The sequence below is a fragment of the Humulus lupulus genome, chromosome X (assembly GCF_963169125.1).
Source record: "Humulus lupulus chromosome X, drHumLupu1.1, whole genome shotgun sequence".
NCBI classification, from domain to species: domain Eukaryota; kingdom Viridiplantae; phylum Streptophyta; class Magnoliopsida; order Rosales; family Cannabaceae; genus Humulus; species Humulus lupulus.
Genome location: NC_084802.1, coordinates 11722166 through 11794254, shown reverse-complemented (window position 1 = coordinate 11794254; position 72089 = coordinate 11722166). Strand labels below are relative to the sequence as shown.

Here is a 72089-nt window from a genome sequence, read left to right as displayed (position 1 = left end):
AAGGTGGAGAGCTCCGAGGTGGAATGTACATAGCCAGCAGTTCGACCGCCACGGTCGAGGAGTGGACTAGGACCGGGATCACCTAACTGCCTGTTTTGCCTTAGTATGGCCGGTTGTTGTACATAAACTTTGTGTATTTTGTAAACGGTCTTTGAACTTAATGTTTATGGCATCCCATGTAACAGATGATGCTTCTTAATGAAAATGTGGCTTTTGAGACCAAAACGTTTTTAACCCTAGTTCCTTTGTAGTTTCAATAACACGATTTTATCTAAATGACTTGATTAGCAAGTCTGGCACTTTATAAACACACAGTGTAACGGTCTTGGCTATCCAGGGCGTTATAGTGGTTGTACTATCTTCCACCTGGTACTGTTGAAACCTGGAATGGTATGAAGACTACGTTTCTGGAATGATATTTTTCAGCATCTAAAGTTGGAAGCATCAGGAAAAAGATTTGTGGTATAAGGAAATATACAGGAGAGTCTTTGTATGAATATTGGGAGAGATTTAAGCGGTTGTGTGCTAGTTGCCCTCATCATCAGATAAGTGAACAGCTCCTCATTCAGTACTTTTATGAAGGATTACAATCACTGGATAGGAGTATGATTGATGCAGCCAGTGGGGGTGCACTAGTTGATAAGACTCCTGTTGCAGCCAGGAGCTTGATTTCTAATATGGCTGCTAACTCACAACAGTTTGGCATTCGACAAGATCCTATTCCACCACCCAAATCAGCTAATGAAGTGAGCACCTCTAATGCTAATCAGCTGGGTCAACAATTGGCTCAATTAACTGCAGTGGTACAACAACTAGCTTTAGGCCAACAGGTAAGGCCATGTGGAATCTGTCAAGTTGTGGGGTATGCTAATGATACTTGCCCTACTCTATTTGAAGGGGAAACTGAGGGTGTTAATGCTGTAAGAAATTTCCTTGGTCAATTTCGTCAGATGTACTATGAACCCTTTTCACAAACTTATAATCCTGGCTGGCGTGATCATCCAAATCTTCATTATGGGAATCAACAACAAGTTGCTCCACAATCTACATCTTCGAGACCACATGGTTTCACTTTGCAACAGCGGTCTCAAAATAATTTTATACCTAGACCGTCAAAAGCACCGCAAGCTACTCCACCACCGAGTGCCAAACCCTCTACTGAGGATTTAATCAATCCACTTGCTACAAATACTCTTCAGTTTCAGCAAACCACCCAAGCTTCCATCAAAAGTTTGGAGATTCAGGTGGGACAATTAGCAGCATCATATAACAGGTTGGAAGCTCATCTATCAAATAAATTGCCTTCACAACCTGAGATGAATCCCAAGGAGAATGCTAGTGCAGTAACTTTGCGAAGCGGGACGCAATATGATCCACCTAGTCCTCCAATGCCCAATAAATTGTCATCCAAGCCATAAGTTGATTGCTCAGTTAATGAAGATGTTCCTCTAAAGTCAACCACCCCTACACAACTAAACCCTAAGCCTACTTTTGTCATCCCACCTCCATTCCCAAGCAGACTAAAGAAGACTAAAAAGGAAGTGGTGGACAAGAAAATTCTTGATACATTTCGAAAGGTAGAAGTGAATATTCCTCTTCTTGACGCTATTAAACAAGTGCCGCGCTATGCCAAGTTTTTGAAAGAGTTGTGCACTAATAAGCGCAAATTGAGGGGTAATGAAAAAGTTAGTGTGGGGGAGAATGTTTCTGCAGTTTTTCAAAAGAAGCTTCCACCAAAGTGTAAGGATCCTGGTACTTTTACTATCCCTTGCACTATTGGTGATAAAAGAATTGAGTGTTGTATGTTGGATTTGGGAGCCTCTATCAATGTCATGCCATTCTCCATTTATGCTTCATTGAATCTCGGTCCACTTGAAGAAACATGGGTGATTATTCAACTTGCTGATAGGTCGAATGCTTATCCCAGGGGTGTAATAGAAGAAGTTTTAGTTCAAGTGAATGAATTGGTGTTTCCGGCTGATTTTTATGTTCTTGATATGGAAGATGAATCTATTCCATGCTCTACTCCAATTTTGTTGGGGAGACCATTCATGAAAATTGCGAGAACTAAGATTGATGTGCATGACGGTACATTGACCATGGAATTTGATGGGGAGACAATTTGATTTAATATTTTTGAGGCTATGAGGTATCCAAGTGATGTACATGTTGTTTACTCTCTTGATGTGTTTATCCTTTCTCAACGAGTTTTAGATTTGCATAGTGAAGATTGTTTGGAGGTTGTGTTGAGAGAGCTTCTTGTGTTGACCGATGAAGATTTTTCTCATGAGATCATGGATGTCATAACCACACTCAATAGTGGTTTTGACAAGACTTTTAAGAAGGTTGCATATTTGAATTTACCGATTTCTAATGAGAAATTGCAGCCGTCAATTGTTCAAGCTCCTACACTTGAATTGAAGCCACTTCCGGAGCATCTTAAATATGTTTACTTGGGGAAGAACGAGACACTTCCAGTTATAATTGCAAGAAATCTTAACCAAGTCCAAGAAGAAAAATTAATGAGAGTACTCCAAGAATATAAAACAACCATTGGTTGGTCTATTGCTGATATTAAGGGAATTAGTCCTTCTATGTGCATGCACCGAATTTTACTTGAAGAAAGGTCTAAACCAACACGTGAGGCGCAACGGAGATTAAATCCACCTATGATGGAGGTTGTAAAAAAGGAGATACTGAAGCTCCTTAGTGTGGGTATTATTTACCCAATTTCAGACAGTCAATGGGTAAGTCCAGTTCAGGTAGTGCCAAAGAAGTCTGGAATCACAGTGGTAAAGAACGATGAAAACGAGCTGGTACCAAAAAGAATGCAAACCGAGTGGCGAATTTGTATAGACTACCGAAATTTGAATCCAGCAACTCGTAAAGATTACTTTCCATTACCTTTCATTGATCAGATGCTTGAGAGGTTAGCGGGTCATACTTATTATTGTTTTCTTGACGGTTATTCGGGATATAACCAGATTATTATAGCTCCTGAAGATCAAGAGAAGACAACCTTCACATGCCCCTTTGGTACATTCGCTTTTTGACGTATGCCGTTTGGGTTATGTAATGTTCCTGCCACTTTTCAGCGATGTATGATGAGCATTTTTTCAGAATATATTGAAAACATCATTGAGAATTTTATGGATGATTTTAGTGTTTATGGTGACTCATTTGATCGCTGCCTTCATAATCTCACTTTGGTACTCCAGCGGTGTATTGAAACTAACCTTGTGCTTAATTGGGAAAAATGCCATTTTATGGTAAACTAAGGTATAGTTTTGGGTCATGTGATTTTAGTCAAGGGAATAGAGGTTGATAAGGAAAAGATTGATTTAATTCGTTCTCTACCATCTCCGACTAGTGTGAAAGAAGTGAGATCATTCCTTGGGCATGCTGGGTTCTATCGGAGATTTATCAAGGATTTCTCTAAAATTTCCACGCCACTATGCAACCTTCTTCAAAAAGATGTAAAGTTCGAATTTAATGAAAAGTGTTTAGTGGCTTTCAACTTAGTAAAAGAGTCTTTGACTACAGCTCCTATAATTCAGTCACCAAATTGGGAGCTACCTTTTGAACTCATGTGTGATGCAAGTGACTATGCCGTGGGTGCTGTTCTTGGGCAGCGAGTTGACAAGCTTCCTCATGTTATATACTATGCTTCTCACACTCTTAATGATGCTCAACTTAATTATTCCACCCTTGAAAAAGAGCTCTTGGCGATCATTTTTGCCTTGGAAAAGTTTCGGTCATACTTGATTGGAACTAAAGTGATTGTTTATATCGATCATGTTGCTCTTCGCATATATTGGCAAAGAAATAAGCCAAGCCTCGGCTGATTTGATGGATTCTACTTCTTCAAGAGTTTTATTTGGAGATAAAAGATAAAAAGGGTTCTGAGAATATGGTGGCGGACCACTTGAGTCATCTTATCCGGGATGAAGATAATTTGCTCATAAAAGAAAATTTTCCGGATGAGCAACTCCTCGCTATGCAAGAAGTTATTCCTTGGTATGCCGACATTGTAAACTACCTTGCTTCAAAGGAGTTACCAAGTGATCTCACACAAGCACAACGGAACAAGATCAAGCATGATGCTCGCCACTACATATGGGATGAACCTGATCTTTGGAAGCATTGTACAGATCAAATCATTCGAAGGTGTGTACCTGAATCTGAATTTTGTTCCACCCTTGCTTTTTGTCATGCTTATGCTTGTGGTGGACACTTTGGACCGAAGAGGATAGCTCATAAGATATTCGACAGCGGTTTCTATTGGCCCACAATTTTCAAAGATTCTTATGCTTATTGTAAGGCATGTGATCGTTGTCAACGAGTTGTTAACATAACGGCCAAGGATCAAATGCCTCAAACTCCTATTTTAATTCTTGAGATTTTTGATGTCTGGGGTATGGATTTCATGGGACCGTTCCCATCCTTTTTCGGCTATGAATATATTCTTTTGGCAGTGGACTACGTGTCTAAATGGGTGGAAGCAATTGCAACTAGAACAAATAATTCAAAAACAGTAGTGGATTTCATTCGCTCCAACATTTTTGTACGTTTTGGTACACCTAAGGCTATACTTAGTGATCAAGGCACTCATTTTTGTAACAAGAGTATAGAAGCATTGTTTCAACGCTATAATGTAACTCACAAGGTGACAGTTGCTTATCGTCCACAAGCCAACGGGCAAGCGGAGGTTTCTAATCATGAAATCAAATTGATTCTTGAGAAAACTGTAAATCCAAACCGGAAAGATTGGAGTACAAGGCTTGATGATGCCTTGTGGGCGTATTGTACGACATATAAAACATCTATCGGTATGTCACCATATTAGTTGGTGTATGGGAAGCCTTGCCATATACTGGTAGAGCTAGAGCATAAGGCTTGGTGGGGTGTAAAGAAGTGTAACATGGACATGGTTGCTTTAGGACAACAACGAATGCTTCAATTGCATGAGCTAGAAGAAATATGCAATGAAGCATATGAGAGCTCGAGAATTTACAAGGAGAAAATCAAAGCTTTTCATGACAAACATATTCTTCGAAAGAGTTTTGTGGAAGGTCAAAAAGTTCTCATGTATCACTCTCGCCTTAAACTTTTTCCTGGGAAGTTGAAATCTCGCTGGTTAGGTCTGTTCACTGTTACCAAGGTTTTTCCTCATGGAGCGATCGAAGTTGTAAGTCCAAGTACTGGAAAGTCATTCAAGGTGAATGGTTAGAGATTAAAGCCATATTACAAATCAATGGAGAAAGAACAAGCTGCTATGATTCACCTCATTGACCCGGTATATGTTGATGAATGAAGCATTAAGTGGAGCTAGCGACGATAAACTTAGCTACTTTGTAAATTAGTTTATTTTCATTATTATTTTCTTTATTTAAATTGAACATTATGTTTTTATTTTTGTTGAGGTAATTTTAGTTTAATTTCTGTAATTAGAACCGTGAAAAAAAATGAAAAAGTTTGAAAAAAAAGGGACTCAAGCCGCGACACATTTTTCCTAGGCCTCGGCCCTTTTACGAGAAAAAAGAAAAAAAATGCTTCAGGAGGTTTTGCAGGCCGCGGCCCTTTTCTGAAGAAAAAAAAATGCTTCAGGAGTTCGCAGGCCGCGGCGCGCACTTTGCAAGCCGCGGCCTACGAATGGAATTTCAGACAAACAGGCTTTGCAGGCCGCGTCACGTATTTCGTAGGCCGCGACCCTTTTTCCAGAAAATATCTTCAGGGGCAATGTAGGCCGTGACACGTATTTCCTAGGCCGCGGCACATGAAGTTTTTCAGAAAAAAAGAAGCAAATAGCGTCAGGTTTGTTCGCAAGTCGTGACACACATTTCCTAGGCCGCGACCTATGATTTCAGCACACAAGTTATATTTAAAAACTCCATTTCATCATTCCTTTAAAAATCACAAAGAAACCCCCATTCCTCTTTCTTCTTTTTCCCATAATTCTCATCACAAAACCCACATAAATTCCTCCATTTTCCCTTGTTTTCTTTATTCTTTTTCCATCACCATCACCCTAATTCATTCTACCAATTTCTTTCTTTCTTCCTCCATTACTCCATAAACACATCTCCACCTTTATTCCCCCATACTAATCCGAAATTCACACATCCCATTTTGTTTTTTGCATTTCTTATACATTTCATATATATATATATATATTCCAAGGAGGTTTGCATTCACATTCATTACTCTCATTGATAACTCTACAAATTAGAGTTATTTTACCATATTTTATATGCTAATTGTTGCTTAGTTCTTGAGTTTTTAATTAACTTATTAAGTTTTTAAGTTATTTTAAATTTATTAGTCTTATTTTGATTTTATATATTTTTGTGTGTTTTTATAGTTATTTTGTTGTAAAATATTGTAGTTAATTATTTGAATTATTGTTGTTTTATTAGTGGTAAAAAAATGTTGTATTATTGAACTTAAATGTAAAATATAATTAAGTTATAATTAGTATTTTCAAAGAATTTAATTGATTTATTTTATAGTTGAAAATATTGTATTATGATTTATTTTATATTTATTTTGTAGGGAATTTATGCTCTTAAAAAAAGAAAGAAAAACGAAGGACAATATGGCATTTTCAAGAAAGCAAGACAAGAAAAAATTATGGCATTTTTGCCTTCTCCATTCAGGCCCATGGCCCAAGCCCAATTCTCCTTCAGCACTTGCCTCCTTCTCCCCAACGTGAGGACCATTTCTCTCCTCCAATTTGCTCCATTTCACTCAGCACCAAAGCAATCACATATGATGACATATATGATGCTCTACCAACTCCTTTCCACGTGACATGAGCATTTCCACCAGCTGCACTGCGCTCCTATCATCAACGCCTCCCAGCCAAAAGCCACCATTTCCTCCTCCACGCCAGCCCAGATTTTGGGCCCAACTCCACCTGCGCCTACCCAAGGCCAAATCTGAAAGACACTCTCCAACCGTGTTCCTGCCACCAGCCCCTTTATTTTTCTTGAGCCCATAAATAACTCAAGTGTACCATTTGTCCCCTTGTCTAAAAATACCACATTTTTACCCACTTTTCTACACATTTTTCACCCAAAATCATCATCACTCCTATAATTTACCCCTATTTACCATATTATTATTAATTTAATCAATTTACTTAATTTAAATTGATTATTTTAATAATCTCATTTTGGCTATAAATAAGGGTTTTGGAGACCATGTTTGGGGTGCTTAATGTTTTGGTTACCATCTTTTTCTCTCATTTTCTCTCTACCATTCTCTCTTCCATTTGGGTTTTTCAAGAGCATTTTGCAAGTATGTATGTCTTTTATTTTGTAATTTCTACTCTAGTTATGTGCTTCTAATCTTTTTTATAAGATTATTAAGATCATGATGAAGCAACTTGTAACTAGGTAATATTTATGTTGTATGTTGATTTCCCTTGTAATGCAACAAAGTCTATGGATTTTTCTTCTTCATATATTTCTTTCATCTTAAATATCTTGTATTTTAGATTGTTAGAACATATTTACACTTTGTTCTTCATTAGTGCATAAACATAATATTCTTTGTGTAAGATGTGTCATTAAATTGTACACATCCATGCTTAGAACAAAAATATTATGTTTTGCCTTATAAATAATGTTCATTGATTTATTTGTTATTTCATTAGATTGATTTATACTAAATGCTTTGAAATTACAATTTTGAAGAGTGAAGAAAAATCCTATCTTTTTATAAGAAATTTGTGTTTAAAATTATAAATCTTTTTGGAAAATGATAGTTTAAATTATTTTAACTATCACTAAAACTTGGGAATCAATATACTAATAAATATTATTAAACTTACATTTTGTGGATTCTAGTATCTTAATAATCTTTTCTTTTAACACTTATTGTCAAATCATTATTGGTTTATTTTCATTCTCTTAAATAGCTTTATTTTTCAATCTTTTATTTTATGTTCATAATATTAAAACTCATCAATCTTTGGAACTAGGTTAGAATTTATTACTTTTGATTTAAAATAGTTTTCTTTTTGATTTTAGACAACTCCTTTGGGTTCGACCTCGTGCTTACACGAAAACTATTCTATAAATACAATTCGTGCGCTTGCGAGTATAAATATTTAAACATACCCGTTTTTGGTCCATCAAGTTTTTGGCGCCGTTGCCGGGGAGTTGCAAGAGAAAAGAAACGAAAATTATCTCAAGGTTAGTAAATTCTTCTACTAGTTATTTTAATTTTTGCACTTAAAAAAAAAACTAAAAAAATATATATATCTATAAAAAAACTAAAAAAAAAAGAAGATAAAAAGAAATTTGGGACGGTTCAACCACCCATAAAAAATATATATACTTATATTTCTGTATTTATTGTTTTTTTTTTTAGTTGACGGCACTTGTGCCTCCTATCTATCCTTTTAATTTTTATAGTCGATGGCACTTGTGCCTCCTAATTTTGTTATAATTTTGTTGTAATTTTATTTCTTTTATATCTTTGTTAGTTGACGGCACTTGTGCCTCCTAACATTTGTTGTAATTTTCTTTATTTATATTGTTGTAATTTTTATTTTATTTAATTTCCGCAAATTACTAGTTGATGGCAATTTTGCCTCCTAGCTAGTTGATGGCAATTTTGCCTCCTAGTCTTCTATCTTATGTTTTAGTTGATGGCACTTGTGCATCCTAATTTTTACCTTAATTTTGTTATGGTTGATGGCATGCTATGCCTCCCTACTCTTGCCTAAATTTTAGTCTTATTTAATTTTGCCTTATTTTTCTTTACCTTTGATCATATTATTCTATAATTGTGAAAAATACTTGAAAAAAAAAAAAAACCTAAATCTTGTCCTTTCACCATAAGCAATTTTTGCTTAAAGGAAATTTGACCAAAATTCCCATCCGCCTCTACTAATTAACCTCGGGGAGTTGTTAGTAGTGCGCGAGTAAGTGGAATCAAATAGGCCTGGGGACAAGTAAACCATAAGAATTATATTGTTTTGAAATCTCTAAAAATTATAAGTATGCTTTGTGGTTGCGGTTTTAACTGATCTTCCACATCAGAAAATTGCTTGTTTGAGATTATCCTTGTTGCCTTGTTTGTTAAAATTGTATGCATCATTGGGAACGTAACTCTAAAAAATGATTAGTAAAAAGACATTTATCTTTGCTTGAAATTGAAAGTGTTAGCAAAAATTTGAGCATTATGGAACCTATTGCTAATCCTGTTGATGAAAATGTTGTGCCTGAAAAAACTTTGCTTGAATATTTTGCGCCTATTTCATCTAATGCTCCTTCATGCATTGTTTTACCTACTACTTCTGCTACTCATTTTGAGCTTAAACCTACAATCATTCAATTATTGCCATCTTTTTATGGGTTAGATAGAGAGGATCCTTACATGCATATCAAAGATTTCTTAGAAATTTGCTCAACATTTAAATTTCAAAATTTTTCTGATGAGTCGGTCAAACTAAGATTGTTCCCTTTTTCATTAAAAGACAAATCAAAAGCTTGGTTAAACTCCCTTCCCACGGGATCTATAACTACATGGGATCAACTTTATAATAAATTCTTACTGAAATTATTTCCTATGTCTAAAACTGATAGTCTAAGGAGAGAAATCTCCGAGTTTTTTCAAAAAGATAATGAAGAGTTTTATGAATGTTGGGAAAGATTTAAAGATTTATTATTAAAATGTCCTCATCATGGTTTTGAAAAATGGAGACTTGTAAAATATTTTTATGATGGTTTGACTCCCTCTAATCGTCAAATGATTCAATCTCTGGAAATTTTTTAAAATTTCAAGGACAAGAGGCGTGGGACGCCCTTGAAGATTTATCTGTCAATTCACAACAATGGAATTATTTTGATCCTAGGTCTAGGTCAACTAATTCACCAAAAAGAGGAGGAAGGTATGAAGTAAAAGAAGAATTAGACTTAAGAACATCCTTAGACAAATTAGCGAGAAAAGTAGAAGCTTTAGCCATAAGCCAAACTATAAACTCTCCAATTCAACCTAGAAAAGATGTTTGTTCTATATGTTCTAATCCTTGCCATAATGCCCAATCATGCCCTTCCTACCAAGAAGCCTTTTCTGAGGAGGCCAATGCTCTTCATTCTTATGGGAAACCAAATGATAGCCCATTTTCGTCCACCTACAATCCAAATTGGAGAAACCATCCAAACTTTTCATGGAGACAAAACCAACCCCAAATGAATCAAGGGCACCAATACAACACACAAAACCAAGCTCATGCCCCACAAAATCAACCATATCCGCAACAAATAAAACCTTCCTTAGAAGATACTTTACAACAATTTATGCAATCCACCCAACAAATCCTACAAAATCAATCTCAATCTATTACCAAACTCGAGACACAAGTAGGACAACTCGCCACTGCTTTAGCTGATAGAGAAAAAGGAACATTCCCTAGTCAACCTATCCCTAATCCAAAAGGTCAATATGAGATAGGAAAGTCTAGTCATAATGGAGAAGTCAAATCAATTTCAACTCTTAGGTCCGGAAAGAACATTGTCAAACCCGATTACATACCCGAGGTTGAAAACGAAAAAGAAAAAGAAAAGAGTCAGCCTTCTAGTTCTAATCTCAATGACTCATCAAACAAAGAAATTCCAATCCATCCTTTCATTCCAAAAGCCCCATTCCCACAGAGATTACTTCCAATTAAAAAAGGCGGCCAATATAATGACATCTTAGAAGTTTTTAAACAAGTTAGTATCAACATCCCTTTCTTAGATGCCATTAAACAAATTCCTGCCTACTCCAAATTTTTAAAGGATCTTTGTACTGTTAAGAGAAACACTAATGTTCCTAAAAAGGCATTTTTAACTGAACAAGCTAGTTCCATTATTCAATATAAGAGTCTTGTTAAATATAAAGATCCTGGGTGTCCCACAATTTCATGCATTATTGGTGATCATTTTATTAACAAAGCTTTACTTGATTTGGGTGCTAGTGTGAATTTATTACCTTATTCTGTTTATAAGCAACTTGGTCTTGGTGAGCTAAAACCTACCTCTATAACTCTTCAATTAGCCAATCGTTCTGTGAAAATTCCTAGAGGCATTATAGAGGATGTTTTGATAAAAGTTGATAAATTTTATTTTCCTGTTGACTTCATTGTTCTTGATACTCAACCTGTGGAAAATATGCATGCTCAAATTCCTATCATTTTAGGTAGACCATTCTTAGCTACATCTAATGCAATCATAAATTGTCGTAATGGTGTTTTGAAATTATCTTTTGGAAATATGACTGTTGAATTGAATGTATTTAATGTGGTTAAATCTGTTGAGTGTGAAGAAGTACATGAAGTTAACATGATAGATAGCATATGTGAAGATGATGGAAATGACTTACTGGACTTTTGTGAAAAATACTTTGGTATGAACTTGCATGTTGATGACTCTAATGATGATGTGAATTCTTTGGTAGAGTCTATACCCTTAAATGAAACCAAAGTTGAACCTTTTTCACCCTTAGATCATGTTCAATCAATTTCTGAGTCTCCAAAGTTAGACCTTAAACCTTTACCAGAAAATTTAAAATATGCTTTTCTAGGAGAATCTGAAACCTTACCTGTTATCATAGCATCTGCTTTAGATAAAGAACAAGAAGATAAATTGTTAGATGTCCTTAGAAAACATAAAGAAGCCATAGGTTGGACCATTGGAGACATTAAAGGAATTAGCCCATCCATATGTATGCATAGAATCCATCTAGAAGAGAATGCTAAAACCTCTCGGGAATGTCAAAGAAGGCTAAATCCAAATATGAAAGAAGTAGTTAGAGAAGAGATCCTAAAATTGTTAGACGTAGGTATCATTTATCCTATTTCTGATAGTCAATGGGTTAGTCCAGTTCAAGTTGTGCCTAAGAAGTCTGGGATCACGGTTGTTGAAAATGAGAAAAATGAATTAATCCCTACTAGAGTACAAACGGGGTGGAGAGTGTGCATAGATTATAGAAAGTTGAATAATGTTACTAGAAAAGATCATTTTCCATTGCCTTTTATTGATCAAATGCTTGAACGATTAGCTGGCCATGCATATTATTGCTTTCTTGATGGGTATTCAGGGTATAACCAAATCCCCATCGCCCCAGAAGATCAAGAAAAGACTACTTTTACATGCCCTTTTGGAACTTTTGCATATCTTCGCATGCCCTTTGGATTATGCAACGCACCCGCGACTTTTCAAAGGTGTATGATTTCGATCTTTTCTGACATGGTTGAAAGATTTCTTGAAGTATTTATGGATGATTTTTCTGTGTTTGGTTCCTCTTTTGATGAATGTTTACACCATCTTTCACTTGTGTTAATTCGTTGCAAAGAGAAAAACCTTGTGCTTAATTGGGAAAAATGTCATTTTATGGTTAAAAAAGGAATTGTTTTAGGTCATGTAATATCTTCTGAGGGAATAGAAGTTGATAAAGCTAAAGTTGATCTTATTTCAAAACTTCCCCCACCTAAAACTGTGAAAGAAATTAGATCATTCTTAGGCCATGCCGGTTTTTATAGAAGATTTATAAAAGACTTTAGCAAAATTTCTCGGCCTTTATGCCATTTACTTGGAAAAGAAAATGCTTTTGTCTTTGATCATAATTGCCATGTTGCCTTTGAAAAATTGAAAAATTTGTTGACTACTGCACCCATTATTCGACCTCCTGATTGGAAAATACCTTTTGAAATAATGTGTGACGCTTCTGATGTTATAGGTGCTGTCTTAGGACAAAGACTTGAAAAAATACCTCATGTAATTTACTATGCTAGCAAAACTTTAAATGATGCTCAATTAAATTATTCCACAACCGAAAAAGAATTGCTTGCTGTTGTTTTTGCATTGGAGAAATTTAGATCTTATTTGTTAGGATCTAAAATTATTGTCTATTCTGATCATGCTGCATTAAAATATCTCTTATCGAAAAAAGATGCTAAGTCTCGTTTGATCCGTTGGATCCTGCTTTTACAAGAATTCGACTTAGAAATACGTGATAAAAAAGGATCTGAAAATGTTGTTGCTGATCATTTATCTAGACTAGTTGTTGAAACTATACATGATTCCACTCCTATCACTGAAACTTTTCCTGATGAACAATTAATGCATATTTCTTCATTGCCTTGGTATGCTGATATTGTTAATTATTTGGTCACTAAAGAAATACCATCTCATTGGTCTAAGCATGATAAATCTAAATTTTATTCTGAAGTGAAAAAATTTATTTGGGATGATCCTTACTTGTTTAAATATTGCCCTGATCAAATAATTAGAAGATGCATTCCAAACTGTGATCAATCTAAAATCATATCTTTTTGTCATGATCATGCATGTGGAGGACATTTTAGTGGTAAAAAAACAGCTGCTAAAGTTTTACAATGTGGTTTTTATTGGCCTACTATCTTTCATGATACATATGTTTATTGTAAAGCTTGTGAACGTTGCCAAAAGTTAGGAAGTTTAACTAAAAGAAACATGATGCATTTAAATCCTATTCTTATTATTGACATATTTGATGTTTGGGGCATTGATTTTATGGGACCATTTCCTAACTCTTTTGGTAATCTTTATATACTTGTTGGAGTTGATTATGTGTCTAAATGGATTGAAGCTATTGCTTGCCACACTAATGACCACAAAGTTGTGCTTCGGTTTTTAAAAGAAAATATATTTTCCCGTTTTGGTTCACCACGTGCTATAATTAGTGATAACGGTACACACTTTTGTAATAGGCCATTTGAACATTTGATGAAACAATATGGCATTACGCATAAAGTCTCATAAGGTTTGATTAATATAGCTGGTCCTGGAAATATTATTTATTATAACCTAAAGTTTAGATAGAATAATTAAGAGCATGACACTTGTCACATGCATGTTTATTAAGGATTTAGGCATTTTAGATTAATAAATTAATAAAGGATAGATCTAGAAGCTCTAGAACTTTCCAGCAGCTGTCAGGGTCATGTTTTACTCAATCAAATTTGTTTTAACAAACTTCAAGTGTGCTGAAAATGTGCAAAAACGTGTTTAAAATATCAGTGTATGCCGATATATTGCAGCTTTAGGAGCAGATACATCACCTAAAGTTGATACAGAAAATACGTCGACTTCGCACGAACGAAACCACGAAGGCTCGGGGCATAGGGGTAGGGGATATATCGCCTATAGGGGGTGATATATCGGCCATTCTGGGTATTTTTGAAACTTTGTGGAAACCGAATTAGAAACAGCCCTCAACAACCTAGATTTTCTTCTGAACGTTTTTTACTGAGTTCTGGGCATTTGTTGAGCAGAAAATTCAAATTTTATTCAATTATTATTCATTCTTTTTAAAAGGGGTTAGTTTCACTCCTTGAAATCTATAAATAGGACCTTTCACTCAGCCATTTCATTCATTATTCAAACATTTTTCAGAGCCTCCAAGCTGCTAAGTTTATTCTCTAGAGAAAACATTAGGGTTTTGGGATTTACAAGCTTTCTAATCTAAACACTTGCGAAGTAAGATAAAGTGATATTTCAGTATTGAGGTGTAGATCGGAGTTCTAGTCTATCAAAGGTATTTTTATCCTCAGGTTTGGTGTAATGACCCAACTATTTCTAAGACCTTGAACCATTAAATACTACTATGGCATAACTACTATTTTGAAATACATTCATATGAAATAACATAATTTTATTCAAAACCCAAAATATTTTACCAAATACAATATAAGGTAAAAACATAAAATATGGTATGGGATCCCATTGTTTTAAACATAAAACATAAACTTTAATTATTTAAATACTAAATGCGGAAATACATCAAAACATAATTTAAAAGACTTTAAACAACGTCATCCTCGATCTTCACGCAGTCCATTCAATTTATTCATCCTTAGCACACATGCCAAGCTGTCACGAATCCTTCTCGCCTTCCATATTCATTTTCCTGCATCAAGCTAAAAATAAAGGAATGAGCCTAATGCCCAGCAAGGAAAATCTACTAATAGCATATATCATAAATCATAATCATAAGACTATATCATATACATATACTATAAAACATATGACTATGAAAACATATATCATATAGGACTACAATATTAATGGCCATTAACTCATTAACATGGTATGTGATAAAACCATCTAGGTCTTCTGTCTACTAATCGAGATAGGTTAGATCACACTATAGTATATGATAACCCATCTAGGTCCTCTATCTACTAATCGAGGTAGGGTAAATCATAACTCTAAACCATGAAAATGATAAAAATTCTTGGGGCTTGCTATCTATGCAAGTCATATGCCCAAGCGACTACAAAACATATTCTTGGGGCTTGCTATCTAAGAAAGTCATATGACCAAGGACTAGAAAAAATATTTATACATATACATAGCATAGCATAGCATAAAACATATCATAACATAAACATATAAACACATATAATCTAACCTATTTTCCTTACCAAAAACTGGGATATGGAGACAAGAAGGGGATTTGGAACACTCCTAAAACCAACAGTAAGAATGGCGAGTTTCTAAAGAAAAAAGATGACAAGAAAACTAAACCATCCGAGTAGAAACTTACCGAAAAGAATCTTAAGTTTTAAGAAACTTAAACACCTAATCAAGAATCATAAACAAGAGTTAGGATCTGAAAGAAAATAAAAGAAAACTAAAGAACTATGAAAAAACAGAACTTAAGAATACCTTAAATGATCTTATGACTTTGATCTACACCTCGATACCGAAATAACTCTATATCTTACTTCCCAAGTGTTTAGAAAAACTTAGATTGGAAAAGCTTTTTAATCCAAAACCCAAGTGTTTCTCTCTATAGTAACCTTAGCAACTTGGAGGCTCTGAAGAATGAAGAAAATAGCTGAGTACTAGGTCCTATTTATAGAGTTCAAGGAGTGAAACTAACCCCTTTTAATTTGAATAAATAAATGAATATAAAATGAAAAAGATTTGAATTTTCATTCAACAGACGCCTAGAACTCGGTCAAAATTGTTCAAAGGCATGTCTAAGTGGCTAAGGCTATTTTTTTATAATTTAAAATCCCAAACTTTCAAAAAATATGCACCAGGGGCGATATATCGCCTAGACCATTTTCCCGATCCCCGTTCATTCGTTCGTGCGAAGTCGACATGTTTTCTGCATCTTCTGTAGGTGATATATCGGCCCCTATAGTTGCGATATATCGACATACGTTGATATATCAAACACGTATTTGCACTTTTTCAGCATTTTTTGAATTGATTAAACAGCTTTGACTGAGTCAAAACGTGATCCTAACAGCTGCTGGAAGGTTCTAGAGCTTCTAGATCTTTCTTTTATTTAAACTATTCATCAAAAATACTTAAATCCTTAATAAACATGATTATGATAAGTATCATATTCTTAATAGTTCTATCTAATCATTAGGTTATAATAAATAATATTTCTAGGACCAACAATATTAATCAAACCTTATGTTATAATTAATATTTCTAAACTATGGGTTAAACTTATAAAATCCATATCTGTGTCTATGAGTTTTCAACTAAGTCCCGGCTTGAACCAAAATCAACATAAACTAACATACTACAAACTATACTAACTACTACTACTATCTAGCTAAGTAAAAAATTATGGGACACTACATTTAGTTCATTATAGTTCTTCTATTTTCTTTCATTTTCTTTTAGATCCTAACTTGTTATTATGACTTTTGGTTAGGTGTTTAAGTTTCTTGAAGCTTAAGGTTTTCGATAAGCTTCTATCTTGATGGTTTAGATCTCCTTTTCATATTCATTTCTTTAGAAACTTATGATTCTTACTATTTCGTTTTAGGAGTTTTCCAATCCTGTTCTTGTCTCCAATATCTTGGTTTTTGGTAAGGAAAATAAGTTAGATTGTATGCGTTACGATATGTTTATATGCTATGTGACGTATATATTTATACGTTTTATGTTGTAGTGACTTGGGAAATACAACTACTTAGATAGAAAATGAATCCCAAGATTTTTTATCATTATCGTAGATTAGAGTTATGATTAAACATACCTCAATTAGTAGACATATGACCTAGATGGTTTATCATATACTATTTTGTGATCTAACCTACCTCGATTAGTAGATAGAGGACCTAAATAGTTTTATCACATACTACGATAATGAATTAATGACCATTAATATTGTAGTCCTATGTTTATATGATATACGTTTTTATGTTATATGTTTTATAGTATAAGTTTTTAGTCTTATGATTTAATTTATGTTTTAGTAGATTTTCCTTGCTGGGCATTAGACTCATTCCTTTTTATTTTAGATGGTGCATGAAAATAAGCTTGGAAGGCGGGATGGATTCATGGCAGCTTTGGCATGTGTATTGGGGATGGACTGCTGGAAGATCGAGGATGAAGTTTATATTTTGAGTCTTTTTAATTTATGTATTTATTTTTCCGCATTTAGTATTTGAACAATTAATTAAATGTTTTTTTTGTTTCCTTTATGATTTTATGTAATAACAATGAGATCTCGTATTTTGGATTTTTATAACAAAGTTCTATTATTTTATGCATGTCTTCCAAAATAGTAGCTATGTCTTAGTAGTTGTTAATGGTCTGATGTCTTAGAATTAGTCGGGGCATTACAACTTTAGTCATTATTACTACTTTATGTGCTACCAGGTAGTGTTGCAATCGTTGAGCTATGTACACCAAGGTCAGGCACTGCTTTTCAACATACGGATAATTTATCTCAACCCTTTCATTTGCCTGCTGAAGTAATACACAGGTTTTTTTTTCCCATCAACCACATGTGCTAATAGCGTCCCAATAGATGTTTCAGTAACAGCCAAATATAGTAGCAGTGGAACTTCTGGTAGTGGTGCTATCATAACCTGAGGGTACGACAATACAATTTTTATCTTGTCAAATGAGCTTTGTTGTTTTTCTCCCCAACCAAAGGGCACTCCCTTTTGCATTAATGCTTGGAGCAGGCTTGTGACTTCAGATAAAGCTGGTATGAAACATCATAGGTATGATACTTTCCCAATAATTTTTTTCAATTATTTGGCTGATTGTGGTACCCTTATGGCTAATATAGCTTTGGTCTTGTCTTCATCAATGCTTATACCATTCTTATGTACGATGAATCCCAAATTTTTTCCTGCATTTACGCCAAAGGCACATTTGAAGGGATTCATCTTGAGCTTGAAACTTCTGCATCTTTGGAATGCTCTCTCAAGGTCATGAATATGGTCGAATTTGCTTTGTGATTTGACAACGATGTCGTCAACATATACCTCAATATTTTCATGTATTATATCATGGAATATTGCTGTCATTACTCTTTGATATGTGGCACCATCATTTTTCAAACCAAATGGCATAACAGTGTAGTAAAAGTTTATGAATGGTGTTCGAAAGGTTGTTTTTTATACATCTTCTTAAGCCATTTGAATTTAATTATACCCACTGAATCCATCCATAAAACAGAACATCTCACAGCTTGTTGTAGCATCAATTAGAGTGTTAAGGTTCGGCAAAGGAAAGTCATCCTTTGGACAAGTTCTGTTAAGATCTCGATAGTCGACACAAATCCTTATTTTCCCATTCTTCTTCTTTACTGGAACAATGTTAGCCAACCATATTGGATGCTTGCATGTATGAATGAATCTTGGCTTTAGCAATTTTTCAATTTCTGTCTTGATCTGAAGCTGAATTTCTGGCCTGTAATTCCTTGGGGTTTGCTTTATAGGTCTCGTCTCTGGTAAGGTACATAAATTATGTGTAACCAATTTAGGATCTAATCCAGGCATATCTTCATAAGTCCATGCAAAAACGTCTCGATATCTGTATAATAACTCTATTAACTCACCTTGTATTGTTACAGGTAAATCAGCTGAAATGAATACAAGTTACTTTTCTTTGGGGTTTTCTGCCAAGTTAATCTCTTCCAATTAATTGATCTTAGATTTTGGCTCTTGGTGTGAGATTGGCTCTTCTTCCACCTTTACGCCATTTTGTAGATGTAATAGGGCCAAGCCATCCTTAATTTTTTCTACAACAACAATGGTGGGGTTAGGTATTGATGCTAACCCCGCACACTGTCATAATCGATATGCCTTTTATCCGTTGGGTAACATGACATTTTCTACCTTTCTTTCCTTCTTGGATTTAATAGTTGGAGGCTCATTTATCATATCGTATTCTTCCCATTTTGGTAAGCACACCCCTCGTGGTCTTGTTACCATTTACATGTTATTTTATGAGACTTCATCAAAGAACATTGCTTCGTCCATGTAAGCTTCCTCCCTAGTGAATGATGCTTTGGTAGCTATGATATGAATGTCCTTTCTAGGAATATGTGCCTTGATACACTGGTGCAACGTTGATGGCACACAATTGTGTGTGTGAATCTATTGCCTTATGAGTAAGAGGTGATATGACGTGTCTGCTTCTATCACATGAAACCGAGTAGGACTTCTTATTGGTCCCACTTCTAGCTCAACAGTAACACATCCCATTGTTTTTACTAGCTTTGCAGCAAAGCTAGTTAGTGTGATTGTTTGCGGAACAAGCCATCCTTTCACTATTTTCATGGCAGAGTAGATCCCTATTGGCATAAGATTCACTGAAGCCCCATTATTTACCAAGGCGCGTTTGAATTTTAGTCTATTAACCTTGGCCTCAACATATAGTGGACGATTGTGAAGAAATGGAGATTTTTGTATGTCAGCACTAGTAAAACTGATTACTCCTTTAGACTTCTTAGCAATATTTTGTATCAGGTGTCCTAATACATAACATGAAGGACCATGACATTGAGCGATTTGAACCAATGCTTCTGTGGCCTCCTTTTTTGCATCTTGCCTAAACGCTAACCAATCAAAGAAATTTCGAAATAACTTAGTTTGCAGTAATGGTTCAACCATGTTTCTTAACTCACATGTATTAGGAGGGCCTTCTTTGATTTCTTTGATAAGTATGTCTTGAGATATTCCTACGAGGATGAGAGTAGATTCCTCTGTGCATGTCATAACAGTTCTTCCATTTTGGTGTTGAGGAAGTGGTCTTTGTTTCATTGTATATGGATCTATGTGATTTCCCATTTTTCTAGTCGCTCATGGAAGATCTTTTTAAGAGTATAGCATCTCATTGTTGGATGATTAATTTTTCGATGATAATGACAATATAAGTCATGTTGTTTTTCTTCTGGAGTAGGAAAATTTGCAATAAACGGCAAGGTTACTTCCCCATCTCGAATCCATAATTCTAACAAATTGCAAACTCTTTATTTGTTGCAAGGAAATTTTGGTGGTTTATTATTTTGCCTGGCTCTTTTGCGTGCCTCAAAATCTTGTCTTCCTTGAGCTAGCGTTATGTCAACACCGTGTTTTGCTCTCTTCCATGAACGATGTTCTTGATCGTTGGTGTTTGTTGGTTTGGAAAGCCGAGATACAGTGGCTTCAATATTTCTTGACTTGGCAATAGGTTATGCAAAATTATAGATAGCATGATTCTCAATATGAAAATGGTACTCATCAAGCATTCATTTGATGCACATCTTAACCAGATCTTTTTCGGGCATAGTTTCGTCACAATCAATGGCCTTTTCTAGGAATTTTTGCACATAGTCAATAAGTCTTTCTCCTATGTTTTGTCTTTCTCCTGAGATGTCAGCTATACTCCATTTATCATCAATCATAAAGAATTTGGCACAAAATTGAGAGACTAAATCATCCCAACTTCGTATGCATTCTGGCGGTAGGCTCGATCGCATACCAAGAATAAGCTCGATCAGTGAGAAACTTTGAAAATTCTTGGATACCTAGTTAGAATCATGTGCATAGACCCCTAGATCATTAATTAATTGAATAACATGTTCTTCGGCATTGCCAAAATTTCCATTATATTTTCAAAATGTTGGGCTTATGTAGCCTCATGGATATGGTTTCACCGCAACTTCCATAGGGTACGGTGGATGAAAATCAATGGAAGTTACTACCGATGATGCTTTACCACTTTCAGCCTTAAGAAGGTCGATTAACTCATCCTTTGTAACGAACGCAGAGACAGATTGTGTCTCTTCACCAATTCTTTCAGCAATTTTAGATGTCCTATTGCCTCTAGCATTGTCGGGTGTTGCTTGGATACGTTTTTCAATTACGTTTATATGCCTCATTGGATACCCATTTGTCCCGCGCTCATCGGGTAGGCCAATTCTGTTGGAAATAGCTTCTTGGTATGTTTTTGGTAAAAGGGTACTTAGTAATTGCATCATACCAACTTGAGCTCTCTGAAGTTTTTCGAGTCTTTTCAACACATCGTCGTTTGCATTTATTGCATTAGTATTGTTGTTGTTGTTGTCATTTCGTAAGTTCTATAATTGATTTTGAGTTTCCTGCTCACGAATGTCCATAGAGGAAGACATTTGAATTCAAATATGAGAACAAACCTGAATACCCTGCCTTAATTCAGATATAAATAAATTAATAACCTCCCCAACAGAGTCGCCAAAATGTTCAGGGGTTCTAGCTGAACATTTAATAATAATATAAACAATATAATAGAACAAATAAATAAAATAAAACGACACACAAATTTACGTGGTTCAGCAATATATGTACGATTATTGCCTACATCCACAGTAGCAAGAATTGTCTTCTTATTATTAATAGAAGATTACAACAAAGGAAGCATAACCCAACATCTTTATTGTGTAAAGAGCTTAGAGAGATCTGTGGTATAAATTGCTTTTTGTATCTTAGGATGTTTATTATTGCTGAATATAACTAGTTTGTTGTAATTTTGTATCAAGCTAGATTATGCAAGGTTGGAAATATATCTATATATAATTTTGTGGTAGCTAGATTATCCAAGTTTGGAAATATGTATGATTTTGTAGTAAGCTAGATTATGCACCGTTAAAAATATATCGATAATAGATTTTGTAGTCAGGCTTAGGCAAGGTTGGAAATATATCTATATATGTTAGGTTGAGAAAGCGTGATGTAGGTTATGATGATCAACCTAGTTGTTCACTACTACAAAACTGGGCTTTCCCGACACCCAACCACGACAGTCAACTCTGTTGACTGTCGTAGTTGCTTAGCGGGACTCTACGCCGACAGCTAATAACTGCCATCGTTGCTTTTGACTGTCGTTATTGACCCCAACGCTGACAGTTAATTCGAGACCAATGCCGACAGTTAAAATGTGTCGCTATTGAGCCCAACGCCGACAGTTAATTCTAGACCAATGCTGACAGTTAAAATGTGTCGCTATTGAGCCCAACGCCGACAGTTAATTTGAGACCAATGCCGACAGTTAAAAAGTGTCACTAATGACCCCAACGCCGACAGTTAATAAAAGTCCAATGCCGATAGTCATAAAATGTCGCCAAAATTCAAATAAAAAATTATAATTAATGAATAGTATAATTTTAAAAATATAAACTAAATTTTGTAAATATATATTTATAAAAATTATGTATTTATTAAAAACTTTTAAAACTAGATTTTTTTTTGTTTCTAAATTTTTTATTTACTTTTGTATTTATAATAATTTTTATATCAAAATTTAAATTTATTATTCTTTAACATATTTATAAAATTAACTATATTATTAACTATATAATTCTTTAACATATTTATAAAATTTGTATTAGTTAAAATATAGTTGTTTTATTAATTAAAAAAATATTGTAAAAAAATTAACGAATAGGATAATTTTAAAAATAAACTAAATTATGTAAATATATATTTATAAAAATTATGTATTTATTAAAAAAAAATTTGAACTAGATTTTTTTGTTTCTGAATTTTTCATATTATTATTTTTTGTAATTATTTTAATTTTTATATCAAAATTTAAATTTATTATTCCTTAACATATTTATAAAATTAATTATATTATTAACTATATTATTCTTTAACACATTTAATTATACATATATATAATTTATTTGGGTGTGAAATAAGTATATTTATTATTATTACATACATTATAAATTTTGAACTATAAATAAATAAATTGATTATTTGTAATAACAAAATCAATTTAATTTTTATAAATAAGAAAATATTTTAATTTAATATAATAGTATTTATAATTTAAAATCTAACACTAATAAATAAATATTATGCTACGCGGGTACTAAAAAATTTGGGCGACAACCTTCAACTTTTTCATTTTCATTTCTCCACTATTTGATTTAAATACTTTATTTCTTATTTTATTTTTAACTCTCTCTTTCTGAAATTCCTCATATCTCTCTTTCTCAATCCCTAAGGGCTTGATTGGTTTGAAATCCAAATTCAATTTTATAAATTTGAAATCTGAAAATATGCGGGGCCCACCAAAATATACGATTGGTTAAGTGTTTTCAAAAATTATTTTCAAATCTGAATTATAAAATTAACACAAAAACTGGAAACACAAATATATCGTTTTCTCAAAATCCTAATTCTAAAACCTAAATACCAAGCATGATAGATTTTTTATTTGACTGCCTCCTCCCTCACATATCCAATCTTTCTCTCCTCTTCTTCACCTTTGTCTCTTTGTACTGGCAAATTTGCAGAGTCTCAACTTGCCAAAGCTGTCGCTTACTTGAGTTGCACCATCGTTGAAGAAGGCGGAGACTTGGTTCATAAATATAAGGTGAGACAAGTTCTTTTTGTTCTGGATTATCTTAATCATAGTTGTAAAATTTATTTGATTTATCAAAATACCCATTTGTTTTTTCAGTTGAACTTATGGTTTATACCTTTGATTTTGGATTTATTAATGTAACTGGTGATTGTAAGTCATATGGGTGATGTAATTTTGATGCTAACTACCAAAGAAAGACTTTTTGATTTCGATAGCTGAAGCCAGTGAATGAGAGAAACGGTGAGACTTGTTCTCTCCAAAAAAAATTCATTTTCATCTGATATATTTACACATCATATATATATATATAAATGAAATGACTTCTCTTCTTTCTCCTAGTTTCTAGAAAAATTAGAAAAATTGAAAAAGAAGAAAAGAAGACTTTTTTGAAATGATTCAGCATATATAGATGCATATATATATATATATTTATACATATATTTTTGTTGTATGTGGTGTTAGAGTTGAAGTGAGGTGAGCGTATGATGCTATCTAAGATCTTGAAATGAAGTTATTTGCATGTGTTTTATGGGAAAATGACAGAAATTTGGTGCTAAAGTTTTATTATTCTGAGGTTTTTGAGCTGAAGTTTCTGTGTTATGTTTGATAAGCTATTTAAGACTGACTTTTGTGCTGAAGTTTTATTATTCTGGGGTTTCGTTAGTTGGGAAAAGAATTCTGGGAAACTCATATATATTTGTATGTATGTATGGGTCATATACTTATTATTTATGAATTATTTAATTGGGGATAGTTTCTTGTCTTTTTTATTTTGTTTTCATTAAGCTTTAATGGTGCTAAATCCATTGTAAGAATCATATAAGTAGCTTATGATTAGAGTAAATAGAAAAAAATTAAGAAATTCTTTGAAGGCTTATCTAGTTGGTATAGGCAAAATTGATTGACTTAGTTGTTAATTAGAAGTTCATATGGGGTTAATGTTTTACCTGGTTGGAAGGTTTTATTGTGTTTTGAATTTATTGTATTCTGCCTTTATTTTAGCCTTTTGTAAAAATAAAGCTATGAAATTTTTCATCTAGAAATTTTTCATCTAGAAGTTTGTAATAAAATCAACAACTCACCTCATATATGAAGATCAATTTGATTAAACTATGTAATATTTTGGTGTTGTTGAATTTCTGTTATTATGTTGATTTGGTAATTATATGCATATATACAAATAACATATATTGTGAGCATCATTTAGAAGAAAATGCATTGGTTTTATTGAACTTTATAATGATTATTAAATAGCATTGTTGAATGATCACTGCTTATTGATTGATAAACAGTATTGTCTTTTAGTATTTACTATGATTGATAAAGTGTATTTACAAATGCTTATTAATTGTTCTAAGTTTAATATATGCAAGATGCATGATAATTAATTTTTTGAATACATGCTTCTTATTCTGTAAGTGATGCTTTTATAGGGTCAGAAGTTGATTGTTAGTGTGTTAATAATTGTGAGTGCTTGGAGTTAGTGATTGGAGCCTTACTTATGGATGAATACCCCATTCTTCAAGTGAGTTGGCTTCTAGTAATGGTTATGGATATGTATGCTAACACTTTTCAGTATATTTGTTTTTAATTTTGTTTTGTAGGCTTTTGATTCATTGATTGTGAGCTAACTCAACTCTTGGACTTGTATTAGTTTGTGCCTAGATTTTGATTGCAACACAAAGAAAATCTTATTTGCATAATTATTTCTTTATTAAATATTTATGGTAAAATTGACTTTTTCAATGGTTGTATATTGTAATGTAAAGAACAAGCTTAGTAGTGAACCATTATAGTCCCTTTGTTCTCAATATGCAATATTTGATGTGAGCTCTTTTTCTCCCTCTCTCTACTTTCTTTATATCTTGGAATTCTTTGATTTGAATGTTTGATTTTGAAAACTTGGGCTAATAAATTTATAATAAGCATTATTTATGAAGACATAGATTTTGATAGTTAAAATTATGATTAGATGGATGCGAAGAATGTAGACATTGACGATCATGCTTCTTGGCCTGAGGCTATTGAATCACATTATATTGGTCTTTTGTATGAAGAGGCTAAAAAAGGATTACAAACAACAACCTTGGACAAAAAAGGATGGCTAAAAATAGAAAATGACATATTTAATTCTTTTGGAAAGAGATATAAAATGCTTCAATTGAAATCCAAATTCAATCGGTTGAGAAAGGCACATCGAGAATTTTCTCATCTTTTGGAACAAACTGGTATGGGGTGGGATCCTCAAACAAATACTGTTACAGCAAGTGATGAAGTATGGGACACTTATCTAAAGGTAATAGACTTATACTATACTTGTGTTGTTGATTACTTGATTATTCTAAATTCCTATTATGTAGTAATGTTGTGTGTTTTTGGATTTTTGTAGAAATATCCAAATGTCAAGAGATTTCGAAAAAAAGGATTGCAACATTATAAGATGCTTGGAGAAATATTCAATAATACAACAGCCACTGGTGGTATGAGTTATGCCTCCACTCAACTTCCGCCTTCTTCAGTTGAGGAACGCCAACAAGAGCGTCATTTTGTTGGCACTGGAGCACATGTTGATATTGATTTTGAATTTGATGGTGATAATTATGGAGAGGAAGAAGAAGTTATTGGTGTACGTCGTCGAGCTACTTCTGCTCCACCAGATGCACCAAAACCAAAAGAGAAAAAGAACAAAGGGGCTAGTTCTGCCTTCGACCAAGTGATGGGAGAACTTGCAAAAAGTATTTCTGCTAAGACTGAGGCATCATTAACACGGAGTGAGACTATGCGTAAGTATTATGAATCGAGAGAAAAAAGAATTAGCGAGGAAACCAGCAAAGTCGCTAATTCTTACAATGTGGAAGATTGTCAAAGCATTCTTGATGGTATTCCAGATCTGGATAACAAAATATACCTCAAAGCGTTGCATGAGTTTGTAGCAACTCCAGAATGGCGCGGAATATTCATGAGAATGAATGAGGAGCGTCGACGTGCTTATCTTGATTCATTGTTGGAGTGATTTAATATTGTTTATTTATTATGACTTTGTCTGTTATGAACTACCAAACCATGAAGTTTACATTTTCTTAGATAATGTGTAATGAACTTGACTTTGTGTTTATTGTCGTGATTGAACTTTTATTATTGTCATAATTAGGTACCTAAGATGGATGATTCAGATGACGAGTTTGAAATATTATTTGGTGATACTTCGTCTTCATCAAGCGAGGAATTAATTGGTCAAGTTCTCATGGCTAATCGAATACATGAGATGCAAAAATCTCAACAGATTAGACGACCACTACGCACTTCAAATATGTCTGGACGTCAATATTTACTTGAGCTGCTAAATGGACATCCTGATAGATTGTTTTACACAATTAGAATGGACGTTAATACTTTTAGATCTTTATGTCGTCGATTAGTTGAAATGGAAGTCATAGAACATGACAAGGTAATTAGTGTTGAAGAAGCTGTTGTCATGTTTCTATGGATAGTAACACACAACCAACGAGTTAGGACTGTGGCCGAAAGATATCAACATTCGGTAGAAACTGTTTGTCGTCAGTTTGGCAGAGTGCTAGATGCATTGTGTTATTTAGGAAATGAAGTAATAAGGCCTCTTCACTTTAATACTGTGCAAGCAGAAATTCAAAATAATTCGAAGTATTTCCCATGGTTAAAGGTAAATTTTATTTATTAATTTTAATAAAAAATTTGTTATAATTCATATTAATTTAATTGAAGTTGGTAATGATATATCTGATTTGTTATGTAGGATTGTGTTGGAGCAATTGATGGTACTCATGTAAGTGCAGTTGCACCACCTCTAAAACAACTTGCATATAAAGGAAGAAAAGTAGATGTAACACAAAATGTAATGGCTGCATGCTCCTTTAATATGATGTTTACTTATGTCTACGCTGGATGGGAAGGAACAGCCAATGACTCTCGAGTGCTTCTTGATGCAATTAGAAAAGACGATAACTTTCCCATGCCACCACCAGGTCTTAAATTACACTTGTCTTGATGCATTATAATTTTCTTTCACATTCCCTTGTTCATAATAAGTGATTTTAATATAGGTAAATACTATGTTGTTGATTCTGGCTATCCAAATATGCCTGGGTTTCTAGCACCATATCGTGGTGAACGTTATCACTTGCGTCGCTTTAGAGGAAGAGGGAACCATCCTAGAGGTGCGATGGAGTTATTCAATTATAGGCACTCATCATTGCGCAATGTGATTGAACGTTGTTTTGGACTTCTTAAAGCCAGGTTTCCCATTTTGAAGTCAATGCCTCCATACTTGCTTGGAAAGCAACGTCGAATACCAATAGCATGTTGCGCTATCCACAACTGGATCAAAATGCATTCTATTAATGATAGAATGTTTGAACAATATTCAGTTGATGCTACACCTGTTGAAGATATTGAAGGAACTGAAAGCCAATCTAATACAACAATAGAAAACCAACAAGAAGGAGATGAAGCAGGAATTTCTGAGGCACCACAGATTAATTTCAGTCAAGCTTATATGGCTCAGATGGAAAATATTAGAGATGACATTGCTGGACAAATGTGGCTTAGTTATAACAATAATATTTAGTTAATTAAAAATATGTAACTTTAATTTAGAAAAAAAATCAAAATTAACGACAATGCAATATTGTTGTGAATTTAATCAATGCACTATTATTAAATTTTAATTTATCAATATAATTAAATTTTACTTAATTAAATTTGTAGATAAATTAAAATTTAATATTATACAACCTATGTATATAAAATATAAAAATAAAAATAATATTCAGATTCAGCTGAACCAATCACGTTTTCAGTTTCTGTTATATTTTCAAATTTAATACCAATCACAGATTTAGTTTTTTAAAACTCAAAAACAGTTTCCTGACATTGAACCAATCACATTTTCAGAAACATGTTTTTAGTCACTAAATTCAGATTTTCATTTCAGAATCTCACTTTTCAAAAATACAGTTTTCTAATCACGAACCAATCAGACCCTAAATTTCTCCATGCCTCCGATCTCCAGCCTCTCACTGCACCTCTCGCACGATCGACTATCGCCTTTAGCCTTTCCGAATAAATGGCCTTTGAATCGAGCTCATCCTCGTCTCCTCTGGTGGGTCATTGGAAGTTGAGCACCACCTCTGCTTGCTCGGGACACCACCTCCTTCGGTCCCATCGCCCCCGCTGGCCGGGGTGAAGAAGTTGAGCACGGACTATGCCGGGTATGTCCCTTCTCTTGAATATATACTTATATATTTATAATTATTTGCTTACTTTATTTTGTTTGCTAAAAATGATGTTTTGAATTTTAAAATTGTTGTGTTTACCATAGTGAACCTTGCCATCAGAGATTCCAGAAGCAGTGACCCGTATGTTGTTGTCAAGTTGGGAAAGCAGGTAATCTTTTGGGACTCTAAGTTTGGGTGTTTTCAATTTTGTGCTTCGTCTTTTTGTTAGAGATTGTAATTGTAGTGTAGAATTGTGAATAGTTTAGTTTTCCTCTTCCGATTAGTAAGTTCAATGGTTTGGCTTGGTTGTGGTTGGAGTAAGTTTTAAAGCTGGCTTTAATTAAGGAGCATTTTTCTACATGTTTGTTTTTGAATCCTAGGTGTTCTGGGTAAGGTCTAAGTGCATATCTTTACTTCATCTGTTAATTTTTTATTTTTATATTTTCAGCAGAGTTGAAAACATTAAGCAAAGGGGATCATACACACACACACAGATATATATATATATATATATATATAAGAATGCGTGTTACAGGTACTAATGTTTTTTTTTCCCTTTGAAATAATCTGTCTCCTGCAGAAGGTAAAGACTTGTGTGGTGAAGAAGAGTGTGAATCCGGAATGGAATGACCTTCTCACTCTATCAGTTTCAGATCCAAATACGCCAATCAAGCTGGTAATAATCATAACTAAAATTCTCAAGTTTCATTTTCAGATCTTCATGATTAAATTCCATGCGACTATTTTCCTCTTTTTTTTTTAAAAAAAAAAAAATTTGACTGGAGAAAGGGGTTTCCGTGCAAAAGTGGACTCTTTGATCTTGTAAATTTATATATATTGAGCAGGTGATTATTTAGTATTTTGAGTGAATGACTTATGTTTTGGTTTGTATGTATGTAAGTATGACTTTGTATTTTTTTATTTCATTGATTCAGGCATTCTTTCACTGATGGTGGGGAGGTCATGTGAGAAAGATAGTCTTTTATGCTATTCTATGTTTGTATAGGTGCTTCACTTTAAGAGTGCCATATACTTTTGTCAAGAAAAGGTAAATAAACTTTCTAAAGGTAGTATTTAAAATAATTATTGTGAATGTTTGGATGTTTGTATAGAAACTGTTTGACAAAATATTAACTTGATCTGGTAGTATATTATATTAACTTGATAAATGTTAAGTTAGTTGAAAAAAATTCTAATCTCCCACTATGCAATTTATAATATGTTTTCCCCTTCTATTATGCTCTTCTCGGAAAGAGTTTTACTTGGCTTTAAAAAATGCTCATGATTAAATATACTCCTGTTTTATGTATGGCTGATTTGTTTGAATCATAAATTGAAAGATTTTATCGCAGTGTGCTATGTATAGCTTAAATTTGGCAACATTGTTATACAAAATATATTTGTACAGAGAGCATGTTTATGAAACTTAATAAGCATTTTTTGGCTTGTTGTGAATTCTATCAATTATGACTAGATAGATGTCAGATGAAATAATTGAGATATTATTATTGCTGTTAAAAGTATAAATCTCATTTCGTCTTTAATAGAATTGCAAAAAGTTTACTCTAGCATATGATAACTTCTATAATTATTTTCGACTATAATTTTCTGTGGCTATATTAGAATGGTTCTGGCTTGCTTATCTAGTCACCGAAAATATAACAAAGTTTATACCCTACTGTTATTCTTGTTTCAGATGATGTGTATATAGTCATGCAATGCCATGAAGTTTATGTAGAGTCCAAGAACTTACTGAGCTAAATGTTTATTAGTATTATAGTATGTTTAGTGTTATCTTTGTTACTATGGATTTTTGGTTCAGACCGGGAATTATTTGGACACTCATAGTAGTACTTATAGATTTTCTAAGTTTAACCTATAGTTTAAGAATATTAAGTATAACCTAAGGTTTGATTAATGTGACTGATATTAAGGATTATATTTACTATATTATAAGGTTTAGACATCAACCAATAGGATTTTAAGCACATGTTATGAATGGTGATTAAGGATTAAAGATTTTTGAGGATTAAATATAATAAGGAGTAAAGTTTGAATGTTATAGGGTCAGTCAGCAGCTTTGAGTACGTTGAGGGCTTAGTCAAGGCTGTTTACTCCATTCAAACTTAGCTAAAAATGTGTAATTTCGTGTTTAAATATTCAGCGTGTGCCGATATATCGCAGCTATAGGGGGCGATATGTCGCAGCACGTAGATACGGAAAACACGAAACAATGCACGGTCGCCTCGGGCATACTGGCCCAGGCGATATATCGCCTACAGGGGGCGATATATCGCCTCCTTCAGCATGGATTCAAACTCTTTTGAATTCATTTCCTTTCAGCCATTCAAACTCCTTCAACAGTCCAACATCTTTTGAACGAGTCTTCAGCCTCTGCTGAACGATTATTCAAATGATTTTCACCTAAAAAGCCATTATTTTTATTCAAGTAAAATCAAGATATTTTCATTCCCAAACTCTATAAATAGGACCTAGTACCCAGCCATTATTCACCATTTGCTCTAAGTTCAGAAGCTGCTAGTGTTAAGTGAGTGTGAGAGTGTAAACACTTGGTTTGGGGAAAAATTATAAGCTTAAACATTATAAGCTTATCAAACACTTTGGGAAGTGAGTTCTATAGTATTTCGGTGGAGGTTAGATTGATCTTGTAAATCTTTGAGGTAACCAAAACTCTAGTTTCTTTCTGTATTATGTTTCCTTTCTCTTAGTCTTCTACTCAATTTCCTAACCTCATTCTTATTTTGGTTAGGGAATCCAAGTTCTTAAGCACTTAAGTTGTGGTAAGCATATTTTCTTTTAATGGTTTAGTCTTCCTATTCTCTTTCATTTCATCTCCTTTCTTTAGACTCACTCTTGTTCATTATGGTTTTAGGAGTGTTCCAAAAAATCCCAACTCAGTCCATTTTATCCCGGTAACTTTGGTAAGGAAAATAGGCTAGAATCTATATGTTTATGTCTATGCTATTTTATGTGTTATGTTTTCATATGTTATGAATATGTTATTGATGTGTATGTTGTAGGCTTGGGCATATGCCCTATTTGACTAACAAGACCCCAAAAAGATTGTGGGCATAAGCCTATTTAGCTGGTAGGACCCCACTAATCTCATGGGCATAAGCTTGTTTAGTCTATGGGACCCCAAGTAATAATGGCCATTATAATAAGTGTATTATGTGTTATGATATGTCTCTACGTTCATTATGAAATTTATGTGTATGACTATGTGTTAGATTTTCCTTGCTGGGCATTAGGCTCACTCCTTTCTGTTTATGTGCAGGAAAATAAGCTTTAGAGGCGGTAAGATTCGTGACGCTTGGAGGATGTGTATCGATGGTGAATGGAGTCAAGGGGCCGAGCGTTATTCGATTCGAGGATGTAGTCTCCTTTTAATTTTTTATGATTTTATGTGTATTTTCCGCACCAAATATGTAATGTCTTTTATTTTTAAATCATCTTTTGTTTTAAAAACAATGGGATCCCATAATCCTTCTTAGTATTCTGTTTGTTTGTAAATAACTCTCATTTCGCAAGTTACTCAATAAATTATGGTATTTTCGTAAAAATGTAAGTTTTATGTATAGTTTCGTTAATGGTCCAAATAGTCTAGAGTAGTGGGTCATTACAGTTGGTATCAGAGCAACGGTTCCTTCGCATGAAGTTCTCCTCGATACACATGCTCAAAGCTCCGAATCGAACCGCCAAGTAAGTGTTTAAGTTACAAGTTACAAGTTACTTTGCCTATGTGTATAGCTAACAACTTTAGTGTTTATGTTTCAGTTAAGAATGAATGGAGCTTTAACCTACCAAGATATCCGAGCCATTAAGGCCTTAAAAAGAATAAGGGAGCCAAGAAACACCGTAGGAGCCCTAGAAAGGATTACTCGAAGGTTGCTTTTGTTTCACCAAGCGATAGGTGGCCTTCAAGAGGATAAACAAATAATGCTAAGATCAACCGAGCAATATGTATTAGTAATTAGGTTGTTTAAGGATTTTCATTCTGTAATAGCAGCCTTAGAAGAAATATGGGAAAAAATGCGTGAGGAGGATGAATTGCCTTTAGCAATGAGATATTATTTCCTCTTAGTTAGGTTTACCGCGAAATCTGAGTTTCAATTCACCAATGAGCAAAAGAATAGGATTCTCACCAACCTACCTATAGGACGTTTCGATGCTCATGATAATGATGACTATGAGGCAATACATGATGATATGTTAGATGACGGATCGGATGTAGAAGATCCCGATTTTTAGATTAGAAGTTTTTAATGTTTGTTTTATTTTTTATTGTAATAAGTGAAATTGTTTTCCAAATGAATAACATGCTATTTGAATATCATGTGTAAGTTTGATTTTATTTTCGCAATCATAATAAATACTAAATAAAATGAATAATGACTAAGCTCGGTGAGGGTGGATACAAATCAATGAACCTGGGTTCCTTATTGAGAGTTAGGGGGCCTTAGTAGTGGGAACGATTTTACTGATCCCAGCCCTCCCTCAATATGGTTAACTTTGGAACAAAGATAAGTTTCGAGCTTGAGAATTAAGTCATATAGGATGACTAGAAACACACTTAGAAAATAAAGATGACTTGTTTTTCTAAGTATAGAAACCCACTCTAATAATAAATAAAGACCTATATAATTTTTCATAAGAAGTCATAATAAAGAGGTCCGAGATATGTTTGTTTTAGAATAAGTTTTTGCCTTAGAGCCTATTAGGAAAAGTTCTAACATGTTTCTTTCAACTGTTAGAACTCTGCTACGATGTCTCTCCGAAGATCCGCACGCAGCAACGGAAACGCCTCCAACGATGTTCCAGCGACCAATGCGGTCCCTACCGTTCGCCGAAGGAGAGTACGTGTTACTGCTCGCCGCAACGCACCGGCACAGCCAGCTGACAACACTGCAGAGATTGCCAGACTGCGACAGCAAGTCGAGGAACTTCTGCAGCAACAACGCCAACAGGCTCAATCTCAGCCTCAGCCTCCGCCACAGCCACAGCCAATGGCCTCAGCACCCCAACAAGTTGGTCCATATGGGGGATGGCCTATGACGAACTACGCTCCATATCCTGTACAGCACATGGAGCCAGTGTACGAGAGGTTCCGCAAGCAGCACGCTCCGAACTTCGAAGGGACTACGGACCCCTTTGAAGCAGAAGAATGGCTAAGGAATGTGGAGCCGATCCTAGCCCACATGAACCTCAGTAATGCTGACCGCATATCCTGCGTCTCGTCTTTACTCAAGAAAGATGCCAGGATATGGTGGGATTTGGTCCAGCAATCCCACGATGCTGCCACCATGACGTGGACCCGATTTGTGGAGCTCTTCCACAAGAAGTACTACAATTCAGCGGTACTTGCTACGAGAGTTGAGGAGTTCACCAATCTGAAGCAAGGGAATTTAACAGTGGCGGAATATGCTCGTCAGTTCGACCGCTTAGCCAAGTTCGCAGCAGAGTTGGTTCCAACCGACTATCTGAGGGTGAACAAGTTTGTTAGAGGACTTCGCCCGAAGATCGAGATGGGGGTGAAGCTAGCAAATCCGGGAAACACTACATATGCCGACGTTCTTGAGACGGCAATTGAAGTAGAAAGGTTGCAGGCCAACGTGAGCAAAGAAGAAGCTAGCAAGCCTGAACCCAGACAGCAGAGCCAACCTCAGGCCAGTCGGAACAACAATCAGCCTAGCAATAGCAGCAACAATCAGTCCAACAACAACGGTAACGGACAGAAGAGAAGGCATCCTGACAACAAGCAAGCCGACAACAATAAAAGGGTACGACCAAATAATGGGGGAAATAGGCCGGGCTACGTGGAATACCCGCCATGTGCCAAATGTCAGAAGAAGCACCCCGGAGAATGCCGTGCCAACACCAAGGAATGTTTCAATTGTGGTCAAGAGGGGCATCGCAAGAAAGATTGTCCTCAGCAAAAGCCAGACGGAAAGAAGGACGAAAAGATGGTTCCTGCTCGGGTTTTTGCTTTAACCCAAGGAGAGGCGGATGCTAGCAACAAGGCAGTCACAGGTCAGGTTTCCATCCTCAATAAATTTTGTCATGTATTATTTGATTCGGGAGCCACTCATTCGTATATTTCGTTAGGAATGATAGATAAACTAGACAAACCTAGTGAAAGATTTAGAACTAGGTTTGCAACCAAGTTGCCTTCGGGCAAAGTAGTTCTATCATCACGAATTGTGCGAGGCGTACCAATCAAGATTGAGGACAAGGAACTAGAAGGAGACCTGATAGAGCTGGTGATCAAAGATTTCGACGTAATCCTAGGCATGGATTGGCTAGCACAGCATGGCGCAACAATCGACTGCAAACGCAAGAAGGTGGTGTTCGAGACTCCTGACGGCCAGAAACTTTGCTTCATGGGACAAGCTTCAGGACTACGCACACCGTTAGTATCATCTCTCAAAGCTCAGAAAATGATGGAGAAAGGATGCCAAGCGTTCTTAGCCAGCATCACGAATATGGAGAAGGAGACATCACTTAAAGTTGGAGATGTTCGGATTATACAAGATTTTCCAGAAGTTTTCCCCGATGACTTGCCAAGATTGCCGCCAACTAGAGAAATAGACTTCACAATAGAATTAGTACCCGGCACCGAGCCTATCTCTAAGGCACCATACCGGATGGCACCTACGGAACTCAAGGAGTTAAAAACGCAGCTACAAGAACTCCTAGACTTGGGTTTCATTAGGCCAAGCTATTCACCATGGGGAGCTCCAGTACTATTCGTGAAGAAGAAGGACGGAAGCATGCGCATGTGCATAGACTACCGTGAGCTGAATAAAGTAACAATTAAGAACAAGTACCCGCTACCTCGGATTGACGATTTGTTCGATCAACTCCGAGGCGCGACTGTATTTTCTAAGATCGATCTACGGTCCGGGTATCATCAGCTCAAGGTAAAGGGAGAAGATATCCCTAAGACAGCCTTTAGGACTCGTTATGGACATTACGAGTTCTTAGTTATGTCTTTTGGTCTTACTAACGCGCCAGCCGCGTTTATGGACTTAATGAATAGGGTCTTCAAAGACTACTTGGATAAATTTGTCGTTGTGTTCATCGACGACATTTTAATTTACTCCAAGGATGAAGTGGAGCACGAGGAACACTTGAGGATGATTTTGACGCGATTGAAGGAGCACCAACTCTACGCGAAGTTCAAGAAATGCGAGTTTTGGCTCTCACAAGTGGCGTTCCTCGGGCACATCATATCAAAAGACGGAGTGGCAGTAGATTCATCGAAGGTAGAGGCCGTGAAGGATTGGCCTAGACCAAAGAACGCGTCGGAAGTAAGAAGCTTCCTAGGGTTAGCAGGTTACTATAGAAAATTTGTAGAGGGCTTTTCTAAGATAGCCACTCCACTCACCAACCTCACCCGGAAGCAACAAAAGTTTAACTGGAATGATAAGTGTGAGGAAAGCTTCCAGTTGCTTAAGGATAAGCTTTGCTCAACACCAGTACTTAGTGTCCCAACACCCAACGACAAGTTCGTTGTCTACTGTGATGCATCAAAGTTAGGATTGGGATGCGTACTGATGCAAAATGACAAGGTGATAGCCTACGCCTCACGTCAGTTAAAGGAGTATGAACAACGCTATCCAACTCACGATATGGAGTTGGCAGCGGTGGTCTTTGCGTTAAAAATCTGGCGCCATTATCTTTACGGAGAACGGTGCGAGATTTATACGGACCACAAAAGTTTAAAATACTTCTTTACTCAGAAGGAGCTTAACATGAGGCAGCGCCGGTGGTTGGAATTAGTAAAGGATTACGACTGCGAAATCCTATACCACCCGGGGAAAGCTCTTGGACCGCAGCTGCTTCATCCCTCTTAGTCTTTGAGGTATTTCGGTGGAGGTTAGATTGATCTTGCAAATCTTTGAGGTAACCAAAACTCTAGTTTCTTTCTGTATTATGTTTCCTTTCTCTTAGTCTTCTACTCAATTTCCTAACCTCATTCTTATTTTGGTTAGGGAATCCAAGTTCTTAAGCACTTAAGTTGTGGTAAGCATATTTTCTTTTAATGGTTTAGTCTTCCTATTCTCTTTCATTTCATCTCCTTTCTTTAGACTCACTCTTGTTCATTATGGTTTTAGGAGTGTTCCAAAAAATCTCAACTCAGTCCATTTTATCCCGGTAACTTTTGGTAAGGAAAATAGGCTAGAATCTATATGTTTATGTCTATGCTATTTTATGTGTTATGTTTTCATATGTTATGAATATGTTATTGATGTGTATGTTGTAGGCTTGGGCATATGCCCTATTTGACTAACAAGACCCCAAAAAGATTGTGGGCATAAGCCTATTTAGCTGGTAGGACCCCACTAATCTCATGGGCATAAGCTTGTTTAGTCTATGGGACCCCAAGTAATAATGGCCATTATAATAAGTGTATTATGTGTTATGATATGTCTCTACGTTCATTATGAAATTTATGTGTATGACTATGTGTTAGATTTTCCTTGCTGGGCATTAGGCTCACTCTTTTCTGTTTATGTGCAGGAAAATAAGCTTTAGAGGCGGTAAGATTCGTGACGCTTGGAGGATGTGTATCGATGGTGAATGGAGTCAAGGGGCCGAGCGTTATTCGATTCGAGGATGTAGTCTCCTTTTAAATTTTTATGATTTTATGTGTATTTTCCGCACCAAATATGTAATGTCTTTTATTTTTAAATCATCTTTTGTTTTAAAAACAATGGGATCCCATAATCCTTCTTAGTATTCTGTTTGTTTGTAAATAACTCTCATTTCGCAAGTTACTCAATAAATTATGGTATTTTCGTAAAAATGTAAGTTTTATGTATAGTTTCGTTAATGGTCCAAATAGTCTAGAGTAGTGGGTCATTACAGTTTAAGTACTTGACATTGCCTAACAAATTATCAAGAAATTTGAGATAGGACTTATTTATAGAAATTCAAATGAGCCTTGGTAAATGTAATTTTTTACCTGAAATTTTAAGTGTTAATATTTGATAAGCTATTTGAGACTGACTTTTTTTTTTTGCTGAAGTTTTATTATTAACCTCACTTCAATTTCTAATTCTTGAGACCTTGATATTATTAACATTATGCTTCTTTATACATAATGATTAATTGGATGCAAATACATTACTACATTATGCTTCTAATTCTTGAGAATAATGTATTTGACTCAACCCAAGGCTGAGAAGAAAGAGTAAGATGAGCATTTGGTTTTTCTCTTCTTTGCATTATTATTTAATGATTTAATTCAGATTTGACTCACTTTCATTATATTATAACATTGTAAATGTGTGTATGTGCTGAGACAGACTTCAAAGAAACTATTTTGCAACAGTTTGCAAGAGGTATCCTTCTAACTTTTATTTTAATACTATGCAAATGTTAGAGGAGTTTGAATATCTTAAATATTCATCCATAGTGAAGTAGGTTATGAGATTGTTATTGTGTGTTGCGGTGATAACGGAAGGTTGATAACTTGTGTGTTTTAGTGAAGTAGGATCTGAGAAATTTGTGTGCTGCGGAGATAAGAAAGAAAACTTGTGTGTTGTTTGAATTGATGTAGACTTGTCTATGATCATCCTATAATTGAATTGTGTTTGTATGATTGGTTTGATTATAACATATACTTGTATGAATGTACATATTGCGTGTTGGCATATGCATATAGCATAACCTTTTGTATTTCTTGTTTTGTATATGTTAGTTTTCTTCTTGTCCCTTGTCTAATGTCTTTAGTGAGGTGATTTATAACATTGAGCATCACTTTTGGTTCTTGTGATCACATGTAGGTTCAATAGTATAAAGTATACAAAAGTTTGATGTTATTAGCATATTGGTTGATAATTTATGATTTCTTTTTTTGCACCAGAACTACTATTTCAATTTGTGTTTATTTTAATTGAAGCATAGCTTTATGTTTCATTGTAGTCTAATAGTTTGATCATTTTCTTACTTAAATAATATCCAAGTTATTTTTTTTCTTCCAAACTGTAATTGTTTTCACCATGTTCGATGGCCTTAGCTGAAACAATGTATTCTTTAAACAATTGAAAATTTTCTAAAAAAATCAATTGGTGAGTTTTGGGTTCAATCAATTGAGACATAGGATATATATTTATATATTTACTCGATGATTTCTTTTTCTGCACTAGAACTACTATCTCAATTTGTGTTTATTTTAATTGAAGCATAGCTTTATGTTTCTTTGTATTCTAATAGTTTGATCATTTTCTTATTTAAATAATATCTAAGTTATTTGTTTTCTTCCAAATTGTGATTGTTTTTATCATGTTCGATGGCTTTAGCTAAAACAATGTATTCTTTAAACAATTGAAAGTTTTCTAAAAAAATCAATTGGTGAGTTTTGGGTTCAATCAATTGAGACATAGGATATATATTTATATATTTACTCGATGATTTACTTTTCTGTACCAGAACTACTATCTCAATTTGTGTTTATTTTAATTGAAGCATAGCTTTGTGTTTCATTGTAGTCTAATAGTTTGATCATTTTCTTACTTAAATAATATCGAAGTTATTTTTTTCTTCCAAACTGTGATTGTTTTTACCATGTTCGATGGCCTTAGTTGAAATAATGTATTCTTTAAACAATTGAAAATTTTCTAAAATGGATTGATTATCACTTTGTTAAAAATGTTGCGCTTGTATAAAATTCATAATTATATGGCTATTTATTAAAAGAAATATATATGCTTGACCAAAAGAAATTATGATTTTCTATTTTGCGTAGACTTTCAAATGTGAATTAGATTTATAAATTTGGATTAGGCTTATTCACAACTCGTAGTGTTACTTTAACAACTTTGTCTGGTATGCTCGTTGTGTTACTTTAATAATCTTATGCATATTACCTACACAGGGCATGTCTTTATATGTGTATATATGTATATTAATTTCTCGATGTTTATTGTATATTTGCTAATGTGCTATGAATGATTGGTAATTTGGTTTATTAATGTCTGTGATTTCATAAACAAACTAGCTTGAGCACTTTTAAATTGAGACTGACAGGTATGCATTTCCATTGGTCATTGTAATAGAGTTAGTAATTCTACAGCTCATTCCTTAGAAAAACTTGCATTATCTCTTGATTCCCCTAGAGTTTGGTGGCTTGGTTTGCTTTCATGTTTGTGGCCTTAAAACTCTTTATGTTTGATGTTTTTGCTTCATCTTGGCTGTTTGCCCAATAAAATTTTATGAATTTCACTCAAAAAAAAAAAAAGAATTAAGACTAACTACTTAAGCCATGAGGCTATCAAATTTGATAAGAAAAATACAACTTTTATATAAATTATTTTTGTGACTGAAAACCACAATCATCCTTTTTATTTATTCTGCAACCTCAAGTTCTCTATTTATTTTAGTTTTGTTTTAACTTTAATGATGTTTATTCTGTATTGTAGGCTAAAACTCTACTTGGATATTTAAGAGAACCAAGACAATTATATAAGAGAACCAAGGCAACACGAAATTCTTCTTCAAGTTGTTGGGTATTATTTTCTTTCTTACTTGTAAGAATTATGTACAGTGAGGATTTGATGTATTATTTACATTGAGAATAATGAATTTTTATTGAGAATTATAATGCATTTTCATTAAGAGTTATTTAGTCTCATGGGGATTAGATATATTATTTACATTTCAATTGTATGAATAAATGTTGTATGTATATGAATTTTTATTATGATAAATATAATTTTTTTTACAATTTATGGTAATAATAATTAATTATGTGAGTAATTTTTTTATTTAAATTTATATCAAACTTCACTTGTTAAAAATATAATTAAAAGTTTTAAAAAATATATATCGAAAAATTATTATATATAAATTCAATGTTATGGCGACACCTATTAACTGTCGGCGTTGTCAGCAATGGCGACACGTATTAATTGTTGGCATTGCCAGCAACGGCGACACGTATTAACTGTCGGCGTAGCCAGCAATGACGACATCTATTAACTGTTGGCGTAGCCAGCAATGACGACACATATTAATTGTCGGGCGTAGCCAGCAACGACGACACTTATTAACTGTCGGCGTAGCTACCCTACGCCGGCATAGGCAAATACGACAATTAGTCGACTGTCGTCATTGCTCAATATCGACAGTTAAAAACTATCGGGAAATCCCATTTTTGTAGTAGTGGTTTGAGAAAAGTTGGCTTAGGCTAAGATAAGCTAGTTTATGAAGAGGCACGCTAATGATAATTGTATATCTTATATTCCTTCTTTTTTCTGTCCTTGTTTGCTTATGTTGACCCTCCTTTTATAGGCCATGGCTGCTTGCTTGAGAAGTTAAAATAAAACACGTTACTTGCAAGAAAAGTCTAGAATGCAACACGTAGGTTGCAGGAGAAGGCTAAAATGTCACACGTGTTATCTGACAGAGCTTGTTTGTTTATGTAAGCTTCCTTCATGGTATTCTTGTAATAATAGCTATGTATTGTAGACATTCTCATTGTTGCACAATTCACTTTTTAAACCTATCTATTATTTTACGCTTCAAAAATGGTAATAATAGACATCACGTCCTGGTCTTTAACTTTTTCAAGCTTTGCCAAAATTTCATCAAGAGTCTCTTCTCGCTCCATTTCTTCCCCTTTATTCTTCTTAATAACACTTGATACTTCCATTTGAATGCCACAATAAAAGCTCAAATTTTGAAAACTATTCTCCCAATTGTTTTAAAAGAGGCTGTGGTCTGTGGTGAGTAGTGAGTGAGTCTACACATCTTCAATCCTTTCAATATACATTGGAGAAAAAAATTTGTATCGAATCTCTTTTGCTTTAGATAGCCTATTTTTAATTCAATAATTTATTTTTCATGTATCACATGTTCAATTAATATAATGCTTTAGTTGCATCTACTGCCTTAATCAATTAATGTTTTTTGGTTGCACCTACTGACCTTCTATCATAATAATTGCTAGGTGACAATTTATCCATTGACTTGGCATTCGGCAACACAAGATCTTCCTCCAGGATTTCCTATCATAATAATTGGTGCAAGCCACCAATTATATACTATTATTTCTAGTCATGATATCACGTCCAATATATAAATCATGTTTATGATTTAGAACAAAGAGAATAGTTAAACAAAATTTGAAAGACAAAGAGAGTAGTTAACCAAATTAAAAAACTATAATCTTTAATAATATCAAGTTATTACAAAGAAGCACACAAACAAATTGGGGTTGATTACGAAATTATCAATAAATTTAAGAAAATAAAAAATTATGTACTTAAGAATTAGGATTGTCCTTATGTATATTGTAAAACATATTTGTGCATAAAAAAATGATGTATAATAATGATAAGGTTTGGAATCTAATTGCAATGTATAAGATAACAAAATCATATTTGTGTATAAATTATAATGATATAATTAATTGTTTAATGTGATTGGATTTTACTGAAATATGTGTATTCATTTTTATTATTCTGTTATATTTAATTTTATAAATTATAAATGAAACAGATATGGAGAAATTTTATAATAAAGTTCCAAATTTGTCACATATTTCTGAAGTAGAAGTTAAGAACAGTTGAAAGAGGCAACATATTTCTATTAATACGAGTGATCATGGATTGTGAGCCCCAATTTCTCATTACAACCCAAATATTTAAGATGAAATTCGAAGACATTATTTACAGCAAGAGCCTTGTCAACGGAAACTTCATGAGTTTTCTCCTTACTATGGGGAAGTGAAACGTCAATTCAACATTTCATGGTATGAGACATACTCTTCGTGGCTGGAATATAGCATCAACAAAGATTTTATATTTTGTATATGTTGCTATCTTTTTAAAGACAATAATAGAAAACATAGTTGTGGTCACACATTTGCTAGAGATGGTTTTAAAAATTGGAAGAAATTATCAGAAAAACTTGGACAACATATTGGAGATCATTGTGGTAAGTGTGATTCTTTGATGAATCAAAAATAATAAATTCAACACATTCTTATGAAGAAAAATAACAATGATTGAGTAAGTTATTGTGTTCAATTAACTGCATCAGTTGATTGTGTTTGATTTCTTCTACGACAAGATCTTGCATTTTTTTGGTGATAAAACATCCAAAATATATGTATTTAGACTAAGTTTCTATGGGAGGATAGGAATAGAAATGAGGCAGGACGGGTCGGTTCCGCCCCGTTAAGGTTCTGCCCCATCCCGCCCCACAAGAGTCCTAATTCTGGAATGGGTTTGACCCGACCCGTTATTTTTTTCTTTTTCTTTTTAAAAAAATATTAGCATGACTAGAATCATACTGAGATTTATCTTTTACACTATTTATATAATTAGCAATTGTCATCACACATATACGTGATTATATGTTTACATGATTTTATATATATATATATAGATACATGATTATATATTATACGTAGCTATTGACTTTTTCTTTTTGAACTACCCAACCATAAATTAAGGATCTAACCGTTAACAAGATATCATGTGGAGGGTATTATATAGGGGTTTTTTCATCTATACGGATATAGAAAATTCTTTATTCATTTATACGGTTTTTTAAAAAATGTTTCATTTATATATAATTCTTAAGTTTTTATTTCTAGAATACGGTCTTAACTTTATTCTTTAGTTTTTTTGAGGCTTTATTTGGTTTTCTCAACCTAAATTTACATGTTTTCCAACTTTGATAATGAGTCATGTCCTTTTTCATATTTTTCTCTATCATTCGTCTAAATTAATTACCCATCAGAACTAGTAATGATCAGTGAATTAGACATTTTACTTTAATAACTTTATATATATACATATATAAAATTATATGTATATTTAAATTTTTAAAACAATTAATGAAATACTATTTTTTTTACCATGATGGAATCACATATGTTCAATGCTTTCTTGTGACCTTTCTTCATTTGAAAGCCAAAAAAATTTGATTTACATCTTAATGTACCAATATGTTGTAATTTGCATATGATATTTTGAAGTTGCTTTAGTTGCAAATGAAGATTTTTTTTATGTTGCTTTAGTTTCAAATTAGATTGCTTAAGTCATTGAAATTTGTATATGAATTTTTTTAAGTTACTTTCGGTTGCATTGGATTTCATAATGATGATTAATTTACAATATGAGGTTGCTATAGCTGCTTAACATGATAAAATTTGCATGAGTTTTTAAGATGCTATCGATTAAAATGGATTGCATAAGGTTACATAAGAATGATTAATTTACATAATGAGATTTATATATAGTTGCTTAACATGCTGAAATATATAAATTAATTTTTATAAGTTGTTTTAGGTTGCATAGCAAGTTGTAATTTGCATTTGAGGTTGCATAAGGTATTTTGAGTTGCATTAGATTGCATTTGAGATTGTAACGGGTTGCTTTAAGTTGCATTGGGCTTGCATTTGAGGTTGCACTTGGTTAAATTTTAATAATTTATTTTGCAAACTTGGGTTACATTTGAATATGCATTGGGTTGCATTGGGGTAGGTTACGCTTGCATTAGTTTCAATGAGCGTGTATATAAGGTTGCAGATGGTTGCATTGGGCGTGTATGTAAGATTCCATTTGAAATTGCATGTGGGTTACTTTAGGTTGCATTAAGAATTGCATTTAGTTGCATTCGGTTGCATAGAGGTAACTCAAGCTTTCTATGTGTTGTTTTAGGTTGCATGTGGTTGTATTCGTAATTCATATGGATAACTCACAGTAGGAATTGCAATGAGTTGCAGTGGGTTGCACTTGGACTAGCCATGCATTGCTTTAGGTAGCATGTGGTTGCATTCGTAATTCATTTGGATAACTCATATTAGGAGTTGCAATGGGTTGCAGTTGGACTATCCATGTGTTTCTCTCGGTTGCATGTGGTTGCATTCGTAATTCATAAGGATAACTCACATTAGGAGTTGCATTGGGTTGCACTTGGACTAGCCTTATGTTGGTTTAGGTTGCATGTGGTTGCATTCGTAATTCATATGGATAACTCATATTAGGAGTTGCAGTGAGTTGCAGTTGGTTGCACTTGGACTAGTCATGTGTTGCTCTCGGTTGCATGTGGTTGCGTTCGTAATTCATAAGGATAACTCACATTAGGAGTTGCAGTGGGTTGCACTTGGACTAGCCATGCATTGCTTTAGGTTGCATGTGATTGCATTCGTAATTCATATGGATAACTCATATTAGGAGTTCATATTAGGAGTTGCAGTGGGTTGCACTTGGACTAGCCATGTGTTGCTTTCAGTTGCATATGGTTGCATTTGTAATTCATATGGATAACTCACATTAGGAGTTGCATTGGGTTGCACTTGGACTAGCCTTATGTTGGTTTAGGTTGCATGTGGTTGCATTTGTAATTCATATGGATAACTCATATTAGGAGTTGCAGTGGGTTGCAATTGGTTGCACTTGGACTAGCCATGTGTTGCTCTCGGTTGCATGTGGTTGCATTCGTAATTCATAAGGATAACTCACATTAGGAGTTGCAGTGGGTTGTACTTGGACTAGCCATGCATTGCTTTAGGTTGCATGTGGTTGCATTCGTAATTCAAATGGATAGCTCATATTAGGAGTTGCAGTGAGTTGCAGTGGATTGCACTTGGACTAGCCATGTGTTGCTTTCAGTAGCATATGGTTGCATTTGTAATTCATATGGACAACTCACATTAGGAGTTGCATTGGGTTGCACTTGGACTAGCCTTATTTTGGTTTAGGTTGCATGTGGTTGCATTCGTAATTCATATGGATAACGCATATTAGGAGTTGCAGTGGGTTTCAGTTGGTTGCACTTGGACTAGTCATGTGTTGCTCTCGGTTGCATGTGGTTGCATTCGTAATTCATAAGGATAACTCACATTAGGAGTTGCATTGGGTTGCACTTGGACTAGCCTTATGTTGGTTTAGGTTGCATGTGGTTGTATTCGTAATTCATATGGATAACTCACAATAGGAGTTGCAGTGGGTTGCAATGAGTTGCAGTGAGAGAGTAAAGTGATTCAAAAGTATAGATACACAGAAAAGAATAACATTTGAATCTCTAACTTGCTTAAGATATTTGATCAATTAACAAATAAGAATAACATTTGAATCTCTAACTTGCTTAAGATATATGATCAATTAACAAATAAGAATAACATTTGAATCTCTAACTTGCCCCTCAAAAGAACACTCTCCTAATCACCCTTGCCCCTATGGGCTAAAATATATTAGCATTATATAGCTAGATATTTATATATATATATAATTTATATACATTAATGTTAATAAATAGATGGAAAACATGAGTATATAGATCAATGAAAAAGAGTTATTAGAGTTATTAGAGTATACGATTGGACATGAAAACACAAGTCAGAACCACCTAATTCCATAAATCAATATTTAATTTGGGCATAGACCTCACAACGATATTACATATTAAAATCAGAAATCAATGACAAAATGTTTGGAGAAAAGATACTTCCAATAAATAAATAAAAGTGTCATTTCTGAAAATTTCCCACCAAATCCTTGAAAACCAAATCATCAGAATATTCTTATAACAATAAGAATTAAAATGAAAGACCAGTAGCAGCATTTATAGAGATAGGAGAACCATCGTCTGGTTTTGTCAAAAAACAGAGGAGAATAACAACTTTGAGAGAGGTTTTGGTGAGTGGAGCAAATGGTGAAATAAAATTTGGTTCTAAGTTTGTGGGGAATTGGAATACAAAAAACCAACAAATGGGTCTCTAAAATTCATTCCAGCACAGGTCCTCCACAATAAGGACAGGGTACTCTATCTCTCTTTTTTCCCTTGACATTTTCTTGCAAATTAAACACTTGCAAACCTCCCATTTTCTCTCTTTGCATCATTTACTACTACTACACATAGAAAACAAGTTGGAGCTCCTTTTATACTACTACACGTAGAAAACAAGTTGGAGTTTTCACATTATTACAGTTTGGCAAATCAGTTGCAAATTCATTGCAGAAGAATATATATATATATGTATCATTTATTTAATATGCTTTAACCAGAATTTGTCATTGGAAATTTACATGAAATTTGCAAGACGGAAAGGCAGAAAAAAAGGCTTATTGATATTGCCGCTGAGCTCCTCGAGCTTGCGCCGCCGAGATGGAGAGGACTAAGAGACGAGCATAGACTTGGAGGCTGTCGAGCTCCTTGAGCTTGCGCTGCCGAGAGGAAGAGGAGTAAAAGACGAAAGGCTCCGACAAAATGAGAGTGAGAAGAGAGGAGGTGGAGACACGGAGGTGAAGAGAGGCTGCTGTAGTCTCTTGACACGGAGGTGGAGAACTCTCCAAGCTGAATAACGTTAAGGGTTAGGGAAGGGTAATTTAGACCATATAATTGCATAAACAAACCGTATAATTGCATAAATAAAATTATAACAATGAAAGGAAATAAAAAATGACGTAAAAATGAAAAAAAAATGGTAACAAACAGTATATTGGGTAATTTCCCTATTATATATTCATGCCATTCTATAAAAATATATTTATGTCACTGTGTATGAATTCATATACTCATATATATATATATTCTATATAATAAGTTGAAAATTCTTGGTTTTAACATTTTTTAATATTAATTTTAACAAAATATTCTTATATTTAACAGAATATTCTTATATTTAAGGGTAGTTTGTAAACATCACTTAAACTTAAATAAAATAAAATAAATAATAAAAAAATTAAAATAAGATACTTTTGAGATATTTTAGAATGAGAATTATTTAAAAATAATAAATAATTAAACAAATTAAAATGTGATATTTTTGAGATATTTCACCATAATAATTATTTAAAAATAATAAATAATTAAACAAATTAAAATATGATACTTTTAGATGTTTTACAATGATAATTATTTAAAAATAATAAAATTTATAACTTAAATAAAATTTAATTAAACTTAAACTCACTTATTAGAATAATATCATATTAAACATATTTAATAATCTACTGTCAATTAGCAACAAATTATTTTAAAAAAAAACTAGCAAGAAACTTAAAATGTATAATATTTAATATTACATTAAACATATAATATATAATCTCTTGTTGTCACTCCTAAATTCAAAAACTAGAACAAACATAAACTTATAAAAAAAATTATTTAATTACAACAGGATATTTATTTGAATTTTATATGACATTAATATAAATTTAATAAAAATAATTAATAAATTCTATAAATAAAACTACAAAAATGTACATTGCATGTTACTTGTATCTAATATATATATATATTGTTGACGCCGTTTTTCGTCAATCAGTGAAAGAAGAGCACGTAAACAACAAACAGTAATGACCAATTAAAATATAACAACACAAAACACGATTTTTTTCGTGGTTCAGCAGTTAAATCTGCCTAGTCCACGAGTCTCTTTTATTAAACTCAAGATTATCTCTGAAAATTCTTAAGCATGAATTCTTCAGAGTTTTCTCTCAAGGTTCAGAATTTCGGTCCCTTACAATGGTGCATGACCTCTCTATTTATAGAGAAAGTTGCAGAATAATATCCCACATATTTTGGGTAGTTACTCTTTTTGTGTAAATAAAATAAATGGCTTTAAATGCCTATAATCAGATATAAAAGGAAACGTCTCCTGAAGACCAGGGGGCGAATAATTAACCAAATAATATCCCACGACTTTATGGGATTTAAAATAATAAATGAAGATTACGTCTCTTATGGACAACACTTATAGATATTCTCAGTTTTTATCATATATCTCCAAGGCCTTAGCCTCCCAGGTTTCTCGTTAGCTTTCGAGCTCGTATGTGCGTCGAGCTCGGAACCCCTGATCCGAGGTCGTCCCTGAGGATAAATGCGTCTCCAGGGCTACCTTCCGAGATCGTGAATACTTCGAGATCACCATATTCGAGGTCGTCTCAGTCTTGCAGGCTCGATATTTAGTCCTAGAGCATACTCTAAACCTTACGAGTCCATTCGTTTGTGAATCCAACTTTCGAGGTTACATTTAACATAGCTTGAAATCTGGTATAACATATATATATATGGCGTATATAAAAAATTAATGAAGCTTTCAATTATCTCTCCTAATTAATGTTAAATTCTCTCTCCAATAAAAATAATAATAATAATATAAATTTATTTTTAAAAGAAAAATAATCTCAATTTAAATTTGGCAATAATATCCACCAGTTAAATATAAAATTAGTTGAAAATCCTTATTAAAATTTAATCTCAATTAATTAAAAGTCCTATTTTTTGGTGACATTTATCAAAAATCCTTATTAAAATTTAATCTCAATTAATTAAAAGTCTAATTTTTTTGGTAATCAGTTACGTTAAACGACTAAAAAAATTTAAAATATTTTTGGAAATAAAAATAAAATAGAAAACCACATTAACATTATTGCTCTCAACATTAAAGGAAATAAAATACATAGCATTTCTCTATAAAAGTTAAAATCTGATCATAAGTTATTACCTACATAACATAACTATATGTATTTTTTTTTTTCAAAAAAAATTAGCACTTACATGTATTCTTCTACAATAAAATAGGAGCGAAGAAAGAGCATTTTCTTATGCAAAATAATAGGAAAAATAAAAAAAATGAAAATTTGATTGTATAATCTTAATTTGAATAAGAATTGCTATTCCCCTAATTTAAATGGGACTAATATTGTATTTTTTTTAATTTAAATTTAACATTAATATGGGACGATTTTAACCTTTTCTTTTTTGTTTTGAAAAAAAAAATCACATATAATTATGTTATGTTGGTAATGACTTATGATTTTATCTTTTATAAAGAAAGGTTATGTATTTTATTTCCTTTAACGTTGAGAGCAATAGTATTAATGTGGTTTTCTATTTTATTTTTATTTCGAAAAATATTTTAAAATTTTTTTATCTTTTAACTAGACTGATTACCAACAAAATTAGACTTTTAATTAATTGAGATTAAATTTTAATAAGGATTTTAAACTAATTTTATATTTAACGGATGAATATTATTGTTAAATTTAAATTGAGATTTTTTTTTTAAAAATAAATTGATATTATTATTATTTTTATTGGAGAGAGAATTTAGTATTAATTGAAGAGAGAGAATTGAATTTTTTGTTAATTCATTTTAACGTTGTCAAATAATTTTATTAATAGTTAATTAAATTAATTGAGGTGTCTTAAATTAGTTGGTGGGACAGATATTGGGATATTAAAAAGTATAATATAAACTAAATATTATCGCTCTCTAGCTACTTACACAACAATAATTACACCAACGTTAAAATTAATTTTGCATTTATGTGAATATATATCGATCGATGATGTTTACTTTTAGTCACGTAAAGACGAGGAAGAGAAAAGAATAGACACATATTATTTTTTAAAAGAATTGGCCATATAGTATTTAGTTGGTGACCTACTCCAATTATTTTGATATCATGTATCACCGAAAGTCTGTAGGTGCAACAAAAACATTATTATTGTTGTTTTTGTCCCATAAAGAAAGAAATGATTGAATTGAATTGAATTTATAGATTATATCTAATAAATAAAAAGATAATGAATATTTTTTTTTTCATTGCTATATTTAAAGGATTGAAGGTGTAGTCACTCACTACTCCTGATCTCTAGCATATATCTTTACAACTTTGTTGGGAGAATAATTTTCTGCATATAATTGAGCTTCTATTTTCCAGTTATAATGGAAATATCAAATGTTAGTATGAAGAACAAGGAGGAAGAAGTTGAGACAGATGAGACAGTTGATAACATTTTGGCAAAACTTGAAAAAGTTAAAGACCCGGTTGGTGATGTCTATCGTTATCGTTACCAAGGATTTTGGATTCAAGAGTTTTCAATAAAAGGTTTAATATCCCTTCAAACTCGATTTGTGGCACGAAATGAAGATATTTTATTAGCTTCATGTCCAAAATCAGGTACTACTTGGTTAAAATCTCTTGTTTTTGCAATTATGAAACGTACTGATCTTGATTTCAAACCATGCACTAATGATAATAACAATAGCCCTTTGTTTACTACCAATCCACACCACCTTATCCCCTTGCTTGAATTATCATCATTACCCATCGAAAACATGATGCCAAGAATTATGAATACACATATTCCTTACTCTTCATTACCACCTTCCATCAAGCACTCAGATTGTAAAATTGTATACATTTGTAGAAATCCATTGGATGTATTTGTTTCTCATTGGCACTTTTCTCATAAATTTTTTGGGGATAGCATTGAACCACGCCATTTAGAAGAGTCTTTCGATATGTTTTGTAAAGGAATCCATGCATTTGGACCATTTTGGGACCATGTTTTGGGGTTTTGGAATGCAAGCTTAGAGATGCCTCACAAGATATTATTTTTTAAATATGAAGACCTTAAAAGAGACAATGTGTTTTTCATTAAAAAGATAGCAGAGTTTTTGGGATTTCCATTTTCAGCTGAGGAAGAAAACCAAGGTGTTCCGAAAGAAATAGAACGATTATGTAGCTTGGAGCATTTGAAAAGTTTAAGTGTCAATAAGACCGGTAAATATTCTATTGGGTTATTCGAGCTGTCCAATAGTTCATTCTTTAGGAAAGGTGAGATGGGAGACTGGATGAACTATTTAACACCTCAAATGGCAGAGCGTGGAAAAAAACTCATCCAAGAAAAATTTGGACAATCTGGTTTAATGTTTAATTTCTAGCTAGCTTTGATTTTATTTTTTTGTTCATATTTTTGTCCATTGTCTTAGGGCAAAAAGGAACTTGTTATTGCTATATATCTTTGTATGAAGTGATGATGTTTGTGGTATAAATACTAAATATTGTTAATTGTTCTACGTATATATGTATCAATTCAAATATTTTAACGGCAATAATACATGCAGTTGCAGTCGTTAGTAGTTTTTGTTAAGTGTTGACATTGTTATTAAAATTATGAACAAAATATTGCAGAATCAAAAGTGGTTCTAGTCTATGGTAAGATGAATGAACAACTAGTCTAACCAGTTTTGATACAATATAGAATTTATTGCAATAAGGTAATAATTGGCTCAAAAGTTCAAAGAGAGTTCCTATATAAATATGATACATATTTTATTATCATGTTGAACAATACTGGAGAACATTATTATGTATTTGTGGTGGAATCTGAGGAGACTCAAATGCATAATTCTCATATGTTTTATGCACATAAAAGTTCAATCGAGACCTTTCATTATATATCTTGAGAAGAGTAATATATCTTATTAAATTGATAAAGTTTTAAGGGCTTTCTTTTCCACTAAAATAGCATTTTGGGTGCCAATGAACGTTTTAAAATAATGTTTCAACTATGAACCAATAATTGGTACATCAAATCACATTCACAAGTTAATTATCAAGAAAAATCTGATAAAGAACAAAACGTAACAAAAAAACAAAAGCAGCAAAATGGATTTACGAGATTAAAACCAAACAAGTACAAAAAGTTCTATAAAAGAAAATTGCAGTGACGAAATAATTGTAGGTGACTATATATTCTGATAGCTCTTTCAAATTTATATACTTATTAGATGGTAAGCATCAATTATGGGGTACACGATCAAGTTTAACTAAGTATTCGAAAAAGACGTACTACTAATACTTTCACTTAAAATACTGTAAGGACCGATATTTTGTGTATGACAAATTAGGTCCAGTCGCGTCTGGAATGAACTTTTATTATGTCTGGAGTATATTCATTTTTAGTTAGAGTCCACGTCAGCATGTGTGTAAAACAAGGCTGTTAGTGAGTTATAGTTGTTAGTTGGTTCGGGATTAAACCTAATTACAGCCAAGGATATATATTGGGCTGGTTAATTAGTTATAACCAACTTTCTTTGTTCGATAGATTCGATTGGGTGTTTTTGCTCTGTTTTCTTTCTTTTTCTTCCATTGATTTTTGCAGGTGTTGGCAAGAAACTCCATTGAAGATGGTTGAAGGTTTCTGTGCAAGCTCTGGAATCAAGTCGTGATTGCTGAAGGAGTTCAGCTGGCTCTTGATGCTATAGATCCGAAGGTTTTCGGATTTGAGATATTGTTGAAGGGAGTTCAACATTGAAGCAAGGGGATCTTGCATTTATAACTAAGGGATTTGGTTGTTTAGGGTAAATAGCTTTACTGTATTTTGAGATAGTTTGTACAGTTTTTACATATTGATTCTTGAACTGGTTTATGTAAAATTACTTCTGAATATAGTGAGAGTTTTTACCCTGGTTCAGGGAACCCAAGCACTAGTAGGCTGAAATGTATTTTCAGTGCAGATGAAACTTGTAATTCTTGTGTGTCAACTCTTATAATTGTGTTGTTAATATACAAACATAAATCAAGATGAAGACTGTAAAACTGGAAAGATAGGCTAAAACTTAGGTTTTCAAATACATTCATTTTTATATAAATAGTTTCTAATATTTATTGATAAAAGATTACAAACACAAATTGTCATTAAATTCAAACCCTCAAAACATACCTAAAGATTTCATTGAATTCACATCGAAAAATTGCAAAAATAACATATAAAAAAAACCAAAAAAATTACAAACAAAACCACAAAAACAAAAACAGTTTCATGGGTATAATGGTCTCAAACTTTGAATTTTTAAATAAACAACTTGATTCTTTTATAAAAATAACAAAACAACAAAAAAAATTACAAACAAAACCACAAAAACATTAACAAATAGTTTCATGGGTATAATGGACTCAAACTTGTTCAAAGATATTGATTGTACGTAATTTGTCAAATCCAATTAAATTTTCTTCATTTTTCAACTATGTAAGATATTATTATTTTTTCCTTTGGCATTTGATCAAATTATTTTTCGAGTAATAAGTTGAGAACTTAGAATGGTGATTGTCTATTCTTAGTGGTTTAGAGCACGTACGTTATCATTTCTTGTTCATATATATACTTATCAAGTTGAAATGTTTTCCCAAGAATCGATTTCATTTCTACATGTTGTTCTTGTTTAATTAGTTCTTTTTCTATGTTTTGATTTATGTTGAGAGCGTTTTCAGATAAATTTGAAAAATAGTTATAAACATTTTCTTGAGTATTACTTCCTTTATTTGCTGCCTTTTGTAATTCTCAAATCATATTGACCTGATATATATATGCTATTATTATATGCAAGCGGTTAATCTACTTTGGATTTTAATTACTGTTTTTTAAAATATGTATGTTATATTATTTATGATAATATAATGTTAGATTAAAATAATGTGACAAAATGAGTTTGTCACGCTTTGTGATATAAGTTGAGAGTTGTTGGGGTTTTAGACACTTAACAAACTCATTATCTAGTACTAACAGAATTAACGGTCAACTCAGCACACTAAAACAAAAATGAGTTTTAGGGGCGACGCATGTCGCCCCTAATAACTCGAAAAGTCGTCCCTGATGAGTTGCCTGTGAAAAAATGTCCCTAAAGGGAACATTAGGGCGCGACTTGAAGGGTCGCCCCTGATATTCAAATATCAGAGGCGACGATAGTCGCCCCTAAAACTTGAAATGTCGCCTCTAAAATTTGAAAATTTTGAATTATTTTTGTCGATATGTCGCCCCTGATATTCCATTAGTCGCCCCTAATACTTAATTATCAGGGGCGACGTGTCGCCCCTAATACTATGATATGTCGCCCCAAATGTTTACACGTGGCATATTATCAGGGGCAACAGTGTCGCCCCTAATACTATTTTATTTATAAAAAAATAATAAAATTAACTAATTAAATACAATTTTAATTAATTATTTAACGAAATTATTATTTAAATTTTAAATAATTGAAAACAAATATATTAAAAATAAAAATATTATATTAAATATTCAAATTAGTTTATTAAAATAACAATTGTACATATTCATAATACATTAACATAACAAATATTTATATTGTTCATAAAATTTAACAATAATTAATAATAAAATAAACCTAGTCTCCTAAATCAGCTGCCTCGTCCTCCTTCCTATTGTCTTCTTGTTGTGGTTGTTGCGATGGCTGTGGTTGTGATTGCTGCGGTGGCGGCATCGGCCAAGGATATTGGGGAGGTAATGTAGACGATCCAGCTCCATACATATAGGGATACGACGGCTGGGAGGACGGTGGAATCGGCCACGGATAAGGTGTTGCTCTGTACATATATGGAGGTACCATATGTTGAGACAGCACTGCCCCGTACATAGAAGGATGAGTTGAAGCTGGAGGTTGAGAAGACGAAGCCCTAGAAATATTGTCACTATCAAGCACAGGCAGCAGCTGAACATTTGGTGGACGAAATGAAGGTACAAAAAATTGAGTTAAGAAATTAACTTGATCAGTCAATTTCTGAAGATTATTCTCCAATTTTTCTATATATTCTCTTGAATGATGAGGAGGAACTTGAGACTCGCTGAAGTGAGAGTGTTGGGTAGATGATGACCCCGACCCCGACCCCGACCCCGACCCCGACCCCGACCCCGACCCCGACCCCGACCCCTTCAATTTGCGGCTCACTCCTTGCACATGTCCATGCCTTTGGCCTAATACTTTTTGTAGCACCTCCACCTGATCAACTGATGACGGACTATCATTATTAGAAGCATCAGTGGATGTTTGCTGAGTTTGTAACTCAAAATCAGCCTTCAGTTTTTCCTGTTTTCAAAAAATGTTAGACACTAACATTAAATATCACTACAAGAAACCAGTTCTTTGCCGACGCAATTCCGAATTGCGCCGGAAAAAATTACTTTCACCGGCGCAATTCGTGAATTGCGCCGGCAAAAATCAAACCTTTTGCGGGCGCAAATTCACGCTGGTAGAGGTGACTTTTGCCGGCGCAATTCGGGGGTTGCGCGGCAAAAGTATCGTGTTAAAATCTGGCATTACTTTTGCCGGCGCAACCACTAATTGCGCCGGCAAAAGTAATGCTAGATTTTCAAAATAAAACATACAAACTTTTGCCGGCGCATTTCACCTAGCGTGCCGGCAAAAGTCAACGTGTTTTTTAAATTTTCACACGTTTGAAATAAGGTAGGTGGGCATACTTTTGTCGGCGCGTTTAGTTGCGCCAGCAAAAGTGCAAAAACGCGCCGGCAAAAGTCGAGATAGTTAAAACGACGTCGTTTTATTTTAGGGTTTACTTAAACACTTTTGCCGGCGCAGTTTTAGACTTTTGCCGGCGCAACGAAACGCGCCGGCAAAAGTTATAACGATATACCCAGCCACCCGAGCCTCCTTCTTCCCCATTTCAGTTTACAATTTCGAAACAAAGCTTCTCTCTCTCTCTCTCCTCTGTGATAATCTCTCCGACCACCGTGAGCCATAATCCCACCGTGGCTTCTCTTTCAAGGTTAGTGAAACTTATCTCTCATGGTTAGTATTCGGTATTTTTAACATTTTTGGATTTTTTTCTCTATATTTTGTTTTGTAATTGTATTTTTTTTTGTTATTCTCTCCCTAATATAAACAGGTGTGTAGCTCCTCTCAGTAAAATAAGACTAAAAAGGTTAGTTTATATATTTATATATATATATGTTTCAGTTTATATATATATATTTATTTCGTTATATATATATATATTTATATATATCTGATTATATATATATATATTTATATTTATCAATTTATATATATATGTATATATTTATATATATCAGTATATGTATATGTATATATTTATATATCTGAATATTTATATATATGCATATCAGTATATGTATGGATATATGTTTATGTATATGTGTAAATGTGTGTGTATATATGTTTATTTAATGTTAAAAAATTTTAGAAAATTGATTAATATAAATGTATGTGTGTGATATTTGGTATTATAGTTATATTTTTCTTTTAAAAAAATAAATAAACATGTGTAGTTTTATAAAAATGAGATTAATAATGAAAAATAAAATACGATTTTAGTATTTATTAAAAAAATTTGATTTTGAGTATGTATATTTTTTAATTTTAATGCTTAATATGTATATTAAAAAATAGATTAGATTATGTATATTAAAAAAATATATATTATATTTTTTATATTAAATATTATTTGTTTATAAATATTTATTAAATAAATTGTTTTGATGTTACTGATATAAAATGATATAAAAAGATTTGATATATGTTATTAATCTTTGTTTATGTTGTGCATGTTATGAGAATGTTCTGTATATTGCTCTAGGAATATTCTGGTTATATATGTGTTTAATTTGTAGGTTTTTCAATTTTTGGGATAGTTTGAAATATAATCTTTATGCTGCTCAAATTTTGTTGGAGTTAGTAAAATTAATAAAAGTTTAATAATTAATTAAATAAAAATTTAAGTATAATTAAAAATTCATCAGAAAAATAATTTTTAACTATAATTTAAATAAAATAAAATTACCAATCATAATAATTAATAATTAATTTTAACATTAATATTAGATGTTTTGTAATTGAAAAATTTAAAAATATTAATGATTTAATAAAATATAAATATAATAAAATTATTATTGATTAAGTAAATAATCCAATATAAATTAAAGAATTTAATAAAAAATTACAAAATGGAGATTAATGTATAATTAAATTAATTTTAAATTAAAAGTAATAAATAAGTAAATGTTAAAGTAGACTAGTCAACGGACACGTAGCAGTACATGATTGATCTACATTGTTATTATTCTTAAAATAATTTTTAATTTATTTTTATTTTAACAAAAAAATAAAATTTACATTTTTTAAAAAAAATTCAAAAAAATTTTCAACTTAAGATTAAGTATGAAAAATACATGTTTTTTTAAATTTAATTTTATATTGTTAATATCATCAAATTTTTTAATTTATTATTATTATTATTATTATTATTATTATTATTATTATTATTATTATTATTATTATTATTAAAATCTTCCTATTTATCATTTTGTATACTTGTTTGCAATTAAAGATTAAGTAATTTTGTTTAAAATCTAAGCAATAATTTAATATTAAATCTTTTTTTTACTTAATCCTAAATAATTGATTAAAAGCAGCAAATTTGATTATTATTTTTTTTTGTAAAAAATGAAAAAAAAAATTATTTTTTGTTACCTTTAAATTGGAAAACAATAAATTGGATTTTTTTAAAAAATAAAAATATAAAATGATTTTTTTTATGAAAAATTATTTAAAATAATAATAATAATGTGTACTAATCATGTGGTGTCACGTGTCATGTAAGTGTTAGTAAGTTGTAAGTTTGAGTAATTTAGCCGCAAATATCTCTATAAATAATTATTTTTGCCAGGGATAGGATATTATTATCAGTTAGTGATAATTAGGGAGACAAACAGTCATGAAATACTTTGACTATCATTTCCCTCATTTTAAGACAATTATTAATATTTTCTTAATTATTTCGCTTAAAGATGGCGAGCGACAGGAGCTGGATGAGTGCGAGGAATCGTTGGTCTCTGGAGTATAGAAATGGTGTTAAGGAGTTCTTCGATATCGCCAAAAATCAGTTGAACGATCGGGGTTTGGTTCGCTGTCCGTGCAAGAAATGTGGGAATGTTAAGTTCCAGCCTATAAATGCAATTTCGATGCATTTATTCAACAATGGCATCGTACAGTCCTACAAAGTGTGGCATTACCATGGAGAGGCGCTGCCGTCGCCACCAGCTGTGGTACGAGATCATGATAGAGATGAGATAGCGGATATCCTGAAGGATGTTTACGCTGAAGATGACGTTCCCGCTGAAGATGCACCTAGTGGATGCCTTGGGGATAGTCAATGTATTCATGTACTGGTACTCATTTTTTCAATATATTTGATGAAATATATTGAAAAAATGGGTAGTCGCACATGTCTGCTTACTATCTCCAAGGGATCTATTAGGTCGGAATAGGGTAGGTTGGGAAAGACAATAAGTAATAAAATGTTAATTCAATAACAAAAAACAATAGTGATGCACCTAGTGGATGCCTTGGGGATAGATAATGTATTCATGTACTACTCCTCATTTTTTTAAAATGTTTGAGAAACATTTTAAAAAACTGAGGAGAAGTACATGACTCCTTACTATCTTCAAGGGATCCACTAGGTCGGAATAGGGTAGGTTTGGAAATACCATAATGAATAAATGTTAATTTTATAACAAAAAACAACAGACATACATAATTTGAATTAGTTAATTAATGAATATTTTAATGTAGAATGGTCGAAACAAGTAATGACACACGTGGTGGCTCCAAGAGAGGCAGGGGAGCTTATTACGGTGCCAATATCGAGAAGGAGCTGGCCATAAAAAAAGTTAGTCATTTGAAAGTAGAGTTTGATAAAGAAACTGGAAAAGCTATTCAAAAGTACGGCAAGTGGTTCAACAATTCCATGGCTCGTTATTTGCGTAGCACCGTACCCCCAACTACACTAGCTTGGGAACAAGTAAAACCAGCTGATATCGAAGTTATTCGAAAGAGACCATCTGTATGCATTCTTTAAACCTTTAATAACTCGTTATTAAATATTTTGTCTATCTTCATAATATTTTAACAAATTCCAATTTTAATTGTGATTTTAGGAAAAATTCATTTATCCAGAAGACAATCCAGTAATCAACGATGCCATGGTAAGACAAATGCAAAAACATCTGACTGATTGGCGCCACACGATGAAGAAACACTGGGTAGATGTTGGAGGAGAGGTGGACAATGAGAGAGCGAAGTCAAAACCTTTTGTGTCGATTACTTCTTCTGATTGGGCAATTTTGTGTGATTTTTGGGCTTCTGATTCTCACCAGGTATGCCGTAGATTTTACATTAATTTTTAATTATAAAATTACAATTTAGATTAATGAGTACTGTTTTCTTTTTGAAGCGTATATCGAAGAAAAATAAAGAAGCTCGAGCTAAAATGACAATACCAGGAGGACACGGTTCCAAATCCATCGTTGCCCATGTTTATGATCACGTAAATTATAATAGCTTATATCCTTACATTTACGAAAATATTATAAATGTCACAATGTTTAAATAATTTGCTTTTTTAGATGGACCCATCTACTGGCCAGCTCCCGAGCATGATCAACACATTCGAGCACCTGCACAAGAAGAAGGATAAGTGGATTAGTGATGCAGCGGCGACAAAACATGTAAGTTGCATAACCTTAACTAATTTATGATCATTTAACTTTAAAAAAGTTTAGTAAATAATTAATAAATATTAATTATTAATTGGTTGTTGTCAATTAGTAATTATTTATTAATTATTAATTAAATTTTTAACAATGAAATCTGTATAATCTATGTGCCAATATTTTTATGATTAATGATTGTGGACTAAGATAAAAAAAGAATGTAACTAATGTTGTCCCCGTATCAGGGAGCTTGCGGGCTAAAGTAAATTTGGTCATGAAAATCCATTTCTGACTGAAAAACATGCAAATGTAGTTGATGTATATGTTTGGAGACGTAAATTCCCCATTAATGGAATTAACTGCACCTACCGTATATATCAATAATATCTTCATGATTTTCAATCAGAAATGGATTTTCATGACCAAATTTACTTTAGCCCACTTGCTCCCTGATACGGGAACAAAATTAATTACATTCTTTTTCAATCACTGGTCTGCAGTCATTAATGATAGGATGTTGGCAGATAGATAATAAAGTTATATTTTATATGTTGTTATATTAAAAATTTATAAGTTAGGTTTTCAAATAATGTTATATTGGAATTCGAAATACGTGCTTTTTATTGTGCAGAATGAGATGACCGAACGTCGAGCATCGCAGAGTACGGCCCCTGCATCATCTGCTGCTTCTTGTGTCGGCGATAATGTCGACGGTCATTTCCCGCCTGATATGGATATTGTCACAGATGTCCTTGGACCCCGCTCGCGTTATAAGAAAGGGTTTGGGGGGTTGCCTAGGTTGAAGGCAATTGGCGCAAAGAGGGCAGCATCTTCGTCAACTTCTCAAATGTCCGGGCAATTGCCACCTAAAGTGAACACCATTTTGCAGCAAAATCAGGACATTATGCTAGAAAATCAGAACCTAAAGAAGCATGCGACTAAACTTGAGAGTCGTCAACGGCGTCAAGATCTCCTGCTCAGTGCTTTGTTGAAGCAGGTTGGTCAATTGGCTCCTGGTTTTACTGTTGACTTACCAGACCAGGATTCGGACGAGGACAATGATGCTGACGGGGGCGGGAATGATGAGGCGGCCAGTACTCATTTGTAGAACTTTTTTTCTATTTATTTAAAATTTAATTTATGAGACATTTATTTTACTAAATTACTTTTATATTTTCATGTTTAGTGGAGACAATAAATATTAATAGTTGTAATTTTTTATTTATTAATTTATAAAATTTTAATTTTAATTTTATTTCTGATTAAATAATATTACTAAAAAGTTAAATAATTATTAATATATATTAAAATTGAAAATTATTAATTAATATTAATATATTGAAAATAATATTAGTAATTTAATCAAAATTATTATTTTAAAAATACTTTTACCGGCGCAAAATTACGTCGGCAAAAGGTTTCAATCTTAACTTCACATATACACTTTTACCGGCGCAAAAATGCGCCACTAAAAAATTAAACTATTGCCGGCGCATTATTGCGCCGCTAAAAGTGTCTTTCACAATATCGTGACAGATTTTTTTACCGGCGCATTCATATTTTTACCGGCGTATTTTTTCGTCGCCAAAAAAGGCCATTGCCGGCACATTATATTTGCGTCGGAAAAAGTGGAATTAGCGACGGAGATACGACGCGATTCTTTGCCGGCGCAAAATTGAGTCGGCAAAAACTCAATGGTTTTTGCCGGCGCAAAACCATACTTTTGCCGGCGCAAATTTGCGCCGGCAAAAGTCTCCTTTTTTGTAGTGTATAACTCTATTAATATTAAAAAATATAATTCAAACTTACATAATCTTGGCGAGCATCATCGTTCACGAAATCATTTGTTGCTTTCTTTCAATGATAATCCTTCCATGACTCAATGAGGTCCGGGTTCGTCTAAAAAATATAACCCAAATGTTAGAGAACATATAATTTAAAAGAACATAATTTTGATAATATTTTATCTTTTACTTACTTTTTCAAAACGGATGGCTGCCAGCGATTTTGTACCCTGCGTTGTAGAATACTTTTGTTTCTTCCGATTTTCCTTATTCTTTATGGAGCGCGCAATAAATTGTGGACTTGTAAATAACTGATAGATCTGCTTCCACTCCTCCTTGTTAACATCATTGGTTGGGTTGTTTAGAACCTTATCCCAATCCTCCGGTCCATTGTAGTATTTCTCAAAGTGTTCGTGTCTTAGTGTTTTCCTATTACGGTATCGGTCTTTCATCTCTCGATCGATACCATCTAAAAACTTTAAGAAATCCTCGCGGCCAGCTATTTGATAATAGTACTAAATTGAAAATTAAACAGATTAATAATATATGTACTATATTAAAGACAAATTTTAAAAAAATATATTTAATACTATTTTTACCTGAATTATGCCAAGGACCTGATCCTTGTATTGTTTAAGCACTAATTCCCAAGAACCGTAATGTCCGAGAACTTTCGTTTTAATTTGGGTTCCCACAAGGCGGAAAAAAGCAGCGTGCTCGCCCCCAACAACCTTGTACGTTCGTGGGCAAAACGTTACTTCCAGTGGTTTTCCAGTTTTACGCCGCCTCTCCTCTAGATCTTTTCCAATAGCTGCGCCACGACCCTTTTTCTTAGTTGGGATTCCTGTATTTTTTTTTTATTAATAATACATAGAATATTAGTATATACATGATAAACATATGTGAGTAAATAAAATAACAAAAAAATTACCTGACTCACATGTAGTCGGGATCCTAGTAGGATCCGGTGGAGGATCACCGCCAGCGTCTCCACCGTGAGCTCTAGCCATATCTGCTGACATCTACTAACACGACAATAATTTAACCTATCTATTTTAATATTTAATTATTATTTATAATTAATTTATTGAATATTATTTCAATTGATTAGGTAATTTGAAACATGCTATTTGGAAACGAACTTTTTATTTCTCAATATGTATAATACATTGAACACTAGATACAAAACTAAGCAGAATAGTCACTATCCTCACTAATTACATCAACATCTATCGGGCACACATCATCAGTATTATCATCACTAAGGTCGACAATTAATTCATCCTCATCTTCTGCTTCTTCTACACTGTCTGCCATATCATCTTCATTGTCATTAATAAATCCATCATCTTCTTGAACAACTAAAGAAGGTCGATGGGCCGTGTTGACTTGAGTCGCTGGTACATCAGATTGCTGAACAACCAACTCTCCGAGATCCACAGTCAAAACAAAATTCGATGAGTTGGTGTCATGTACAACATCAACATCAACAATCATATCTGAAGCATTTGGAAAGTCCCAAACTTGCCGATGATTCACTTCTTGGACAACTTTCCAATCTCGTCCTCTAACGAGATCATCGGTGTAGAATACTTGTTTTGCTTGACTAGCTAGTATGGACGGTTCATCTTTATACCATTCACCGCTAACATTGATACTAGTAATATTATTTACAGTGATGGTTTTCTTTTTTTTTCGGATCTGTATTGAACCATTTACATCGAAATAATACCACCGAATAAGAACCAGTAAAAGACAGCTGGAGTATTTCTTCAAGTTGCCCGTAATAGTTAAAACCTTCTGTTCCAGCAACACACACTCCACTATTTTGTGTAATTCGATTCTGATCTCGATTGTATGAAACAAATCGATCTCCGTTCACTATACATGCTTGGTAGGAGTAAGCCAATAGATCTGACCCAGATGCTAAAGCTAGTAATTCATCAGCATGCTCTAATGACCCAAGCTAGTGCAAGTCATATATCTAATAATAAAGAAATATATTAGAATGAGAATGTAATTTGTAGTATGCAATTTTCTAAGTACAAGTTACCTTCTTATGAAACCATGAACGAAACTCTTTCTTATGTATCAATTTATGATTGGCAGCCATATCTCTTTGTTGCACCTCTGTTAGGTGTTCCCTGTTAATTAATTAACAATGTCAATATTGTTAATTAAGGAGTAGATTGAAAAAATAATAAAATGAATATTAATTATGTACTTACTCTAAATACACTTCAGTTTCTGGAGAATTATCCAATATGAACCACTCAGCTTTATTCCGAGTATTTTCATCGAGGGGCACAGGAATTCCCTTACTAAGAGGACGACATTGAGATTCAAACACTATGATGTGTTTATTCACATACGGTGCATCTTCGTTACGATCAGGCTGATTAAATTTTGTTTCCACACCTTTGAAATACATTGAACAAAATGTCAAAGCCTCATCTGCAACATATCCTTATGCTATAGATCCTTCAGGACGAGCTTTATTCCTGACATAGTTTTTTAATTTTTTCATGTATCTTTCAAAAGGATACATCCACCTCATAAATACAGGTCCTCCCAATATTGCTTCATCAGACAAGTGCAAAACTAGATGGATCATTATGTCAAAGGATGCTGGAGGGAAGATTAACTCCATCTTGCATAAAATAATAATCAAGTCATCCTTAGCCTTCTCCATATCAGAAACGTTCAGTGCCCTAGAGCACAATTGTTTGAAGAAATTACACAATTCAGTGATGGTAGTGGATATAGATTCTGGTAAAAACTTGCGAACACCTACTGCAAGTAATCGTTGCATTATCACATGACAATCATGGGACTTCAACCCAACAATGTTTGAGTCATTGTCTGTGACTTTTTTCTTTAGATTAGAACAAAAACCATCGGGCAACTTCACTCCTTTCAAAAATTGACAAAAATCTCGCCTCTGTTCAAAAGTGAACATGTATGGAGCATGCAGTTTCATTAACCTTTTATTGGCATCCTCGTAAATCCACAATGATTTCCTAACCCCCATATTCTTTAAATCATGTCTTGCATTAGTGGTGTCCTTAGATTTATCATTATCTAACAAAGTCCCAAGGAGACTGTCGCACACATTCTTCTCAACATGCATCACATTTAGGTTGTGTTTTAACTGATTTGAACTCCAGTAATCAAGTTCATAGAAAATACTTTTTTTCCTCCAATTACTTTCCTCTGCACCTCGCTTGTGCTTCGCCCCCCAAATCTGTCATGTTTACCAGACACTTGAAGCGGTAAAGCATTGACTTGATCTAAAACTTGTTGACAAGTAAACTGTTGTGGAGGATTTCTTTTCTCAACTTTTCCATCAAATTCTTTGTCCCTTCTATACTTATGATTACTCCTCAAGAATCGCCTATGACCGACATACGATGTCTTACCAATCACTCGAATGGAAGTGGTATCTTCATTGCACGTTGGACATGCTTTATACCCTTACCCGCTCCAACCAGACAAGCTACTACGAGTAGGGAAATCGTTAATTGTCCACAGAAGGGTTGCACGCATCTTGAACAGTTCATTCCTTGTGCCATCTCTTGTGTCGACCCCGTTAATCCACAATTGTTTTAACTCATCCACCAAGGGTCTTAGAAATACATCCATGTCTTTTCCTGGTGATTTTGGCCCAGGAATAAGCAGAGTTAGCATAAAATACTCCTCCTTCATGCATAGCCAAGGGGGGAGATTGTAGTTCGTAAAAATCACAGGCCACATGCTGTATGATAAGCTCATGTTGCCAAAAGGATTAAACCCATCAGCAGCCAAGCCTAGACGAACATTTCTAGGATCTTTTGCAAAATCAGGATGGGTGGCATCAAAGTCTTTCCATGCAGACCCGTCAACCGAATGACGCATCACCCCATCTTCTATTGATCTCCCAGTATGATGCCATAACATGTCATTAGCTGTATGTCTTGAACTGTACATTCGCTTTAATCTGGGAGTCAACGGAAAGTAACGCATCACCTTGTGTGGAACCTTTTTCCCCTTCTTCTTTTCATTGACCCATCGGCTACTCCCACACACATGACATGAATCTTTGCTTGCATGCTCATTATAAAATAAGGAACAATCATATTTACACACATGGATTGATTGATATCCCAACCCTAACTTACTCAGCTTCTTTTTCGCCTCATAGTGTGTTGGGGGAATTTTATTATCTTTCGGAAATGCGAATTTTAGTAACTTCAACAATTCATAGAAAGAGTTATTTGGCCACTTCCCTCTAACTTTCAAATGCATCAACTTCGCCAAAAATTTTAAGGATGATATCCAATCACAACCCGGATACAACTCAGCTTCAATCTCGTCGAACAACTCGTCATAATATTATCCCATTCGACTGCCAGACACACCATCTGCTTCCTCTGCATTTGTCGGTAAGAGGAAATCATCAATGACGTCAACCATCTCGTCTACATCTTCATTCTCCTCAACTACCTCATTGGCGACACTAGCTTCCACCTCACCGTGGTAAACCCACTTTTGATAACTCTGTTGAAAACCCTTGTCAAAGACATAAGCCTCCACTGTATCTATAGTTTGTAGTTTAACATTCAGGCACCTCACACACGGGCATAAAATTCTCCCGTCGCAGTCTACGTGTTCTTTTTCCATTCTCAAGAAGGCTTGGAGACCGTTCCAATAAGCACCACAGTTACGATTCCTTAATGCCGTCCAACTCTTATCGATCGGCATCTACAATACAAGAATAAACAATAATTAAAACTTATTGACTATGTGTGTGTGTGCCCTAATCCACCTTTTCACTCCACTTCTATAAGGGTAAAGAACCTATCCCATTCAGATTTGTAGTATACATATAATTTAATCTACACTCTTAAAATTGTTTCGTTTATGTAAAAATTTCGGCAGCACCTCCCTATAGTTCTCATAAGTGGGCAGACTAAAATTAAGTTTGCCCACTTACGAGAACAAATAAGGAGACACATATTGAAATCTCTATTAACGAAACAATAAAATGAGTACTAGATCAAATTATAGGTACACAACAAATCCAAACTATCCATGCGGACACATACCGTCCTGGATAATTCGGAGAAGCATATTTAAGAGTTCTTACTGACTCAGCTTCACCGAATGGGTCTAAGGCTTTTCGTGATTGAAAATAATTAATAAAATATTATCACTAAGTGATAATATATAAAACGTCTATCCAATCTTTGGTGATCAAATTTTATCACCAAAGAAAAGCAACAAAAAAAGAAATATTTTTTAACACTAGATGTTTTATGATGTCTTATTGTTATACCCAGATTTCGAGCCATGAGGATTGTGACCTCGAAAGCTGGATTCATAATGGGTGAACTCGTAAAGTCTGGAATATGTTCGAAATCTAAACAACGAGCCTACGAAGCAGAGACGACTTCGAAGATGGTAGCCTCAAAATCCTCACGAGCTCGAAGGATAGGCCCCGAGGTGCATCTGTTCTCTGGGATGACCTCGGATCAGGGCTCCGAGCCTGATGCGCGTACGAGCTCGAAGCCATGTGGCCTCGGGATATGTTATAACTCGAAAGTCAGTAAGAAACCTGGGAGAATATGGCCTTGGTGATATAGGATAATAACTTTGAATATCCTAATGAGTCATCAATAACAAGAAGCGGTCTACATTTATTACTGAAAATCCCCTACAATCAGGGGATATTATTTGATTAGTTATACGCCCCCTAGTCTTCAGGGGACGTTTCCTTTTACATCGGATTGCAGGCATTTAATGCCATTTAATCTATTTGCAAATATAGAGTAACTACCCAAAATATGTGGGATAGTATTCTGCAATCTTCTCTATAAATAGAGAGGTCATGTACCATTGTAGAGGACAGAACTTTTGTGAGCTTAAGGAAAACTCTGGAGAATTCATCCTTGTAGGATTTTCAGAGATATTCTTAAGTCTTAATAAGAAAGACTCGTGGACTAGGCAGATTTAACTGCTGAACCACGTAAAAAATCGTGTTTGTATTATCATATTTTTATTGGCCATTACTAATTATTGTTTACGTGCTCTTCTTTCACTGTTGACGAAAAATGGCGTCAACAGTTTGGTGCTTTCATTGAGAGCCTTAAGCATTCATTCATGAAAAAGTCATGACCACTAATAATCAGAATACACCTGAAGAGAATTATCCAAGACGTCCTGGGAAACAGCCGATGGAAAACCCAGATGTCAAAGAAAGGAGTGGATCCTCCGATTCTAGGGGACCACCTCCTCCACCAAGAGATGAGGATATGTACTACAATCCTGAGCGATATGTTCCTATTGTGGAACTCGAGAACCGGCAACTGAAACAGCAGTTGGCGGAGGCCAACAAACGGAATGAGGAGTTGGTAAGGATAGCCGCAGAGGCGCAGGTGGCTCAGCCCCCGCCTCCGCATGAAAACCAAGCCCCTCCTCCAAGGGACGTACACGTTCCTCCCCGTAGACCCCGTGGGCGTCCACAGAAAGATGCTGCCACGAGGAGGCCAGCTCAACCTCCGGTACCCGCAGAGCCATCCGCTCCACCTAGGCTCCAGAGGAGTACTCAGGCTAGGGCCCCGGTTAATCCACCTGTGGAAGCACCTGGGGGAATTGAGAACAACCAAGCCCCTGCATAGGCTCGGACTCAAGCCCATGGGAATGCACCACATGCAACCAACCCATCTCGGGCAAACTCCAGACCGTCTAGGCCGCGAAATGGGTGGCAGCCACCATCGCCCATACGGTTCCCTCCATCACCAATAAGATATCCTTCGCCCCCTCGCAGGAATGCTCAACCAGTTCAAGATCAGGGAGAAAGGCGTGCGGGAGAGAGACAAGGAAATGGGGAGGCTTTCCAGGAACGAAGAGGCGCCCCATCAGAAAGAAGTCAAACATCCCGGTCTCGCACGGCGGAGACGAGGCGGCATGGAAGAAATCCATCTCGAAATAACTATGCGACGAGTTTTACCAGCGATGATTCTGGAGACTCGGTCAAGAAGCATGACCGAGGTCGTAAGAATACTGGAAGCCGCAGAAATCTCCCCGACCTGCGAGAACACCTGAATCAGAGTCGGGGTAATGTTGACCCGATAAATCCGGACCTGAGGGATCGCTTGAATAGGCGTAAAGATCCTTTACGGAGATGCGAGCCTGGAATTGTGATCGACGACAATCGATTCCAAACTTTGCCTCTCGTGGACCCAGTCCAAGAGAGAATCGATCAGCTGGAAAAGGCATTCAGGCTTTTGAAAAACGAGCAAGAGCATGATCGATATGAAGATTCTGATGAGGAGCTTGAACCGTTTGCTCCCCATATTTCCAACACCCCATTTCCACAAGGGTTTCGGATCCCTCACGTCCCGACGTTCGAGGGAAAAATCGACCCATATAGTCATCTGAGTACGTTCAATACCATAATGAGAGCCAGTAATGTGGGTTACGAGCTCAGATGCATGTTATTTCCAGCATCATTGACAGGACCAGCTAAAAGCTGGTTCGAAAAATATAAGAGACATTCAATAACCTCTTGGGAGCAGCTGTCTAAAGACTTCAAAAAGAAGTTCAAAGCCATGATGGGGTTTCGACCTGAGGCGTCAACCCTAACTAATGTTCGGTAACAACCAGGCGAAACATTAAAAAGTTACCTTACAAGGTTTAACTTGGAAGTCGCCCGAGCTCGGAATGTGGATGACAGTGGACACTTAATGGCTGTCCAGGCCGGAGTAATGCCAGGAAGCGCCCTCTGGGACGATATGCAAAGAAAACCGGTGAGGTCCCTAACCGAGTTTAATAAATGAGCGCAGAGGTTTGTCAATGTAGAGAAAGCGAGGTCGACACTTAATGTGACTTCCCAGCCCGAAACTACAACGATAAACGTAAACTCTGCCTCAACCTCGGCGGACCCGGTAGCTTCGAAGCCTGCCGTGGATAACCCTTCCAAGAGAAAAAAGAACGAAGGAAGTAACCCCGAGGCCGAAGGAGGAAAGAAAAAGAAGGGGGAGAGATATTTCTCCGTGTATAGAGTGTACACCGAGCTCAACGAGTCTCGGGAGAACATATACCTGGCTAATGAAAACCATGTCCCCTTTAGGCGTCCGGACCCGATGAGAAATCAGAAGTCTAAGAGGGATTCAAGCAAGTATTGCCGATTTCACAGAGACACCGAGCATACTACCGATGAATGTCGACAGCTGAAAGACGAGATCGAAGCATTGATCTCGAGAGGCTACTTTAGACAATATGTCAAGAACCAGAGTACTAATCAGGCGACCGTGAACCAGAGAGTTTCCGCATCGCAGCCCGCACCAAACAATAATTCCCGAACTCGGGATGAGGATAGGCCCCCGCCGATTGATGGAGAGGATGTGATAACCATCTCGGGAGGGCCTCACCCCGCAGGAACGGGCAGAAGTGCCCGAGATATGTTAACGAGCTGAAGACCGGGGACGGGTCTCCCTACGAACCCGAACCTAGAGCTCCAAAAAGTCAGAGGATTGAATCCCAACCAATCACTTTTACTGAGGAAGACGCGTCCCATGTTCAGTTTCCCCACCATGATCCGGTGGTCATCACTCTCCAGCTAGCAAATAAGAGGGTCCACCGAGTTCTTATAGACAATGGGAGCTCAGTTAACATCCTCTATAAAGCAACCCTCGAGAAGATGGGACTCTCCCTTCGTGACCTGAAAGCATGTGGAACTACTTTATACGGCTTTTCAGGAGAAGGAACCGCCTGCATGGGCACCATCGAGCTCCCCGTAACCTTAGGAGACTATCCAGTCTCGACAACTAAGATGATGGAATTCGTGGTAGTGGATCTACCTTCAGCCTACAATGTTCTGCTTGGGAGACCCGCCCTGATTGGGCTGGGGGCAGTCTCATCGGTAAGGCATCTGGCCCTTAAGTTCCCGACCCCAATCGGCGTTGGAACATTGAAGGGAGATCAATTGGCTGGGAGGGAATGCTACAACATTTCCTTGAGAGGAAAGAAACAGACGAGCGCACAAACACTCGTCATTATTCAAAATAAAGACGAGACAGTCTTAGAAATTAATGAAGAGATCGATCCAAGGGTTGAGGAGAAAGCTGACCTCGAACCCTTAGAAGAGCTCGAAGAAACCGATCCCTCGAAAAAGCTGAAGGTTGGAAAATACCTCCAAGATGAGACAAAATAGCAACTAATTTGCTTTTTGAAGAAGAACCAGGATGTCTTCGCGTGGTCACACTCGGACATGGTGGGAATAAGTCTGAATATAGCTAGCCACGTGCTGAATATAGACAAAAGCTTCCCTCCGAAGCAACAAAAGCAAAGACAACTGGAGGAAGATAGAAAGAAGGCACTGAAAGAGGAGGTCGATAGGTTGAAAGCAAACTGATTTATTAGGGACGCTTTTTACCCTGACTGGGTGGCCAATCCGGTGTTGGTCCCAAAGCCTAATGGGACGTGGCGAACCTGCATTGACTACTCAGACCTCAACAAAGCTTTCCCAAAGGATTGTTTTCCATTGCCAAGGATCGATCAGCTCGTGGATGCCACGGCGGGGCATGGACTGATGTCGTTCATGGATGCCTATTCTGGATATAACCAGATTCCCATGCATGCCCCCGACCAAGAACATACGAGCTTCATAATGGATAAGGGGCTATACTGTTACAATGTCATGCCATTCGGGCTCAAAAATGCTGGGGCCACATACCAGCGACTCGTGAACATGATGTTTTCAGATCAGATAGGCAACAACATGGAGGTTTATGTTGACGACATGCTTGTCAAATCTCAACTTAACGATAACCATGTTGATGACCTCGAAGAGTGCTTTGGCGTGCTCTGAAAGTATAACATGAAACTGAATCCTCAGAAGTGCACTTTCGGGGTATCATCAGGAAAATTCTTGGGCTTTATCGTAAACGCTCGTGGAATAGAAGCTAACCCCGACAAGATCAAGGCCCTGATTGACATGCCCTCACCTCGAAGACACAAGGATGTCCAAAGTTTGACCGGCAGGATGGCGACCCTGAGTAGGTTTATTTCGAAGTCTACGGACCGTTGTCTCCCGTTTTTTAACCTTTTGAGAGGTGGAAAGAAGTTTGAATGGACAGAGGAGTGCGAGCTGGCATTCCAGGAACTTAAAAAGCACCTCGTCGAACCCCCCATCTTATCAAAACCTGAAATAGGAGAAATACTGTACCTATACCTTTCCACCACCGGACACGCAATAAGCACAGTACTCGTTCGAGAAGAAGATAAGGTACAAAGACCCCTTTACTACATCAGTAAAAGATTACTGG

General features: G+C 34.5%; 4 protein-coding genes, 1 long non-coding RNA gene and 2 other non-coding genes across 7 annotated transcripts; 4 read left to right on the top strand and 3 right to left on the bottom strand.

The window, feature by feature from the left end:
- Positions 1–440: 440 nt before the first annotated feature.
- On the bottom strand, positions 441–547 carry LOC133807921 (small nucleolar RNA R71). The gene has a single exon (XR_009879804.1). It is a non-coding gene; the product is annotated as a small nucleolar RNA R71 (small nucleolar RNA).
- Positions 548–677: 130 nt separating this feature from the next.
- On the top strand, positions 678–2126 carry LOC133805513 (uncharacterized). The gene is made up of 3 exons (XM_062243694.1): positions 678–1343; positions 1455–1752; positions 2005–2126. The coding sequence occupies exons 1-3, from the start codon at positions 678–680 to the stop codon at positions 2124–2126; spliced, it is 1086 nt and encodes a 361-aa protein (XP_062099678.1).
- A 7468-nt stretch (positions 2127–9594) lies between these two features.
- On the bottom strand, positions 9595–9701 carry LOC133807590 (small nucleolar RNA R71). Its single transcript, XR_009879494.1, has one exon. It is a non-coding gene; the product is annotated as a small nucleolar RNA R71 (small nucleolar RNA).
- Positions 9702–26796: 17095 nt separating this feature from the next.
- On the top strand, positions 26797–28239 carry LOC133805512 (protein ALP1-like). The gene is made up of 3 exons (XM_062243693.1): positions 26797–27315; positions 27409–27637; positions 27716–28239. The coding sequence occupies exons 1-3, from the start codon at positions 26797–26799 to the stop codon at positions 28237–28239; spliced, it is 1272 nt and encodes a 423-aa protein (XP_062099677.1).
- Positions 28240–28799: 560 nt separating this feature from the next.
- On the top strand, positions 28800–29535 carry LOC133805215 (uncharacterized). The gene is made up of 3 exons (XR_009878892.1): positions 28800–28882; positions 28993–29057; positions 29469–29535. It is a non-coding gene; the product is annotated as an uncharacterized LOC133805215 (long non-coding RNA).
- Positions 29536–50500: 20965 nt separating this feature from the next.
- LOC133803600 (flavonol 3-sulfotransferase-like) lies at positions 50501–51740 on the top strand. The gene has a single exon (XM_062241695.1). It carries the CDS (start codon positions 50607–50609, stop codon positions 51606–51608), a length of 1002 nt encoding a protein of 333 aa, XP_062097679.1. The 5' UTR covers positions 50501–50606; the 3' UTR covers positions 51609–51740.
- A 3114-nt stretch (positions 51741–54854) lies between these two features.
- On the bottom strand, positions 54855–55784 carry LOC133805511 (alpha/beta-gliadin A-IV-like). Its single transcript, XM_062243691.1, has 2 exons — positions 55692–55784; positions 54855–55178 (listed from the first exon to the last, which is right to left on the bottom strand). Exons 1-2 carry the CDS (start codon positions 55782–55784, stop codon positions 54855–54857), a joined length of 417 nt encoding a protein of 138 aa, XP_062099675.1.
- Positions 55785–72089: the final 16305 nt, after the last annotated feature.

Excerpts from the sequence above, each read along its gene's own strand:
- LOC133805513 (XM_062243694.1), top strand. The coding sequence starts at position 678 with ATGGCTGCTAACTCACAACAGTTTGGCATTCGACAAGATCCTATTCCA. Across the intron at positions 1,344-1,454 it reads CCAAGGAGAATGCTAGTGCA|TCAACCACCCCTACACAACT; the intron begins GTAACTTTGCGA and ends GTTCCTCTAAAG. Across the intron at positions 1,753-2,004 it reads ACCAAAGTGTAAGGATCCTG|ATGAATCTATTCCATGCTCT; the intron begins GTACTTTTACTA and ends TTGATATGGAAG.
- LOC133805512 (XM_062243693.1), top strand. The coding sequence starts at position 26,797 with ATGGATGATTCAGATGACGAGTTTGAAATATTATTTGGTGATACTTCG. Across the intron at positions 27,316-27,408 it reads AGTATTTCCCATGGTTAAAG|GATTGTGTTGGAGCAATTGA; the intron begins GTAAATTTTATT and ends TTTGTTATGTAG. Across the intron at positions 27,638-27,715 it reads CTTTCCCATGCCACCACCAG|GTAAATACTATGTTGTTGAT; the intron begins GTCTTAAATTAC and ends ATTTTAATATAG.
- LOC133803600 (XM_062241695.1), top strand. The coding sequence starts at position 50,607 with ATGGAAATATCAAATGTTAGTATGAAGAACAAGGAGGAAGAAGTTGAG.
- LOC133805511 (XM_062243691.1), bottom strand. The coding sequence starts at position 55,784 with ATGCCAGATTTTAACACGATACTTTTGCCGCGCAACCCCCGAATTGCG. Across the intron at positions 55,179-55,691 it reads TGAATTTGCGCCCGCAAAAG|CTGCTGCCTGTGCTTGATAG; the intron begins GTTTGATTTTTG and ends CCAAATGTTCAG.